This window comes from Pinus tabuliformis, chromosome 6 (genome assembly GCF_031772625.1).
Source record: "Pinus tabuliformis cultivar Carrire ecotype Pingquan chromosome 6, CPIR1, whole genome shotgun sequence".
Lineage (NCBI taxonomy): Eukaryota > Viridiplantae > Streptophyta > Pinopsida > Pinales > Pinaceae > Pinus > Pinus tabuliformis.
In genome coordinates, this window is record NC_142292.1 from 1,738,394,146 (window position 1) to 1,738,466,234 (window position 72,089).

Genomic DNA, 72,089 nt, shown 5'->3' on the forward strand with positions numbered 1-72,089 from the left:
ATGATGCAAAAAGGGAAGAAGAGGTTTTGAATGGATTAATCATTGATTGGGAAATAACTACCATAGTTTAGAAGCAAAGATTAGCTCTGAGAACAAACCTTGATAAGTCCAAAATTGAGATGGAATTAGACAAAACAATTGTTGAAGAAACAAAGAAACTAACCACGTTATGAACAGTACAAGCCAAGGGAATTCGAAATTGGATCTGATCTATTCTCAACTTGGATTGCGTAGTAGAGGCAGGCAAAATAGTGGAGGAGATTTGAACCTGTAACTTGCTTAGATCTGAGCTAGTTTGTGTGTAGCATATGGAGATAGTACTGAGTACTTGTGAGGAGTATTGTTACATGTTCTCTATCATTATAATATACAGATAGTTGGGGGTTTTCAGCTGTATGCTTTCCCCATTACATACTGTGTTGATATGTGTGATTGATGTTTCAATGTGCGCATGCGATTGTTTTTTTAATTCCGCAAATTGGTGATCAATGGTAGAGGAGGTTATGTATTATGCTTCATTGCGCAAATAGTGTATAATCAAGATAATCTTTGTGAATAAGTGATATATTATTCAAATTTCTACAGAACAAATATTCTTCAATGAAAGAGTAAAAATCCAAAAAAAAGAAGTGAAAATTGAGAGAAAGAAAAAATCCTGAAAATTGCTAAAAAAAATTTCAAAACAACAGTCACTAGGGTTCTAAATTTTTAAGCTACTCGAGTTTCCATTTGTTAGTATGAAGTTTCTTGGAAGTTGCACCAAAATCCTTCACTTATGTTAATTGTGACATATAACCCTAACAACAAAAATGAATGGTTTTCATTTCTCTTTAGATCTGAAAAATAAAATATCAAAACCCTACAACAAATAATATACAAATATAAATGAACATGTACCATAAAATGATATATTGAGAATCCAATGGAAATAGCAGAACTTTGATTCTATTATTGAAAAATAAATGTTTATACATGTGAAGAGAATGTATAGACTTGGATCTAGAGATCCCCCGCTTTGGGATGGGTCCTTTGTACCCTATGCTTCAACTATTGATTCAACTCATTGTCTCTCAAAGTGTATGTAATGGGTAAGAAGAAACAGTGATGGCCTGAACTAAAGATGGGAGCTCAAATCTCACAAGGAAATAATCAGGATGATGAGAATAGTCATGGTGAAGAATGAGGAGAAAACCATATTATTTATAACAAAATATTATGATAGATCAAGGTTTAAGATAATAATAAAAAATGTTGGAATAAATCAAGATCTAACCGTTAGGAATATTTTATTGCATTGTAGAGAGGGAAATATTATTTAAAATTATCAAATATCTTTATTTAGAAAATTACTACAAAGATGGATAACATAGACATAGTCCAACTCTAGCCAAATATTTGCACACTTGCATCCATTGCTATTGGACAATGAGCTTGCATCTAGAAGAAGGTAAATACTGCAATTTTCATCTTAATTCCAAGCCAAATAAACCTACATACATCACCCATTAGGCCAATTCCTCCATCGTACCCTTCTCCATAATACACAACAAAATAAGTGAGAAAGAAATAAGATTTATAATGCTCATGTATAAACTTACTATTACATAAACTTTGTAAAATTTAAAAAATATATTCAATTGTGGGAAAAGTTTGATAGTAAACTGCATTTATTTGCATTTATAAACCATAAGTAAAATTCTTTAAACTAACTAATTAATCTAATTATGGAAAATCCTTATGTCTTTTAAACCTTTATTAACTAATTAAAATGCCACTCCCTATGGACATTCAAAACCTACTCCCACCTGTTACAATAACCCTTTATAAAAAAAATGATAGACGAGGATAGAAATGGTTCAAAACATGATTTACACGAACTCCTAAATTCTATCACGAAGTTGAGACTTACTATAGGTTGAATAATCTATGGTGATGGTGATTCCCTCTACTATTTCATTATTAAAAATCTAAAAATCTATTATTTCATTAGTTGGAAATGTTCCAATTTATACAAGTGTGGTGCGCCAATTGTTCGAGGATATACGTCTCAATGTTTATCCAACCACATCGAAACATAGTCCAAGGAAGAGAAACCTCGACTTGGCTAAGAGTTTACCATTTATGCATGCGCCAATTTTTACATTAACATGCACTGCACTGAACTAAATTGAATTGACATAAATAATAATGCAGGTGAGCACAAACTTTAAGGATGTGTTTGCTTACAGTGGGCCAGCCCTAGAAAACATAAATGGGAGACTTGTCGTGCTTGGATTCGTCTCAGTTGTCGGGGACATAGGAACAGAGGCAAGGGAGCAGTTCCGACAACGCAGTCTTGGAACAATGAGTACATGATATTCAACAAGCAGCTGCTCAGTGCACTGCCGACCTTGCAGTAGTTTGAGCAGAGTTGGGAGGTCTCTGCGAAAAGATCTCTGCACCGATAGAGTGACTCGAGGGTGAGTCATGATGTTTGTTCTCGAGGCCTATTGGGTGTGGAATCCCCCACATGGCAAGTTTTAGGGCTTAAATACCATTGTAAAGACTTAGCGAATTGCGAGTGTGGGGCGCGATGTTGTAATAGAGTCATAGAGTTGTCCACCATTACTTTTGTAAATGTAGTGTCAGATTGAGAGAACTACCCATGGTCGGCAGACCATGGGATTGTATAAATGGATTGATGACAATGGAATATAAGGATAGAAAAGTATCTGAAGTGTAGATTTGTGTCTTCGGATCATAGAGTAGGAGAAGGCTCTGCAGCTGAGTGCGCATAGGCCTAGTAGTATGCAGTTGAGTGCGCAGACCCCTGCAGCTAAGTGCGCAGGGTAGGTTGAGTCTCTAACCATTTGAAACATTAATAAAGAGAAGTTTTACAATATTTCTGTGTATATTTTCCTGTTTTATGCATTAAAGTATATTGGGTATGAATTGCATGTTTACTGGTTATTTACTCCGCGAACTTATATGAATATGCTGAGTAAGTGAATGTAATATAAGGTATCTATTTACGTGAAGATAACTAACTGTTATAAGGAGATAAGTAAGATCCATGGCGTGACTTGGGGAAATAGTGCAGATCACTGCTCCAGCAGTGTGAAAGCCCCACAGTCCCTGGTTAGGGCTACACGAAGGCAAAGATAATAGGTTGCGAAGGCCATATAGGTCCAGGAATTACGCAAAGTAACATGCGTGAAGGTATTCACAACTGGACTAAATCAAACCCCTCGGACATCTCAAGGGTGCGGAAGCCTGGTTCCAACATCTCCCCATACTGCTTCGGGTGAGACCTTAGTCTGCGCTGCACGGACTGTTGTTGAAAGGGCTAGTAGTACATGGATTTGTTTGTCTAATTAAACTCCCAACCTGTGTCAGGACCCAACAACCCAACAAGATGCATACTGAAGTTAGAGTGTTTGTGGAGAATTTTGGTGGCCCGAGTGCTAGTATTGTTGTTGGTTGGCATCCAAGTCAACCTTGTTTGACTTACGATGGTTATAGTGATGTGGAAGTGATTTGATGAAGTGTTGTAGAGGCGCCAGTGACTTCTGGAGGTCATGTAGAGGCTTGCGAAGCTTTGGAAGAAGTTTGAGAAATTTATGAGTTGAGGAAAGATGTTTCCCTTCATCCTCTACCCTAGTTGCATGGATAATGAGTCACGGGATGATTGAAAAGCTCCAGTCATTGGTAGGCAATCCTATGGGAGAGACTGGGGAGATCTATTCGAATTTAACCTGTGTTTCAAGTGTGACGGAGTTTTTTCAGGAGTTTTTCTGTACATTCCTCACGCTGTTAAGCTAATTTTGACATTGTCGGATGTTCTTGATCAAAATTTTTCAGCATATGGTAGGAAAAGTTCGCGAGTCTGCTAGAAGTTGATCAAAGTTGAAAATATCAAATGGATAGTGGTGTTAGTGGTTGATTTAGTAAAAAATCCTATCTTAACCAAATCTTAAGCGTGTCCAAAAATCGTTAAGTGATCCATAACATGTACAATTTACAAAGTTACTCAACATAGGAAAGTGATAAATAGAGGAAGGTACTAATTGGTTGGTTTTCTTGAGAACGTTAGAGTATTCCATTCTGAGGGTCTCGAGAATGAGTATATATTGCAACAACGACTCACATTGTTTGGCATTTTTTTATCAATGTATTGTGTGCAGAAATTAGAGATAGAGTTTAGAAGAAGATTTATATTTTATGTTTTGATTGTGGCCTAAAATTGGCAGCTTGTGGTGTGTTAGAGAGCAGAGATTGTTGTGACTAGAAGAGAAGAAATAACCCTCTTAAGGGATTTTTTTTTTAATTTAGATTTGATGTGTAGGATGATGGTGTTCGTGGGTTTCTCATGTTGAGCTGATTGAGAACCCATTATAAAACATTTATGAAATGTGGTTTGCATGGAGGAAGTGAAGGCATGGAGGCTTAAGAGTAGACATTGATTTGGCATATTCAGTAAAAGGAAGATATTTCTCCATCCAGTTGGAGTTGGATAGTTCAATGGTAGTTGGGAGAGGATCGTTGGTCATGGGAGCTTCGAGCAGATATATTTCGGTATATCCATGAGAGGAAACAATTTTCCGGTCTGATGGATGCCATCATAATTTGAAGCAAGTTGATTCTTCTAGCTTATGGGTGTAAGCTAATCCATGTACAATTTGTTCAACAGATTAATAAAATAATTGAGCAGTGCAACAAAAGTAGGGTGGTGTTCTCTCGAGAGGGTTTTGAACATAAATACTTGTGTTCTTATGTGTGCATGCTTGTGTTGATGTTTCTCATGGTTATTATGTTTGAGTTTATTGTTTCTTTCATATTTAGTTAATCCAATATTGTGAATGGGCATGGTTATTTGATATTGTGGTAACAATTTTAAAATAGATATAAAGGCCATCACTACTGATTCATTCCCCCTCAATATTCAATACATTTCCAACATAATTTTTCTCTTCTTAGTAGTGAGTCGGCAATGTAGAGCCCTAAACCAACTAGTCGAGGAGTGTTGTGGAGATTTTCACACACTGAGACCTAAGCCTAACCCTCTCTAAATCAGTTTTTTGGCATGCTCTGGTTTTGACCACGAGATTGTGGAGCATTTTAAGCTCCCTAGAAGGAAAAATTACTATTTCTCGATGTAAGTGATCGATGGGGGTTTGTGGAATCCTATCCCAGTGACCCTAAATCTAATTATAAGATTGCTTTTCCCTATTGCCCAACCGGGCTTAATCTATGTGAGTTAATTTATAATTAATGTGGATTGTTTCAAGTCTTTCCTTGGTGGTTGTAACCAAGCGCTAGTTTTATTAGGGTGTGAGTGTGTGAATAATGTGTATGTGGATGCATTTATTAAATCATGTTTTATGATGGCAATGCTACTGAGAAATAAACTGCATAAACTATAAATAATAGTAAAAATGAATAGTAAAATAACAACAAACGGAAGCACGCAATTCCCCGCGTAAAAATCTATGAAACGACAAGAACAAATGAGGACAATACAAGCAACCCAAAGAAACGAAAATACCAAAAGATCTAATGCATAAGGGGCTAAGATCTAAGGCTAGATTTGCTAAAATGATGCAAAAAAATCCAATAAAAAAAATAAGGGAAAGCATTGGAAAATAACATAAATCAAATTGTGAAAATAAGGATGCTCATGGCGATCCTGAACAAATTGTCTCCAAAATGGTAGAGGTGTACTCTAAACCCTAAGGGGAATTTCGCTTCCTCGAAATGAGAAAACATGCTAAGAGACTTTGGGCCTAGGGGTGAAAGGGAACAAGAAGAAACCCTTTGTGACACGCGTGCATAACTGTCGCCAAAATTATGAAAAAAAATTGTAGAAATAGGGGGCACAAGTTTTTACATGTTTAATGTGTCCTCGAGCATAAAAAGGCTCAAAACGTCCATATGGGGTGCAATATTTTGTCAAAAAAAATGTGCTCCATCCCCAAAGGAATTTCTTCGTAAATTTATTGCAAACAGTGTCATCTCTTGCACGAATGGTACATGTGACCTACAAAAAAGACAAGGAAACCCAAAAAAACAAATATTCTTCAATCAAAGAGTAAAAATCCAAAAAAAAGAAGTGAAAATTGAGAGAAAGAAAAAATCCTGAAAATTGCTAAAAAAAATGTCGAAGCAACAGTCACTAGGGTTCTAAATTTTTAAGCTACTCGTGTTGTCATTTGTTAGTATGAAGTTTCTTGGAAGTTGCACCAAAATCCTTCACTTATGTTAATCGTGACATATAACCCTAACAACAAAAATGAATGGTTTTCATTTCTCTTTAGATCTGAAAAATAAAATATCAAAACCCACACAACAAATAATATCGAAATATAAATGAACATGTACCATAAAATGATATATTGAGAATCCAATGGAAATAGCAGAACTTTGATTGTATTATTGAAAAATAAATGTTTATACATGTGAAGAGAATGTATAGACTTGGATCTAGAGATCCCCCTCTTTCAGATGAGTCCTTTGTACCCTATGCTTCAGCTATTGATTCAACTCATTGTCTCTCAAAGTGTATGTAATGGGTAAGAAGAAACGGTGATGGCCTGAACTAAAGATGGGAGCTCAAATCTCACAAGGCGATAATCAGGACGATGAGAATAGTCATGGTGAAGAATGAGGAGAAAACCATATTATTTATAACAAAATATTATGGTAGATCTAGATTTAAGATAATAATAAAAAATGTTGGAATAAATCAATATCTAACCGTTAGGAATATTAGGAAATTATTATTTAAAATTATCAAATATCTTTATTTAGAAAATTACTACAAAGATGGATAACATAGACATAGTCCAACTCTAGCCAAATAATTGCACACTTGCGTCCATTGCTATTGGACAAGGTGCTTGCATCTAGAAGAAGGTAAATACTGCAATTTTCATCTTAATTCCAAACCAAATAAACCTACATACATCACCCATTAGGCCAATTCCTCCATCGCACCCTTCTCCATAATATACAACAAAATAAGTGAGAAAGAAATAAGATTTATAATGCTCATGTATAAACTTATTATTACATAAACTTTGTAGAATTTTAAAAAAATATTCAAATGTGGGAAAAGTTGGATTATAAACTACATTTATTTGGATAATAAACTGCATTTATTTGCATTGATAAACCATAAGTAAAATTCTTTAAACTAACTAATTAATCTAATTATGGAAATCCTTATGTTTTTTAAACCTTTATTAACTAATTAAAATGCCCACTCCCTATGGACATTCAAAACCTACTCCCACCTGTTACAATAACCCTTTATAATAAAAAGGATAGACGAAGATAGAAATGGTTCAAAACGTGATTTACACGAACTCCTAAATTCTAGCACGAAGTTGAGACTTACTACAGGTTGAATAATCTATGGTGATGGTGATGCCCTCTACTATTTCAAGTGCGGTGCGCCGGTTGTTCGAGGATCTACGTCTCAATTTTTATCCAACCACGTGGAAACATAGTCCGAGGAAGAGAAACCTCGACTTGGCTAAGCGTTTACCGTTCAATCAATGACGGTAGATTTTTCCGTATGGCCTCCACATCCTTATATATAACACAATAACCAGCCCTGGAGTCTCATAACAGATCAATAGTGGCTATTCTTCTTTAGTTATTTCATATGTTCATTATCTTCTTGTTCTCAAAGTCCATATAAATTAGATTCGTTCTCATACATAGTGTTCAATATTATATTGCGATCATGGCCGCTGTAAATGCATCAGTAATGGCGATGAATGGAGCATCGCTCCTGCAACGGAGGCCAGCGGAAAGGTCAACAACCAGCAGGCAGCTTCGAGTAAAATGCATGGCAGGGGTTAGTAATTCTGTCGCTGTTTCCGTATCCACGAATAGAAGGTTTTATGTTATTCTATAAGGTTTTATGTTATTCTATATATAACTTAATTTGGGTCATGTGGATCCACAGCCGGAGTCAAGGCGATCACCTTCTACCCCTCCTGAGACGGTGAGCGATTATGCAAGCGCCAATTTTTACATTAACATGCACTGCACTGAACTGAATTGAATTGACATAAATAATAATGCAGGTGAGCACAAACTTTAAGGACGTCTTTGCTTTCAGTGGGCCAGCCCCAGAAACCATAAATGGGAGACTCGCCATGCTCGGATTCGTCTCAGCTGTCGGGGTGGAGATAGCGAGCGGGAAAGACCTCGCCGCCCAACTGGCCAGCGGAGGAGTTCCACTGTTTATTGGAAGCGCGGTTCTCTTCACGCTTGCTTCTGTGATACCCATGTTCAAGGGAGTGTCCAAAGAGAGCAAATCACAGGAAATAATGTCTTCTGGGGCAGAGATGTTGAATGGGCGTTTTGCCATGATTGGCCTCCTTGCGCTGGCCTTGACTGAATACCTCAAGGGAGGTCCTCTCATCTCATGATCATCATCAGCTCTGTACCAAACTTCATACCCCTCTTAGTGTAGGTTGTAATCGAACCCAACTTGTATTCACTCTGCTATCATGAGATGGCACTGTAACAAATTGTTTTGGCAGTTTATGATATATTTGACAAGTTCATTCACAATCAATCATATAAATATATTTCTGATCTTTGGCAGAAACTCTGATTACAATTTGGCACGCTAATCTTGAACAGATATTAATTGACACCAACCATTACCAGGTTCCTAAAAGGTTGATCAAACTTGGAAGGATAAAAACAAGAATAGCGATCAGTAACACAAACAAACTTTTATTCATTTGCTACTCGTAAATTTCTAAATTCCGTACTAACTAAATATTAATAATTATTCCAAAAGTACTAGTAATTATTGCAAAAGTGCAGCGAAAGAACTAAAAAAAATTTAAATTGCAAAATTTGTACAAGGAATTTATTAGTACATGTTATACGTATTTACATATTTAAATTTAAATAGATATTATAAAAAATAATATTTTAGTTTTATAAATTTTTATTATACATTAAGTTGTACGTATTTATATATAATATTTAATATATATATATATAAATTATTTCTATAATTTAGATTATATATATCAACATTAATTTTGATATATTTTTAACAAAATACTAAAATCATAGAATAAACGTTAGAAACAATCATTTAAACTCAATTAAAATGAATGGATTAAAAAATCTATGGTTTATATTATATTATTAATTAATATTATTTTCTAAAAACTAAATAAAATCTATTTATAGTGTATTTTAATTTATATATGAATGAAAAGTGGTGATATTTTAATTTCATATATAATCCCAATTAAAAAACAAATTTGATACATCATTCATAAAATACCCAAAGTAAAAGATAAAAGCATAGTGTGCAAAATTTAAGGAATAAAAAAAGCCATTAAATTACCCCTACCAAAAATTATTTTTTTAACTAGAATAGTACACATAAAAGAGAATCAAATATGCTTAAAATCATGGACCTTGGTTGAACAAATGTACTTGTATTAGTGCCTGTAGTTTCCATGTCAAATGGCTAGGCATTTGTGTATAATTTTTTTCGTTTGTCAGGAGTTGTTGTACTCTTGGAAAATGGTAAGCTTTACAGATCAATTAGATGGCCACACAATTTAGTTATGGGCTTTTATGCTAGTCCCATAGGGATGCACTGCAAGACTTGACAAGCCTCTTTTATGGTTATTTTTATCCCTGTAATCGATGGCTATGTTAGCAAGTACGGGCATTGAAACTTGAGAGTGATTCGGGTGAGAAAATGCCATTCAAAGTAAATATGAATTTATAGTTGGGCGGGACTCTCATGTTCTTGTTAGGGACATAATTCAAACTACTTTAATTCATTATAAATTGTTGTAAATAGCTCAAATCCATTAAAATCAAGCGAGTGAAGGTCTCAGAGGCTTTAGAACCCTTGAGGCCACTCTGTTTCATCACCCATACGTTAGATTTTTTGCAATTACTTGTTGAAATTTTTTCCATTTGATGATGGTAAACATTATGGAGTTACAAGAGACTTGATTCAAGCTAATGAATGATAATTTTGGATTAAGTTAAGACCTAGTGCATTTGTGATTCCCATGCCTAGATAACTAACAGGTGCATTAAGCATTTGGATAATTAACAAAAACAAATTCATGCAAGCTGCTGGTGCATTTTCTTGTGATTTCCATCTCTATTGTTTATGTTTCCCATCCCTCGATAAACAACTGGCAGTTTATGTATTACTCCCTCAATAAATAATAAATATGAGTTCCATCCATAACTCGTGTTTTCGATATCCCATGCCTTAATATTCCTATCATTAGTGGTGCATTTGTAATTTCCATTTCTAGGTTTTACAACCTCCTTGCAACTGAATAGTTTTGTTACGTGGAAGGAAGCCTCATTTCGAAGACACTCAGGGTTAGAAAAAACAAATGAAGTTGTATAGGTTTAAAGAAAAATATGCTTTAATTCATAGGTCTAAAGAAAATAAATTGTTCCAAATTGCTGTGACCACTTAGGCCATACCCAAATTCATAACTATTAAATAGACATCATCATTATAAGTTGTATACACCAACACTCAAGCTTAGGCACATATTGAACCTCCACTTCTCCATGAGGAAACCCTAATCTCTATGTGTGCATTATCAGGCATTTTAACTTCATAGACCACATCAAGTTCCATAATGTTGTAGTCCTCATTCATAATGGTGGTACTCATATTTTCATTCATAAGAGAGTGGTAGAATAAACCCATTGTTTTTAATGCCTAGGACACAAATTTTAAATCATGATCTCCAATTGAGGTATAATGAACTGTGGGGGAAAATGTGAAAATGTCAAACTCTATATCGGAGACTATCAACTCAAATCCCATTTATTTTCCATTGATATGGGTGGCTATGATATAATATTGGGGGTAGAGTGTCTATGCACATTGGGATCACTCATAATGTATTTGAAAGAAATCTATATAGATTTCTCTAAAGGGGGACATGTATACACCCTTCAATGGATTTTGGTAAGGTCCCTTGAAATAGTCAATGCCCATAGTATGGAAAAATTATTAAATAAAGGCCACTCTAGAATTATTTGCCAATTTAATTCCATATAAGTTATGGATAATCCATAATTTGACATAAGAAATACTCTTAAATTTTCAATTGTTCCTTCACAAAAATCATCAAGTCTTTCAAACACCAAAGACTAAGTTTATCCATTCTTAAAGAAAGCACTAACATAACATTCCCTTGATCCTAGGAATTCAACCACAAAATGTACGTTCTTATTAACACCCTTTTGCACAAATTGATATAAGAAAAAATATCACTCAAGAACTATTGAAGGTGGAGGTCATACAACCTACTACAAGCCCTTACTCATGAGTAGTAGTCTTGATATTAAAGAAGGAAGGAACCTAGTGCAAGTGTCCTAATTATTAATGATCTTCTAGATGAAAAGCATGGAGAGAATTTTTTCAATAATAAACATATGAAGGTCAATATGAGTTTTTTGTGATTACTTTCAATATTTATTAAACTTCGTCAACCTTCTAGAGCCTCATGAAAAAAAATTCAAAGCCTTTCTATGCAAGTTTTGCTAGTCTTCTTTGACGATATTATGGTCTACAATAAAGCATTGGAACTACACATAGAGAATGCTGATAATTCATTGAAACTCTTTCGAGATGACCAATTTTTTATGAAGCATTCCAAAGGTGCCTTTTGGGCTCCTAGGTTTGAATATCCATGATTATCCCCATCCTAAAACACTTCGATTTTAAGGGGATTTTTAGGAAATAAATGATACTGCAAAATAATTGTGAACAATCATGGTAAAATTATAGCTCCCCTTACTGTACTTGGCAATGCTGCCTGTGTGTTTCATGACATGTCCTTAACCATCACTTGAGGATCTGTTAGCTCTAGAAATATGTCTGTTTACTAACACCTGTGAGTTCTAGTGTAACATAAATCATGATCCCAAAAATTGGTATCAGATACAGGTTCCTTTAGGAATAACTTTACCACTAAAAGGTAAATTGATAGGGCATCATGGCTAAACCAGAAAGTCAGGATGCTTATTCAAGTAAGATACCAGTACTTGATGGTACAAATTATGTATTTTGGAAAGTCAGTATGGAAGCCTATCGCATGTCCCTAGGTGTAGATGTTTGGAGTTTTGTATTAGTTGATTATATTGTCCGAGAAACCCCTCCTACAAATGAAAATGATAAAAATGTTTATGGGAACAATGAAAAGGAAAAGAGTGCAATTCTCTTTGGCCTTAATCAATATGACCTTGTAAAAGTAATTCAATGTAAGTCAACTAAGGAATTATGCTACAAGCTCTAGAATAGTTATAAAGGAGATGAGAAAGTTAAGCAAGCCAAACTTCAAGCGATTAGAATGAGGTTTGAGAGCTTAAGAATGAATAAAGAAGAAAATATACCAGAATATTTTCTTAGATTAATGAGGTAGAAAATATGATTAGAGGATTTGGAGAAGAACTCATGAATGAAGTAGTTTTCTAGAATGTATTGATATCTCTTCCTATGAGATTCAATTCTAAGATCTCATCTACATAAGAGATATCAAACTTAAAGTCTCTTTTAATGAAGGCGCTACATGGAATTCTCACTTCCTATGAGATGAGAATAGAAAAAGAGAAGTTTGAGCAAAAGGAGGTAGAATTTAAACCCTCAATGAAGAATAAGGAACACAAATATCACCAAAAATGTTCCAACTATGAATTTGATCAAGAGTTGGCTTAGTTTGCTAGAAAGCTAAAACATGGTTTAGGAAAGTATAAGGGAAATCTACCCTTCCAATTCTTTGAATGTGGAAGGTTTGGGAAATTTTCCTCCAAGTTTCCTTATTGAGATAAGACAAGAGAGGAAAAGGATCAGAAGCCCAGAGATAAAGCTCAAGAATATCATAAGAAGAATCCTTTCAAGAAAAAATGGTCTCTACTCCAAAGAGGATAGTTTTGCATTAGAAGGAAATAGGCAAGAGTCTCCAAAAGATGAGGTTGGTGAATTCTTACTCATGGCATTAGAATATAAATCGAAATATAAGAACGAACCAAACCTCAAGGAAGAAGAAGATGAAAGTGTAGTAGATCTTGAAGGGGAGCTCATCAACGCCCTTGATGAATTAAAGATGACTTGAAGGAAGAAAAATAAAATAAAAGAGAAGTTCTTGTGAGATGAAGAAGGTATGAAGAGTTTGTTTACCAAAGTAAAAAGTTTGAGGAAGCTATTAAGAGTGAAGATAATCTGGCACAACAATTAGAAGAAAAGAAAAATAATTGTAAGAAGCTAGAAGATGAGAGTAACCTCTCGAAACAATAATTGACCAAGAAACGGGAGAAAATGATTATAAAAATATACATACAGGAAATTTTGTCTCTAAAACTCAAGCTTGATGATGCAAAAATGGAAGAAGAGGTTTTGAATGGATTAATCATTTATTGGGAAATAACTGCCATAGTTTAGAAGCAAAGATTAGCTCCGAGAACAAACCTTGATAAGTCCAAAATTGAGATGGAATTAGACAAAACAATTGTTGAAGAAACAAAGAAACTAACCATGTTATGAACAATACAAGCCAAGGGAATTCGAACTTGGATCTGATCTATTCTTAACATGGATTACGCAGTAGAGGCAGACAAAATAGTGGAGGAGATTTGAACCAGTAACTTGTTCAGATCTGAGCTAGTTTGTGTGTAGCATGTGGAGATAGTACTGAGTACTTGTGAGGAGTATTGTACTATGTATTGTTACATGTTCTCTATCATTATAATATACAGATAGTTGGGGGTTTTCAGCTGTATGCTTTCCCCATTACATACTGTGTTGATATGTGTGATTGATGTTTTAATGTGCGCATGCGATTGTTTTTTTTAATTCCGCAAATTGATGATCAATGGTAGAGGAGGTTATGTATTATGCATGCATTGCGCAAATAGTGTATAATCAAGATAATCTCTGTGAATAAGTGTTATATTATTCAAATTTCTACAAAACAAATATTCTTCAATCAAAGAGTAAAAATCCAAAAAAAAGAAGTGAAAATTGAGAGAAAGAAAAAATCCTGAAAATTGCTAAAAAAAAATTCAAAACAACAGTCACTAGGGTTCTAAATTTTTAAGCTACTCGAGTTGCCATTTGTTAGTATGAAGTTTCTTGGAAGTTGCACCAAAATCCTTCACTTATGTTAATCGTGACATATAACCCTAACAACAAAAATGAATGGTTTTCATTTCTCTTTAGATCTGAAAAATAAAATATCAAAACCCTACAACAAATAATATACAAATATAAATGAACATGTACCATAAAATGATATATTGAGAATCCAATGGAAATAGCAGAACTTTGATTCTATTATTGAAAAATAAATGTTTATACATGTGAAGAGAATGTATAGACTTGGATCTAGAGATCCCCCTCTTTGGGATGGGTCCTTTGTACCCTATGCTTCAACTATTGATTCAACTCATTGTCTCTCAAAGTGTATGTAATTGGTAAGAAGAAACAATGATGGCCTGAACTAAAGATGGGTGCTCAAATCTCACAAGGCAATAATCAGGATGATGAGAATAGTCATGGTGAAGAATGAGGAGAAAACCATACTATTTATAACAAAATATTATGATAGATCAAGATTGAAGATAATAATAAAAAATGTTGGAATAAATCAAGATCTAACCATTAGGAATATTTTATTGCATTTTAGAGAGGGAAATATTATTTAGAATTATCAAATATCTTTATTTAGAAAATTACTATAAAGATGGATAACATAGACATAGTCCAACTCTAGCCAAATAATTGCACACTTGCATCCATTGCTATTGGACAAGGAGCTTGCATCTAGAAGAACGTAAACACTGCAATTTTCATCTTAATTCCAAGCCAAATAAACCTACATACATCACCCATTAGGCCAATTCCTCCATCGTACCCTTCTCCATAATACACAACAAAATAAGTGAGAAAGAAATAAGATTTATAATGCTCATGTATAAACTTATTATTACATAAACTTTGTAAAATTTAAAAAAAATATTCAAATGTGGGGAAAGTTGGATAGTAAACTGCTTTTATTTGCATTTATAAACCATAAGTAAAATTCTTTAAACTAACTAATTCATCTAATTATGGAAAATCCTTATGCCTTTTAAACCTTTATTAACTAATTAAAATGCTCACTCCCTATGGACATTCAAAACCTACTCCCACCTGTTACAATAACCCTTTATAAAGAAAAGGATAGATGCGGATAGAAATGGTTCAAAACGTGATTTACACGAACTCCTAAATTCTATCACAAAGTTGAGACTTACTACAGGTTGAATAATCTATGGTGATGGTGATTCCCTCTACTATTTCATTATTAAAAATCTAAAAATATATTATTTCATTAGTTGGAAACGTTCCAATTTATACAAGTGCGGTGCGTCGGTTGTTTGAGGATATACGTCTCAATGTTTATCCAACCACGTGGAAACATAGTTCGAGGAAGAGAAACCTCGACTTGGCTAAGCGTTTACCGTTTATGCAAGCGCCAATTTTTACATTAACATGCACTACGCTGAACTAAATTGAATTGACATAAATAATAATGCAGGTGAGCACAAACTTTAAGGATGTGTTTGCTTACAGTGGGCCAGCCCTAGAAACCATAAATGGGAGACTCGCCGTGCTCGGATTCGTCTCAGCTGTCGGGGACATAGGAACAGATGCAAGGGAGCAGTTCCGACAACGCGGTCTCGGAACAATGAGTACATGAGATTCAACAAGCAGCCGCTCAGTGCACTGCCGACCTTGTAGCAGTTTGAGCAGAGTTGGGAGGTCTCTGCGAAAAGATCTCCGCACCGACAGAGTGACTCGAGGGTGAGTCATGATGTTTGTTCTGGAGGCCTGTTGGGCGTGGAATCCCCCACATGGCAAGTTTTAGGGCTTAAAGACCATTGTAAAGACTTAGCGAATTGCGAGTGTGGGGCGCGATGTTGTAATAGAGTTGTCCACCATTACTTTTGTAAATGTAGTGTCAGATTGAGAGAACTACCCATGGTCGGCAGACCATGGGATTGTATAAATGGATTGATGACAATGGAATATAAGGATAGAAAAGTATCTGAAGTGTAGATTTGTGTCTTTGGGTCATAGAGTAGGAGAAGGCTCTGCAGCTGAGTGCGCATAGGCCTAGTAGTATGCAGTTGAGTGCGCAGACCCCTGCAGCTAAGTGCGCAGGGTAGGTTGAGTTTGTAACCATTTGAAACATTAATAAAGAGAACTTTTACCATATTTCTGTGTATATTTTCATGTTTTATGCATTAAAGTATATTGGATATGAATTGCATGTTTACTGGTTATTTACTTCGCGAACTTATATGAATATGCTGAGTAAGTGAATGTAATATAAGGTATCTATTTACGTGAAGATAACTAACTGTTATAAGGAGATAAGTAAGATCCATGGCGTGACTTGGGGAAATAGTGCAGATCACTGCTCCAGCAGTGTGAAAGCCCCACAGTCCCTGGTTAGGGCTACGCGAAGGCAAAGATAATAAGTTGCGAAGGCCATATAGGTCCAGGAATTACGCAAAGTAACATGCGTGAAGGTATTCACAGTTGGACTAAATCAAACCCCTCGGACATCTCAAGGGTGCGGAAGCCTGGTTCCAACATCCCCCCATACTGCTTCGGGTGAGACCTCAGTCTGCACTGCACGGACTGTTGCTGAAAGGGCCAGTAGTACATGGATTTGTTTGTCTAATTAAACTCCCAACCTGTGTCAGGACCCAACAACCCAACAAGATGCATATTGAAGGTAGAGTGTTTGTGGAGAATTTTGATGGCCCAGGTGCTAGTATTGTTGTTGGTTGGCATCCAAGTCAACCTTGTTTGACTTACGATGGTTATAGTGATGTGGAAGTGATTTGATGAAGTGTTGTAGAGGCACCAGTGACTTCTGGAGGTCATGTAGAGGCTTGCGAAGCTTTGGAAGAAGTTTGAGAAATTTATGAGTTGAGGAAAGATGTTTCCCTTCATCCTCTACCCTAGTTGCATGGATGATGTGTCACGGGATGATTGAAAAGCTCCAGTCATTGGTAGGCAATCCTATGGGAGAGACTGGGGAGATCTATTTGAATTTAACCTGTGTTTCAAGTGTGACGGAGTTTTTTCAGGAGTTTTTCTGTATATTCCTCATGCTGTTAAGCTAATTTTTGCATTGTTGGATGTTCTTGATCAGAATTTTTCAGCATATGGTAGGAAAAGTTCGCGGGTCTGCTAGAAGTTGATCAAATTTTAAAATATCAAATGGATAGTGGTGTTAGTGGTTGATTTAGTAAAAAATCCTATCTTAACCAAATCTTAAGCGTGTGCAAAAATGGTTAAGTGATCCATAACATGTACAATTTACAAAGTTACTCAACATAGGAAAGTGATAAATAGAGGAAGGTACTAATTGGTTGGTTTTCTTGAGAACGTTAGAGTATTCCATTCTTAGGGTCTCGAGAATGAGTATATATTGCAGCAACCTCACATTGTTTGGCATTTTTTTATCAATGTATTGTGTGCAGAAATTAGAGATAGAGTTTAGAAGAAGATTTATATTTTATGTTTTGATTGTGGCCTAAAATTGGCAGTTTGTGGTGTGTTAGAGAGCAGAGATTGTTGTGACTAGAAGAGAAGAAATAACCCTCTTAAGGGATTTTTTTTTTAATTTAGATTTAATGTGTAGGATGATGGTGTTCGTGGGTTTCTCATGTTGAGCTGATTGAGAACCCATTATAAAACATTTATGAAATGTGGTTTGCATGGAGGAAGTGAAGGCATGGAGGCTTATAAGTAGACTTTGATTTGGCATATTCACTAAAAGGAGGATATTTCTCCATCCAGTTGGAGTTGGATAGTCCAATGGTAGTTGGGAGAGGATCGTTGGTCGTGGGAGCTTCGAGCAGATATATTTCGATATATCCATGAGAGGAAACAATTTTCCGGTCTGATGGATGCCATCATAATTTGAAGCAAGCTGATTCTTCTAGCTTATGGGTGTAAGCTAATCCATGTACAATTTGTTCAACAGATTAATAAAATAATTGAGCAGTGCAACAAAAGTAGGGTGGTGTTCTCTCGAAAGGGTTTTGAACATAAATACTTGTGTTCTTATGTGTGCATGCTTGTGTTGATGTTTCTCATGGTTATTATGTTTGAGTTTATTGTTTCTTTCATATTTAGTTAAGGCAATATTGTGAATGGGCATGGTTATTTGATATTGTGGTAACAATTTTAAAATTGATATAAAGGCCATCACTACTGATTCATCCCCCCTCAATACTCAATACATTTCCAACATAATTTTTCTTCTTCTTGGTAGTCAGTCAGCAATGCAGAGCCCTAGACCAACTAGTCGGGGAGCATTGTGGAGATTTTCACACACTGAGACCTAAGCCTAACCCCCTCTAAATCAGTTTTTTGGCACGCTCTGGTTTTGACCTCGAGATTGTGGAGCTTTTCAAGCTCCCTACAAGGACAAATTACTATTTCTCAATGTAAGTGATCGATGGGGGTTTGTGGAATCCTATCCGAGTGACCCCAAATCTAATTACAAGATTTTTTTTCCCTATTGCCCAATTGGGCTTAATCTATGTGAGTTAAGTTATAATTAATGTGGACTGTTTCAAGTCTTTCCTTAGTGGTTGTAACCAAGCGCTAGTTTTATTAGGGTGTGAGTGTGTGAATAATGTGTATGTGGATGTGTTTATTAAATCATTTTTTATGATGGCAATGCTATTGAGAAATAAAGTGCATAAACTATAAATAATAGTAAAAATGAATAGTAAAATAACAACAAACGGAAGCATGGAATTCACCACGCAAAAATCTATGAAACGACAAGAACAAATGAGGACAATACAAGCAACCCAAAGAAACGAAAATACCAAAAGATTTAATGCATAAGGGGCTAGGATCTAAGGCTAGATCTGCTAAAATGATGCAAAAAAATCCAAGAAAAAACATAAGGGAAAGTATTGGAAAATAACAAAAATCAAATTGTGAAAAGAAGGATGCTCGTGGCGATCCTAAAGAATAAATTCAACACATGTCTCAAAAGGAAACAAATCATTCTAAAAATTACCTAAAAAGGACTACAAAATGATGGCAGCAACGTTGGAAAACAATTGCTAAATGTTCTGCGCACTAGATTCCTCAACTGAACAAATTGTCTCCAAAATGGTAGAGGTTTACTCTAAACCCTAAGGGGATTTTCCCTTCCTCGAAATGAGAAAACATACTAAGAGACTTTGGGCCTAGGGGTGAAAGGGAACAAGAAGAAACCCTTCTTGACACACGTGCATAATTATCGCCAAAATTATGAAATTTTTTTTGTAGAAATAGGGGGCACAAGTTTTTACATGTTTAATATGTCCTCGAGCATAAAAAGGCTCAAAACATCGATATGGGGTGCAATATTTTGTCAAAAAAAAATGTGCTCCATCCCCAAAGGAATTTCTTCGTAAATTTATTGCAAACAGTGTCATCTCTTGCACGAATGGTACATGTGACCTACAAAAAAGACAAGGAAACCCAACAAAACAAATATTCTTCAATCAAAGAGTAAAAATCCAAAAAAAAGAAGTGAAAATTGAGAGAAAGAAAAAATCCTGAAAATTGCTAAAAAAAATGTCGAAACAACAGTCACTAGGGTTCTAAATTTTTAAGCTACTCGAGTTGTCATTTGTTAGTATGAAGTTTCTTGGAAGTTGCACCAAAATCCTTCACTTATGTTAATCGTGACATATAACCCTAACAACAAAAATGAATGGTTTTCATTTCTCTTTAGATATGAAAAATAAAATATCAAAACCCTACAACAAATAATATCCAAATATAAATGAACATGTACCATAAAATGATATATTGAGAATCCAATGGAAATAGCAGAACTTTGATTCTATTATTGAAAAATAAATGTTTATACATGTGAAGAGAATGTATAGACTTGGATCTAGAGATCCCCCTCTTTCAGATGAGTCCTTTGTACCCTATGCTTCAGCTATTGATTCAACTCATTGTCTCTCAAAGTGTATGTAATGGGTAAGAAGAAACGGTGATGGCCTGAACTAAAGATGGGAGCTCAAATCTCACAAGGCGATAATCAGGACGATGAGAATAGTCATGGTGAAGAATGAGGAGAAAACCATATTATTTATAACAAAATATTATGATAGATCTAGATTTAAGATAATAATAAAAAATGTTGGAATAAATCAATATCTAACCGTTAGGAATATTAGGAAAATATTATTTAAAATTATCAAATATCTTTATTTAGAAAAGTACTACAAAGATGGATAACATAGACATAGTCCAACTCTAGCCAAATAATTGCACACTTGCGTCCATTGCTATTGGACAAGGAACTTGCATCTAGAAGAAGGTAATACTGCAATTTTCATCTTAATTCCAAGCCAAATAAACCTACATACATCAACCATTAGGCCAATTCCTCCATCGTACCCTTCTCCATAATACACAACAAAATAAGTGAGAAAGAAATAAGATTTATAATGCTCATGTATAAACTTATTATTACATAAACTTTGTAAAATTTAAAAAAAATATTCAAATGTGGGAAAAGTTGGATAATAAACTACATTTATTTGGATAATAAACTGCATTTATTTGCATTTATAAACCATAAGTAAAATTCTTTAAACTAACTAATTAATCTAATTATGAAAAATCCTTATGTTTTTTAAACCTTTATTAACTAATTAAAATGCCCACTCCCTATGGACATTCAAAACCTACTCACACCTGTTACAATAACCCTTTATAAAAAAAAGGATAGACGAGGATAGAAATGGTTCAAAACGTGATTTACACGAACTCCTAAATTCTAGCACGAAGTTGAGACTTACTAGAGGTTGAATAATCTATGGTGATGGTGATGCCCTCTACTATTTCAAGTGCGGTGCGCCGGTTGTTCGAGGATCTACGTCTCAATTTTTATCCAACCACGTGGAAACATAGTCCGAGGAAGAGAAACCTCGACTTGGCTAAGCGTTTACCGTTCAATGAATGACGGTAGATTTTTCCGTATGGCCTCCACATCCTTATATATAACACAATAACCAGCCCTGGAGTCTCATAACAGATCAATAGTGGCTATTCTTCTTTAGTTATTTCATATTGTTCTCAAAGTCCATATAAATTAGATTCGTTCTCATACATAGTGTTCATTATTATATTGCGATCATGGCCGCTGTAAATGCATCAGTAATGGCGATGAATGGAGAATCGCTCCTGCAACGGAGGCCAGCGGAAAGGTCAACAACCAGCAGGCAGCTTCGAGTAAAATGCATGGCAGGGGTTAGTAATTCTGTCGCTGTTTCCGTATCCACGAATAGAAGGTTTTATGTTATTCTATAAGGTTTTATGTTATTCTATATATAACTTAATTTGGGTCATGTGGATCTACAGCCGGAGTCAAGGCGATCACCTTCTACCCCTCCTGAGACGGTAAGCGATTATGCAAGCGCCAATTTTTACATTAGCATGCACTGCACTGAACTGAATTGAATTGACATAAATAATAATGCAGGTGAGCACAAACTTTAAGGACGTGTTTGCTTTCAGTGGGCCAGCCCCAGAAACCATAAATGGGAGACTCGCCATGCTCGGATTCGTCTCAGCTGTCGGGGTGGAGATAGCGAGCGGGAAAGACCTCGCCGCCCAACTGGCCAGCGGAGGAGTTCCACTGTTTATTGGAAGCGCGGTTCTCTTCACGCTTGCTTCTCTGATACCCATGTTCAAGGGAGTGTCCAAAGAGAGCAAATCACAGGAAATAATGTCTTCTGGGGCAGAGATGTTGAATGGGCGTTTTGCCATGATTGGCCTCGTTGCGCTGGCCTTGACTGAATACCTCAAGGGAGGTCCTCTCATCTCATGATCATCATCAGCTCTGTACCAAACTTCATACCCCTCTTAGTGTAGGTTGTAATCGAACCCAACTTGTATTCACTCTGCTATCACGAGATGGCACTGTAACAAATTGTTTTGGCAGTTTGTGATATATTTGACAAGTTCATTCACAATCAATCATATAAATATATTTCTGATCAGTACATCTTTGGCAGAAACTCTGATTACGATTTGGCACGCCAATCTTGAACAGATATTAATTGACACCAACCATTACCAGGTTCCTAACAGGTTGATCTAACTTGGAAAAGATAAAAACAAGCATAGCGATCAGTAACACAAACAAACTTTTATTCATTTTGTACTCGTAAATTTCTAAATTCCGTACTAACTAAATATTAATAATTATTCCAAAAATACTAGTAATTATTCCAAAAGTGCAGCGAAAGAACTATACTTTTTTAAATTGCAAAAATTGTATAAGGAATTTATTAGTACATATATGCCATATGTTATATGTATTTACATATATAAATTTATTCAACTTTAAATAGATATTATAAAAAATAATATTTTAGTTTTATAAATTTTTATTATACATTAAGTTGTACATATTTATATATAATTATTTAATATATTTCTCTATATATATAAATTATTTCTATAATTTAGTTTATATATATATATATATAAACATTATTTTGATATATTTTTAACAAAATACTAAAATCATAGAATAACCAATGTTAGAAACAATCATTTAAACTCAATTAAAATAAATGGATTAAAAATCTATGGTTTATATTATATTATTAATTAATATTATTTTCTAAAAACTAAATAAAATCTATTTATAGTGTATTTTAATTTATATATGAATGAAAAGTTGTGATATTTTAATTTCATATATAATCCCAATTAAAAAACAAATTTGATACATCATTCATAAAATACCCAAAGTAAAAGATAAAAGCATAGTGTGCAAAATTTAAGGAATAAAAAAAGCCATTAAATTACCCCTACCAAAAATTAATTTTTTTAACTAGAATAGTACACGTAAAAGAGAATCAAATATGCTTAAAATCATGGACCTCTATTAGTGCCTGTAGTTTCCATGTCAAATGGCTAGGCATTTGTGTATAATTTTTTTCGTTTGTCAGGAGTTGTTGTACTCTTGGAAAATGGTAAGCTTTACAGATCAATTAGATGGCAACACAATTTAGTTATGGGCTTGTATGCTAGTCCCATAGGGATGCACTGCAAGACTTGACAAGCCTCTTTTACGGTTATTTTTATCCCTGTAATCGATGGCTATGTTAGCAAGTATGGGCATTGAAACTTGAGAGTGATTCAGGTGAGAAAATGTCATTCAAAGTAAATATGAATTTATAGTTGGGCGGGACACTCATGTTCTTGTTAGGGACATAATTCAAACTACTTTAATTCATTATAAATTGTTGTAAATAGCTCAAATCCATTAAAATCAAGCGAGTGAAGGCCTCAGAGGCTTTAGAACCCTTGAGGCCACTCTGTTTCATCACCCATACGTTAGATTTTTTGCAATTACTTGTTGAAATTTTTTCCATTTGATGATGGTAAACATTATGGAGTTACAAGAGACTTGATTCAAGCTAATGAATGATAATTTTGGATTAAGTTAAGACCGAGTGCATTTGTGATTCCCATGACTAGATAACTAACAGGTGCATTAAGCATTTGGATAATTAACAAAAACAAATTCATGCAGGCTGTTGGTGCATTTTCTTGTGATTTCCATCTCTATTGTTTATGTTTCCCATCCCTGGATAAACAATTGGCAGTTTATGTATTACTCCCTCAATAAATAATAAATATGAGTTCCATCCATAACTCGTGTTTTCGATATCCCATGCCTTAATATTCCTATCATTAGTGGTGCATTTGTAATTTCCATTTCTAGGTTTTACAACCTCCTTGCAACTGAATAGTTTTGTTACGTGGAAGGAAGCCTCATTTCGAAGACACTCAGGGTTAGAAAAAACAAATGAAGTTGTATAGGTTTAAAGAAAAATATGCTTTAATTCATAGGTCTAAAGAAAATAAATTGTTCCAAATTGCTGTGACCACTCAGGCCATACCCAAATTCATAACTATTAAATAGACATCATCATTATAAGTTGTATACACCAGCACTCAAGCTTAGGCACATATTGAACCTCCACTTCTCCATGAGGAAACCCTAATCTCTATGTGTGCATTATCAGGCATTTTAACTTCATAGACCACATCAAGTTCCATAATGTTGTAGTCCTCATTCATAATGGTGGTACTCATATTTTCATTCATAAGAGAGTGGTAGAATAAACCCATTGTTTTTAATGCCTAGGACACAAATTTTAAATCATGATCCCCAATTGAGGTATAATGAACTGTGGGGGAAAATGTGAAAATGTCAAACTCTATATCGGAGACTATCAACTCAAATCCCATTTATTTTCCATTGATATGGGTGGCTATGATATAATATTGGGGGTAGAGTGTCTATGCACATTGGGATCACTCATAATGTATTTGAAAGAAATTTATATAGATTTCTCTAAAGGGGGACATGTATACACCCTTCAATGGATTTTGGTAAGGTCCCTTGAAATAGTCAATGCCCATAGTATGGAAAAATCATTAAATAAAGGCCACTCTAGAATTATTTGCCAATTTAATTCCATATAAGTTATGGATAATCCATAATTTGACATAAGAAATACTCTTAAATTTTCAATTGTTCCTTCACAAAAATCATCAAATCTTTCAAACACCAAAGACTAAGTTTATCCATTCTTAAAGAAAGCACTAACATAACATTCCCTTGATCCTAGGAATTCAACCACAAAATGTACGTTCTTATTAACACCCTTTTGCACAAATTGATATAAGAAAAAATATCACTCAAGAACTATTGAAGGTGGGGGTCATACAATCTACTACAAGCCCTTACTCATGAGTAGTAGTCTTGATATTAAAGAAGGAAGGAACCTAGTGCAAGTGTCCTAATTATTAATGATCTTCTAGATGAAAAGCATGGAGAGAAGTTTTTCAATAATAAACATATGAAGGTCAATATGAGTTTTTTGTGATTACTTTCAATATTTATTAAACTTCATCAAACTTCTAGAGCCTCATGAAAAAAAATTCAAAGCCTTTCTATGCAAGTTTTGCTAGTCTTCTTTGACGATATTATGGTCTACAATAAAGCATTGGAACTACACATAGAATGCTGATAATTCATTGAAACTCTTTCAAGATGACCAATTTTTTATGAAGCATTCCAAAGGTGCCTTTTGGGCTCCTAGGTTTGAATATCCATGATTATCCCCATCCTAAAACACTTCGATTTTAAGGGGATTTTTAGGAAATAAATGATACTGCAAAATAATTGTGAACAATCATGGTAAAATTATACCTCCCCTTACTGTACTTGGCAATGCTACCTGTGTGTTTAATGACATGTCCTTAACCATCACTTGAGGATCTGTTAGCTCTAGAAATATGTTTGTTTACTAACACCTGTGAGTTCTAGTGTAACATAAATCATGATCCCAAAAATTGGTATCAGATACAAGTTCCTTTAGGAATAACTTTACCACTAAAAGGTAAATTGATAGGGCATCATGGCTAAACCAGAAAGTCAGGATGCTTATTCAAGTAAGATACCAGTACTTGATGGTACAAATTATGTATTTTGGAAAGTCAGTATGGAAGCCTATCGCATGTCCCTAGGTGTAGATGTTTGGAGTTTTGTATTAGTTGATTATATTGTTCGAGAAACCCCTCCTACAAATGAAAATGATAAAAATGTTTATGGGAACAATGAAAAGGCAAAGAGTGCAATTCTCTTTGGCCTTAATCAATATGACCTTGTAAAAGTAATTCAATGTAAGTCAACTAAGGAATTATGCTACAAGCTCTAGAATAGTTATAAAGGAGATGAGAAAGTTAATCAAGCCAAACTTCAAGCGATTAGAATGAGGTTTGAGAGCTTAAGAATGAATAATGAAGAAAATATACCAGAATATTTTCTTAGATTAATGAGGTAGAAAATATGATTAGAGGATTTGGAGAAGAACTCATGAATGAAGTAGTTTTCTAGAAGGCCGCGCTACATGGAATTCTCACTTCCTATGAGATGAGAATAGAAAAAGAGAAGTTTGAGCAAAAGGAGGTAGAATTTAAACCCTCAATGAAGAATAAGGAACACAAATATCACCAAGAATGTTCCAACTATGAATTTGATCAAGAGTTGGCTTAGTTTGCTAGAAAGCTAAAACATGGTTTAGGAAAGTATAAGGGAAATCTACCCTTCCAATTCTTTGAATGTGGAAGGTTTGGGAAATTTTCCTCCAAGTTTCCTTATTGAGATAAGACAAGAGAGGAAAAGGATCAGAAGACCAGAGATAAAGCTCAAGAATATCATAAGAAGAATCCTTTCAAGAAAAAATGATCTCTACTCCAAAGAGGATAGTTTTGCATTAGAAGGAAATAGGCAAGAGTCTCCAAAAGATGAGGTTGGTGAATTCTTACTCATGGAATTAGAATCTAAATCGAAATATAAGAACGAACCAAACCTCAAGGAAGAAGAAGATGAAAGTGTAGTAGATCTTGAAGGGGAGCTCATCAACGCCCTTGATGAATTAAAGATGACCTGAAGGAAGAAAAATAAAATAAAAGAGAAGTTGTTGTGAGATGAAGAAGGTATGAAGAGTTTGTTTACCAAAGTAAAAAGTTTGAGGAAGCTATTAAGAGTGAAGATAATCTGGCACAACAATTAGAAGAAAAGAGAAATAATTGTAAGAAGCTAGAAGATGAGAGTAACCTCTCAAAACAATAATTGACCAAGAAACGGGAGAAAATGATTATAAAAATATATAAACAGGAAATTTTGTCTCTAAAATTCAAGCTTGATGATGCAAAAATGAAAGAAGAGGTTTTGAATGGATTAATCATTGATTGGGAAATAACTACCATAGTTTAGAAGCAAAGATTAGCTCCGAGAACAAACCTTGATAAGTCCAAAATTGAGATGGAATTAGACAAAACAATTGTTGAAGAAACAAAGGAACTAACCACGTTATGAACGGTACAAGCCAAGGGAATTCGAACTTGGATCTGATCTATTCTCAACTTGGATTGCGTAGTAGAGGCAGACAAAATAGTGGAGGAGATTTGAACCAGTAACTTGTTCAGATCTGAGCTAGTTTGTGTGTAGCATGTGGAGATAGTACTGAGTACTTGTGAGGAGTATTGTACTATGTATTGTTACATGTTCTCTATCATTATAATATACAGATAGTTGGGGGTTTTCAGCTGTATGCTTTCCCCATTACATACTGTGTTGATATGTGTGATTGATGTTTCAATGTGCGCACGCAATTGTTTTTTTAATTCCGCAAATTGATGATCAATGGTAGAGGAGGTTATGTATTATGCATGCATTGCGCAAATAGTGTATAATCAAGATAATCTATGTGAATAAGTGTTATATTATTCAAATTTCTACATAACAAATATTGTTCAATCAAAGAGTAAAAATCCAAAAAAAACAAGTGAAAATTGAGAGAAAGAAAAAATCCTGAAAATTGCTAAAAAAAAATTCAAAACAACAGTCACTAGGGTTCTAAATTTTTAAGCTACTCAAGTTGCCATTTGTTAGTATGAAGTTTCTTGGAATTTGCACCAAAATCCTTCACTTATGTTGATCGTGACATATAACCCTAACAACAAAAATGAATGGTTTTCATTTCTCTTTAGATCTGAAAAATAAAATATCAAAACCCTACAACAAATAATATACAAATATAAATGAACATGTACCATAAAATGATATATTGAGAATCCAATGGAAATAGCAGAACTTTGATTCTATTATTGAAAAATAAATGTTTATACATGTGAAGAGAATGTATAGACTTGGATCTAGAGATCCCCCTCTTTGGGATGGGTCCTTTGTACCCTATGCTTCAACTCATTGTCTCTCAAAGTGTATGTAATGGGTAAGAAGAAACAGTGATGGCCTGAACTAAAGATGGGTGCTCAAATCTCACAAGGCAATAATCAGGATGATGAGAATAGTCATGGTGAAGAATGAGGAGAAAACCATACTATTTATAACAAAATATTATGATAGATCAAGATTTAAGATAATAATAAAAAATGTTGGAATAAATCAAGATCTAACCGTTAGGAATATTTTATTGCATTTTAGAGAGGGAAATATTATTTAAAATTATCAAATATCTTTATTTAGAAAATTACTACAAAGATGGATAACATAGACATAGTCCAACTCTAGCCAAATAATTGCACACCTGCATCCATTGCTATTGGACAAGGAGCTTGCATCTAGAAGAACATAAACACTGCAATTTTCATCTTAATTCCAAGCCAAATAAACCTACATACATCACCCATTAGGCCAATTCCTCCATCGTACCCTTCTCCATAGTACACAATAAAATAAGTGAGAAAGAAATAAGATTTATAATGCTCATGTATAAACTTATTATTACATAAACTTTGTAAAATTTAAAAAAAATATTCAAATGTGGGAAAAGTTGGATAGTAAACTGCATTTATTTGCATTTATAAACCATAAGTAAAATTCTTTAAACTAAATAATTCATCTAATTATGGAAAATCCTTATGTCTTTTAAACCTTTATTAACTAATTAAAATGCCCACTCCCTATGGACATTCAAAACCTACTCCCACGTGTTACAATAACTCTTTATAAAAAAAAGGATAGACGAGGATAGAAAGGGTTCAAAACGTGATTTACACGAACTCCTAAATTCTATCACGAAGTTGAGACTTACTACAGGTTGAATAATCTATGGTGATGGTGATGCCCTCTACTATTTCATTATTAAAAATCTAAAAATCTATTATTTCATTAGTTGGAAACGTTCCAATTTCTACAAGTGCGGTGCGCCGGTTGTTTGAGGATATACATCTCAATGTTTATCCAAGCACGTGGAAACATAGTCCGAGGAAGAGAAAATTCGATTTGGCTAAGCGTTTACTGTTTATGCAAGCACCAATTTTTACATTAACATGCACTGCATTGAACTAAATTGAATTGACATAAATAATAATGCAAGTGAGCACAAACTTTAAGGATGTGTTTGCTTACAGTGGGCCAGCCCTAGAAACCATAAATGGTAGACTCGTCGTGCTTGGATTCACCTCAGCTGTCGGGGACATAGGAACAGATGCAAGGGAGCAGTTCTGACAACGCGGTGTCGGAACAATGAGTACATGAGATTCAACAAGCAGCTACTCAGTGCACTGCCGACCTTGCAGCAGTTTGAGTAGAGTTGGGAGGTCTCTGCGAAAAGATCTCCGCACCGACAGAGTGACTCGAGGGTGAGTCATTATTTTTGTTCTGGAGGCCTGTTGTGTGTGGAATCCCCCACATGGCAAGTTTTAGGGCTTAAAGACCATTGTAAAGACTTAGCGAATTGCAAGTGTGGGGCGCGATGTTGTAATAGAGTCATAGAGTTGTCCGCCATTACTTTTGTGAATGTAGTGTCAGATTGAGAGAACTACCCATGGTCGGCAGACCATGGGATTGTATTAATGGATTGATGACAATGGAATATAAGGATAGAAAAGTATCTGAAGTGTACATTTGTTTCTTCAGATCATAGAGTAGGAGAAGGCTCTGCAGCTGAGTGTGCATAGGCCTAGTAGTATGCAGTTGAGTGCGCAGACCCCTGCAGCTAAGTGCGCAGGGTAGGTTGAGTATGTAACCATTTGAAACATTAATAAAGAGAACTTTTACCATATTTCTGTGTATATTTTCATGTTTTATGCATTAAAGTATATTGGGTATGAATTGCATGTTTACTGGTTATTTACTCCACAAACTTATATGAATATGCTGAGTAAGTGAATGTAATATAAGGTATCTATTTACGTGAAGATAAATAACTGTTATAAGGAGATAAGTAAGATCCATGGCGTGACTTAGGGAAATAGTGCAGATCGCTGCTCCAGCAGTGTGAAAGCCCCACAGTCCCTAGTTAGGGCTACGCGAATGCAAAGATAATAGGTTGCGAAGGCCATATAGGTCCAGGAATTACACAAAGTAACATGCGTGAAGGTATTCACAGTTGGACTAAATCAAACCGCTTGGACATCTCAAGGGTGCGGAAGCCTGGTTCCAACATCCCCCCATACTGCTTCGGGTGAGACCTCAGTCTGCGCTGCACGGACTGTTGCTGAAAGGGCCAGTAGTACATGGATTTGTTTGTCTAATTAAACTCCCAACCCGTGTCAGGACCCAACAACCCAACAAGATGCATATTGAAGGTAGAGTGTTTGTGGAGAATTTTGATGGCCCAAGTGATAGTATTGTTGTTGGTTGGCATCCAAGTCAACCTTGTTTGACTTACGATGGTTATAGTGATGTGAAAGTGATTTGATGAAGTGTTGTAGAGGTGCCAGTGACTTCTAGAGGTCATGTAGAGGCTTGCGAAGCTTTGGAAGAAGTTTGAGAAATTTATGAGTTGAGGAAAGATGTTTCCCTTCATCCTCTACCCTAGTTGCATGGATGATGAGTCACGGGATGATTGAAAAGCTCCAGTGATTGGTAGGCAATCCTATGGGAGAGACTGGGGAGATCTATTTGAATTTAACCTGTGTTTCAAGAGTGACAGAGTTTTTTTAGGAGTTTTTCTGTACATTCCTCATGCTGTTAAGCTAATTTTGGCATTGTCGGATGTTCTTGATCAGAATTTTTCAGCATATGGTAGGAAAAGTTCGCGGGTCTGCTAGAAGTTGATCAAAGTTGAAAATATCAAATGGATAGTGGTGTTAGTGGTTGATTTAGTAAAAAATCCTATCTTAACCAAATCTTAAGCGTGTGCAAAAATGGTTAAGTGATCCATAACATGTACAATTTACAAAGTTACTCAACATAGGAAAGTGATAAATAGAGCAAGGTACTAATTGGTTGGTTTTCTTGAGAACGTTAGAGTATTCCATTCTGAGGGTCTCGAGAATGAGTATATATTGCAGCAACGACTCACATTGTTTGGAATTTTTTTATCAATGTATTGTGTTCAGAAATTAGAGATAGAGTTTAGAAGAAGATTTATATTTTATGTTTTGATTGTGGCCTAAAATTGGCAGCTTGTGGTGTGTTAGAGAGCAGAGATTGTTGTGACTAGAAGAGAAGAAATAACCCTCTTAAGGGATTTTTTTTTTTTTTTTTTTTAATTTAGATTTGATGTGTAGGATGATGGTGTTCGTGGGTTTCTCATGTTGAGCTGATTGAGAACCCATTATAAAACATTTATGAAATGTGGTTTGCATGGAGGAAGTGAAGGCGTGGAGGCTTAAGAGTAGACATTGATTTGGCATATTCAGTAAAAGGAAGATATTTCTCCATCTAGTTGGAGTTGGATAGTCCAATGGTAGTTGGGAGAGGATCGTTGGTCATGGGAGCTTCGAGCAGATATATTTCGATATATCCATGAGAGGAAACAATTTTCCGGTCTGATGGATGCCATCATAATTTGAAGCAAGCTGATTCTTCTAGCTTATGGGTGTAAGCTAATCCATTTACAATTTGTTCAACAAATTAATAAAATAATTGAGCAGTGCAACAAAAGTAGGGTGGTGTTCTCTCGAAAGGGTTTTGAACATAAATACTTGTGTTCTTATGTGTGCATGCTTGTGTTGATGTTTCTCATGGTTATTATGTTTGAGTTTATTGTTTCTTTCATATTTAGTTAAGGCAATATTGTGAATGGGCATGGTTATTTGATATTGTGGTAACAATTTTAAAATTGATATAAAGGCCATCACTACTGATTCATCCCCCCTCAATACTCAATACATTTCCAACATAATTTTTTTCTTCTTGGTAGTCAGACAGCAATGCAAAGCCCTAGACCAACTAGTCGGGGAGCGTTGTGGAGATTTTCACATGCTGAGACCTAAGCCTAACCCCCTCTAATTCAGTTTTTTGGCATGCTCTGGTTTTGACCTCGAGATTGTGGAGCTTTTCAAGCTCCCTACAAGGACAAATTACTATTTCTCAAAGTAAGTGATCGATGGGGGTTTGTGGAATCCTATCCCAGTGACCCTAAATCTAATTACAAGATTGTTTTTCCCTATTGCGTAATTGGGCTTAATATATGTGAGTTAAGTTATAATTAATGTGGACTGTTTCAAGTCTTTTTCCTTAGTGGTTGTAACCAAGCGCTAGTTTTATTAGGGTGTGAGTGTGTGAATAATGTGTATGTGGATGTGTTTATTAAATCATGTTTTATGATGGCAATGCTACTAAGAAATAAAGTGCATAAACTATAAATAATAGTAAAAATGAATAGTAAAATAACAACAAAAATCTATGAAACAACAAGAACAAATGAGGAAAATACAAGCAACCCAAAGGAACGAAAATACCAAAAGATTTAATGCATAAGGGGCTAGGATCTAAGGCTAGATCTGCTAAAATGATGCAAAAAAATCCAAGAAAAAACATAAGGGAAAGTATTGGAAAATAACATAAATCAAATTGTGAAAATAAGGATGCTCGTGGCGATCCTAAAGAATAAATTCAACACAGGTCTCAAAAGGAAACAAATCATTCTAAAAATTACCTAAAAAGGACTACAAAATGATGGCAACAACGTTGGAAAACAATGGCTAAATGTACTACGCACTAGATTCCTCAACTGAGCAAATTGTCTCCAAAATGGTAGAGGTGTACTCTAAACCCTAAGGGGATTTTCCCTTCCTCGAAATGAGAAAACATACTAAGAGACTCTAAGCCTAGGGGTGAAAGGGAACAAGAAGAAACCCTTCCTGACACACGTGCATAACTGTTGCCAAAATTATGAAAAAAATTGTAGAAATAGGGGGCACAAGTTTTGACATGTTTAATGTGTCCTCAAGCATAAAAAGGCTCAAAACTTCTGTATGGGGTGCAATATTTTGTCAAAAAAATTGTGCTCCATCCCCAAAGGAATTTCTTCGTAAATTTATTGCAAACAGTGTGACCTCTTGCACGAATGGTACATGAGACCTACAAAAAAGACAAGGAAACCCAACAGAACAAATATTCTTCAATCAAAGAGTAAAACTCCATAAAAAGAAGTGAAAATTGAGAGAAAGAAAAAATCCTGAAAATTGCTAAAAAATGTCAAAACAACATTCACAAGGTTCTAGATTTTTAAGCTACTCGAGTTGTCATTTGTTAGTATGAAGTTTCTTGGAAGTTGCACCAAAATCCTTCACTTATGTTAATCATGACATATAACCCTAACAACAAAAATGAATGGTTTTCATTTCTCTTTAGATCTGAAAAATAACATATCAAAACCCTACAACAAATAATATCCAAATATAAATGAACATGTACCATAAAATGATATATTGAGAATCCAATGGAAATAGCAGAACTGTGATTCTATTATTGAAAAATAAATGTTTATACATGTGAAGAGAATGTATAGACTTGGATCTAGAGATCCCCCTCTTTCAGATGAGTCCTTTGTACCCTATGCTTCAGCTATTGATTCAACTCATTGTCTCTCAAAGTGTATGTAATGGGTAAGAAGAAACGGTGATGGCCTGAACTAAAGATGGGAGCTCAAATCTCACAAGGCGATAATCAGGAGGATGAGAATAGTCATGGTGAAGAATGAGGAGAAAACCATATTATTTATAACAAAATATTATGATAGATCTAGATTTAAGATAATAATAAAAAATGTTGGAATAAATCAAGATCTAACCATTAGGAATATTAGGAAAATATTATTTAAAATTATCAAATATCTTTATTTAGAAAATTACTACAAAGATGGATAACATAGACATAGTCCAACTCTAGCCAAATAATTGCACACTTGCATCCATCGTACCATTCTCCATAATACACAACAAAATAAGTAAGAAAGAAATAAGATTTATAATGCTCATGTATAAACTTATTATTACATAAACTTTGTAAAATTTTAAAAAAATATTCAAATGTGGAAAAAGTTGGATAATAAACTACATTTATTTGGATAATAAACTACATTTATTTGCATTTATAAACCATAAGTAAAATTCTTTAAACTAACTCATTAATCTAATTATGGAAAATCCTTATGTTTTTTAAACCTTTATTAACTAATTAAAATGCCCACTCCCTATGGACATTCAAAACCTACTCCCACCTGTTACAATAACCCTTTATAAAAAAAAGGATAGACGAGCATAGAAATGGTTCAAAACGTGATTTACACGAAATCCTAAATTCTAGCACGAAGTTGAGACTTACTACAGGTTGAATAATCTATGGTGATGGTGATGCCCTCTAGTATTTCAAGTGCGGTGCGCCGGTTGTTCGAGGATCTACGTCTCAATTTTTATCCAACCACGTGGAAACATAGTCCGAGGAAGAGAAACCTCGACTTGGCTAAGCGTTTACCGTTCAATGAATGACGGTAGATTTTTCCGTATGGCCTCCACATCCTTATATATAACACAATAACCAGCCCTGGAGTCTCATAACAGATCAATAGTGGCTATTCTTTAGTTATTTCATATGTTCATTATCTTCTTGTTCTCAAAGTCCATATAAATTAGATTCGTTCTCATACATAGTGTTCATTATTATATTGCGATCATGGCCGCTGTAAATGCATCAGTAATGGCGATGAATGGAGCATCGCTCCTGCAACGGAGGCCAGCGGAAAGGTCAACAACCAGCAGGCAGCTTCGAGTAAAATGCATGGCAGGGGTTAGTAATTCTGTCGCTGTTTCCGTATCCACGAATAGAAGGTTTTATGTTATTCTATATATAACTTAATTTGGGTCATGTGGATCCACAGCCGGAGTCAAGGCGATCACCTTCTACCCCTCCTGAGACGGTAAGCGATTATGCAAGCGCCAATTTTTACATTAGCATGCACTGCACTGAACTGAATTGAATTGACATAAATAATAATGCAGGTGAGCACAAACTTTAAGGACGTGTTTGCTTTCAGTGGGCCAGCCCCAGAAACCATAAATGGGAGACTCGCCATGCTCGGATTCGTCTCAGCTGTCGGGGTGGAGATAGCGAGCGGGAAAGACCTCGCCGCCCAACTGGCCAGCGGAGGAGTTCCACTGTTTATCGGAAGCGCGGTTCTCTTCACGCTTGCTTCTGTGATACCCATGTTCAAGGGAGTGTCCAAAGAGAGCAAATCACAGGAAATAATGTCTTCTGGGGCAGAGATGTTGAATGGGCGTTTTGCCATGATTGGCCTCGTTGCGCTGGCCTTGACTGAATACCTCAAGGGAGGTCCTCTCATCTCATGATCATCATCAGCTCTGTACCAAACTTCATACCCCTCTTAGTGTAGGTTGTAATCGAACCCAACTTGTATTCACTCTGCTATCACGAGATGGCACTGTAACAAATTGTTTTGGCAGTTTATGATATATTTGACAAGTTTATTCACAATCAATCATATAAATACATTTCTGATCAGTACATCTTTGGCAGAAACTCTGATTACAATTTGGCACGCTAATCTTGAACAGATATTAATTGACACCAATCATTACCAGGTTCCTAAAACGTTGATCTAACTTGGAAGGATAAAAACAAGCATAGCGATCAGTAACACAAACAAACTTTTATTCATTTGGTACTCGTAAATTTCTAAATTCCGTACTAACTAAATATTAATAATTATTCCAAAAATACTAGTAATTATTCCAAAAGTGCAGCGAAAGAACTAAAATTTTTTAAATTGCAAAAATTGTATAAGGAATTTATTAGTACATATATGCCATATGTTATATGTATTTACATATTTAAATTTAAATAGATATTATAAAAAATAATATTTTAGTTTTATAAATTTTTATTATACATTAAGTTGTACATATTTATATATAATTATTTATATTATTTCTATAATTTAGATTACATATATATATGAACATTAGTTTTGATATATTTTTAATAAAATACTAAAATCATAGAATAACTAATGTTAGAAACCATCATTTAAACTCAATTAAAATGAATGGATTAAAAAATCTATGGTTTATATTATATTATTAATAAATGTTATTTTCTAAAAAGTGAATAAAATCTATTTGTAATGTATTTCAGTTTATATATGAATGAAAAGTGGTGATATTTTAATTTCATATATAATCCCAATTAAAAAACAAATTTGATACATCATTCATAAAATACCCAAAGTAAAAGATAAAAGCATAGTGTGCAAAATTTAAGGAATAAAAAAACCATTAAATTACCCCGACCAAAAATTATTTTTTTTAACTAGAATAGTACACATAAAAGAGAATCAAATATGCTTAAAATCATGGACCTCGGTTGAACAAATGTACTTGTATTAGTGCCTGTAGTTTCCATGTCAAATGGCTAGGCATTTGTGTATAATTTTTTTCGTTTGTCAGGAGTTGTTGTACTCTTGGAAAATGGTAAGCTTCACAGATCAATTAGATGGCCACACAATTTAGTTATGATCTTTTATGCTAGTCCCATAGGGATGCACTGCAAGACTTGACAAGCCTCTTTTATGGTTATTTTTATCCCTGTAATCAATGGCTATGTTAGCAAGTACGGGCATTGAAACTTGAGAGTGATTGAGAAAATGCCATTCAAAGTAAATATGAATTTATAGTTGGGCAGGACTCTCATGTTCTTGTTAGGGACATAATTCAAACTACTTTAATTCATTATAAATTGTTGTAAATAGCTAAAATCCTTTAAAATCAAGCGAGTGAAGGTCTCAGAGGCTTTAGAACCCTTGAGGCCACTCTGTTTCATCACCCATAGGTTAGATTTTTTGCAATTACTTGTTCAAATTTTTTCCATTTGATGATGGTAAACATTATGGAGTTACAAGAGACTTGATTCAAGCTAATGAATGATAATTTTGGATTAAGTTAAGACCTAGTGCATTTGTGATTCCCATGCCTAGATAACTAACAGGTGCATTAAGCATTTGGATAATTAACAAAAACAAATTCATGCAGGCTGCTGGTGCATTTTCTTGTGATTTCCATCTCTATTGTTTATGATTCCCATCCCTGGATAAACAATTGGCAGTTTATGTATTACTCCCTCAATAAATAATAAATATGAGTTCCATCCATAACTCGTGTTTTCGATATCCCATGCCTTAATATTCCTATCATTAGTGGTGCATTTGTAATTTCCATTTCTAGGTTTTACAACCTCCTTGCAACTTAATAGTTTTGTTACGTGGAAGGAAGCCTCATTTCGAAGACACTCAGGGTTAGAAAAAACAAATGAAGTTGTATAGGTTTAAAGAAAAATATGCTTTAATTCATAGGTCTAAAGAAAATAAATTGTTCCAAATTGTTGTGACCACTCAGGCCATACCCAAATTCATAACTATTAAATAGACATCATCATTATAAGTTGTATACACCCGCACTCAAGCTTAGGCACATATTGAACCTCCACTTCTCCATGAGGAAACCCTAATCTCTATGTGTGCATTATCAGGCATTTTAACTTCATAGACCACATCAAGTTCCATAATGTTGTAGTCCTCATTCATAATGGTGGTACTCATATTTTCATTCATAAGAGAGTGGTAGAATAAACCCATTGTTTTTAATGCCTAGGACACAGATTTTCAATCATAATCCCTAATTGAGATATAAGGAACTGTGGGGGAAAATGTGAAAATGTCAAACTCTATATCGGAGACTATCAACTCAAATCCCATTTATTTTCCATTGATATGGGTGGCTATGATATAATATTGGGGGTAGAGTGTCTATGCACATTGGGATCACTCATAATGTATTTGAAAGAAATCTATATAGATTTCTCTAAAGGGGGACATGTATACACCCTTCAATGGATTTTGGTAAGGTCCCTTGAAATAGTCAATGCTCATAGTATGGAAAAATTATTAAAGAAAGGCCACTCTAGAATTATTTGCCAATTTAATTCCATATAAGTTATGGATCATCCATAATTTGACATAAGAAATACTCTTAAATTTTCAATTGTTCCTTCACAAAAATCATCAAGTCTTTCAAACACCAAAGACTAAGTTTATCCATTCTTAAAGAAAGCACTAACATAACATTCCCTTGATCCTAGGAATTCAACCACAAAATGTACGTTCTTATTAACGCCCTTTTGCACAAATTGATATAAGAAAAAAGATCACTCAAGAACTATTGAAGGTGGAGGTCATACAACCTACTACGAGCCCTTACTCATGAGTAGTAGTCTTGATATTAAAGAAGGAAGGAACCTGGTGCAAGTGTCCTAATTATTAATGATCTTCTAGATGAAAAGCATGGAGAGAAGTTTTTCAATAATAAACATATGAAGGTCAATATGAGTTTTTTGTGATTACTTTCAATATTTATTAAACTTCGTCAACCTTCTAGAGCCTCATGAAAAAAAATTCAAAGCCTTTCTATGCAAGTTTTGCTAGTCTTCTTTAACGATATTATGGTCTACAATAAAGCATTGGAACTACACATAGAGAATGCTGATAATTCATTGAAACTCTTTCGAGATGACCATTTTTTTAGGAAGCATTCCAAAGGTGCCTTTTGGGCTCCTAATTTTGAATATCCATGACTATCCCCATCCCAAAACACTTAGATTTTAAGGGGATTTTTAGGAAATAAATGATACTACAAAATAATTGTGAACAATCATGGTAAAATTATAGCTCCCCTTACTATACTTGGCAATGCTGCCTGTGTGTTTAATGACATGTCCTTAACCATCACTTGAGGATCTGTTAGCTCTAGTAATATGTCTGTTTACTAACACCTGTGAGTTCTATTGTAACATAAATCATGATCCCAAAAATTGGTATCAGATACAGGTTCCTTTAGGAATAACTTTACCACTAAAAGGTAAATTGATAGGGCATCATGGCTAAACCAGAAAGTCAGGATGCTTATTCAATTAAGATACCAGTACTTGATGGTACAAATTATGTATTTTGGAAAGTCAGTATGGAAGCCTATCGCATGTCCCTAGGTGTAGATGTTTGGAGTTTTGTATTAGTTGATTATATTGTCCGAGAAACCCCTCCTACAAATGAAAATGATAAAAAATTTTATGGGAACAATGAAAATGCAAAGATTGCAATTCTCTTTGGCCTTAATCAATATGACCTTGTAAAAGTAATTCAATGTAAGTCAACTAAGGAAGTATGATACAAGCTCTAGAATAGTTATAAAGGAGATGAAACAGTTAAGCAAGCCAAACTTCAAGCGATTGGAATGAGGTTTGAGAGCTTAAGAATGAATAAAGAAGAAAATATACCAGAATATTTTCTTATATTAATGAGGTAGAAAATATGATTAGAGGATTTGGAGAATAACTCATGAATGAAGTAGTTTTCTAGAATGTATTGATATCTCTTCCTATGAGATTCAATTCTAAGATCTCATCTACATAAGAGATATCAAACTTAAAGTCTCTTTTAATGAAGGCGCTACATGGAACTCTCACTTCCTATGAGATGAGAATAGAAAAAGAGAAGTTTGAGCAAAAGGAGGTAGAATTTAAACCCTCAATGAAGAGTAAGGAACACGAATATCACCAAGAATGTTCCAACTATGAATTTGAGCAAGAGTTGGCTTAGTTTGCTAGAAAGCTAAAACATGGTTTGGGAAAGTATAAGGGAAATCTACCCTTCCAATTCTTTGAATGTGGAAGGTTTGGTAAATTTTCCTCCAAGTTTCCTTATTGAGATAAGACAAGAGAGGAAAAGGATCAGAAGCCCAGAGATAAAGCTCAAGAATATCATAAGAATAATCCTTTCAAGAAAAAATGGTCTCTACTCCAAAGAGGATAGTTTTGCATTAGAAGGATATAGGCAAGAGTCTCCAAAAGATGAGGTTGATGAATTCTTACTCATGGCATTAGAATCTAAATCTAAATATAAGAAAGAATCAAACCTCAAGGAAGAAGAAGATGAAAGTGTAGTAGATCTTGAAGGGGAGCTCATCAACGCCCTTAATGAATTAAAGATGACCTGAAGGAAGAAAATAAAAATAAAAGAGAAGTTGTTGTGAGATGAAGAAGGTATGAAGAGTTTGTTTACCAAAGTAAAAAGTTTGAGGAAGCTATTAAGAGTGAAAACAATTTGGCACAACAATTAGAAGAAAAGAAAAATAATTGTAAGAAGCTAGAAGATGAGAGTAACCTCTCGAAACAATAATTGACCAAGAAACGGGAGAAAATGATTATAAAAGTATATAAACAGGAAATTTTGTCTCTAAAACTCAAGCTTGATGATGCAAAAAGGGAAGAGGAGGTTTTGAATGGATTAATCATTGATTGGGAAATAACTGCCATAGTTTAGAAGAAAAAATTAGCTCTGAGAACAAACCTTGATACGTCCAAAATTGAGATGGAATTAGACAAAACAATTGTTGAAGAAACAAAGAAACTAAACCACGTTATGAACAGTCAAAGTTTTCTAACAAATAAGGTAGGTCTAGGATACCAAGAAACATAAGAATATTTTTAAGGAGAGGTTAGTCTCAGGTCCAAAGGTATCAAAAGATTTGCAATGGAATCAAAATGAAACACTAGTGATGATGAATGAAATATAAGTCACATAAGCACTTAGCAATGGATAAAGTTTTAAAATTTTCAAATATTCCTCCACATAGATATGTAAATCAACCAATAGGAAACTAAGGTACAATCGATTTGTTCAAGCGTTAATTCTCAAATATCAGGTACCCAAAATTATTTTATGGACATTGTTTTTCATGTCACAATTATGGACATAAATCCATTAAGCATAGAAGTGTCAAAGTTGAACTATATGAAAATTTAATATCTAGATAGTCAAAATCATAGGTCTAGAAATTCATTTGATGGGTATGAAAAATCCTCCTCCCCCCCTTTCTAAATGAAATTTTTTTTTTTTAATGTAATAACTTTGGACATAAGGAAAATGCATGAAAAAAAAAGTTTGTTTGTGTAGCTAGACAATAAATCTTTGAATAATTGGTGGAGATATGAAGAGGTGGAAACGTAAGACTGAGAAAGTTGAGGAGTGTGGAATTTATTTATCTGCACATGAACAGAAAAGAAAATGGTGTGTAGATATTGGTTTCTCTAAGCATATGATTGGAGACAAGAGTAAATTCTTGTTTCCAAAATAGAAAAGAAAAGGTGATTTCACATTTGGAAATAATTCTTTAGAGCAAATTTAAGTAAAGGGAATAGTTAGTTTAGATGAAAGTACCAAGAAGAAAATTTCCTATATGTGGATGGTCTCAAACACAACCTACGATGTGTAAGTAAAATGTGTGAAAATGACTATGATGTGACTTTTCACTCAAAGGAGTATGAGATATAAAAATATATGAATGGAAAGTTGGTAGGAAAGGAAATCAGAACTCACAACAATGTGTATGCTTTTGATGATTCCAAAATAAATTGGTACTTAAGAAAAAAGACCAAACATGGTTGTGGCACAAAAGGTTGGGGCATGTAAATCTCCACAGTCTAGTCAAAATTAGTAATTTAAGGGTAGTCTAAGGCTTACCAAGACTATTAAAGCCCGATAGTCCAGTCTGCAAGTGTTGTTAGTTTGGAAAATAGATAAGGACACCATTCAAAATAAAGGAGTTGTCATCTTATATACCTTTGAAGTTGGCTCACATGAATATGTATGGTCCCACAAGAACAAATAGTCCAAGAGAAGAAAGATACTTTATTGTATTTACTAATGATTTTACTAGGTTTACTTGGATAATGTTGCCGAAAGGCAAGTTAGTAGCCTTGAGTAAGTTGAAAATATATAAGGCTTATGTTGAGAATGAGAAGGAAATCAAGATGAAATGCTTCATATATGCAAGAGGAGGAGAATTCATATCGAAAGAGTTTGAACATTTCTATGCAAAACATAGCATAAATAGGTAGTACTCAGTAGTAAGAACACCAAAATAGAATGAGGCAGTTTAAAGGAAAAAAACATTTAGGAGAATGTCCAGAGTAATGATGGAGGAAGGAAAGGTTTCACACAATTCCTGGTGGCTGGGGAATTGCAGGAGGATAGCCAGTTCCCCACAATTGCAAGGGATCTCCCACAAGCCGTGAAGTAGGCTTCGCTGTGGGCCACTAAGGACGTGAACCGAATCCGCAGTAGTCAAATATTCTAGGTGTTCATGGAAATGAATATTAGAATGGGGATTAACCACAAGCTACAATTATCACCCACTCTCTACAACTGCTTGCAAAGTTTTGTAGAATTTAAAGTGGACTTTCATCACATCTACCTCACGATGCGCAAGGACCCTGCGAAGAAGTGGAATGAGCTACCATATATGGAAACATATGATGTGATCCTCGACGTACTGCCGACGTGGCCGCTAGAGTGGCACGCTCCAGACATCTCCACGCTAAAAAGACATTGTTGCATAGAAAAGAAGAAGGAGGCAAAATTTTGCGTGGCGCAGCTGGCAGAAAACAGACAGAAAGAAGCGACAACAACAAAAACATAGGAGGTGTCGGACGCTGTGGAGACAACAACAGAACAGAAAAAGGCTACAGCAGTAGGAGCACAGAAGGCAACAAAGAAGGCCCACAAGGGCCAGAAGTCACCTTCGTCTGAGCAGGAGAAATAGATGGAAAGAGAGGAAGAGAAGGGCAGAGCGGACCCACAAACAACGTCAACACAATTGAAGCGCGAGTGCCCGAGTGAGCGTACGAGGTTGCACAAGAAGGTAAAATCATCCAAGCTATCTATCGACCTGATCACCATTACTGAGGGGGATCTACATGATATAGGTGAGACGGTGCATGATGTCATGATAGAGGCCCTCCAGAACTTCGTGGAGGAGAATCAGATTATGTTGGGGGTCCTCTGGGCACAGATTTAGGAGTTGTAGGTGCATGCTCCTCAGGCTGGTACCCTCTCGACCAGCTTCACAGTAGGAACAACTGCAGTCGAGGAAATTCCACGCAATCGTACAACCAAAACAATAGTGCTGCCAGAAGGGGCACTGGTTACAGCAAATGAGGCTGACCGGTCTATGGTTGGTACATTGAAGGGGATGGGAATCAACATGGTTGCACTCCCGCGAGAGACTCTCTATGTTCTGCATGATGGGATTACTGCAGAACTGCGAGATAGGGAAACCCACGCGTTACAAGTGTTGAGTGAGCAGAAGATAAACATGGAGAAGTTTAACTTGCAAGGTGATGAGGTCGTGTCTCAGAACAACTAGATAGTGCAGGTATTGGAAGAAGCCTGCCAGATGGTCCCCCAGCTGGCCATCCCACCAGAAGCAGCAGCAGAGGCACACATCCAGAGATTAGCAGCAGGGGTGCACGAGGCACGAGAAGAAATGGCTAAGGTTCAGCTGGAGCTAAACCTTCAGATCGCAGAGCTACAGTTGAAGGCGTAGCCTTCAACTCCTCTAGAGGTAAGGGAATAGCACGTCAGCACCATTCCATCAAGGTTGGAGGAGATTAGCATTGCAGTAAGGGAGTACACCAGAATGATAGAAGAATCATTTGATGTCCTCACAAATCTGTAGGAGTACGCAAACATACAATTCTTAGAAACAGAGGCACATGAGCTACAATAGCAATACAACAACATCAATGGGACCGCGCAGACGGTGGCCCTCACTCAGAGGCTCGTGAGAATGTAACAGGCTAAAGCACTTAAAGAGACAATCTATGTAGCACGACACAAAGAAGCAGTTTTGAAAGCTCATGTTCTGGCTTGGATCAATGAGGCCTTCGTAATCACAACAACAATTGAAGGCAAGCTCGTGCAGATGTAAGGGATGCAGGAACAGATGTAGGGGATCAGTTCCAACAATGCGGTCTCGGAACAACAAGTACATGAGATTCAATAGGCAGCCGCTCTGTTATAGCTCCAAAACTCACTCTTGATGTTTTTGATGCTGCACTCATGGCCTATGGCAACCCCTCCTTCTAGACCTTGTCCAAATATTCAAAAAATAATGTTTTACTCCCTATACGCGACATTGCCATATGCTAAACGCATGTGTACGTGGGTCTGTGTATGCCCAACCCACGTATATGTCTTAAAACACTTTTAAAAATTAAAACTCCTTAATTTTGGGTGGAGATCACGGGTTTTACCTACTGATTACCTATTAGTGCCCGTGGCCCAGATTTTCCCAACGAATTCCCAACTAAAAAAATACTTTGGGAGAAGTATAAAAAGGCTTCAATGGGAAGGCCTAGAGGAGAGAAGAGAGAGAAAGATCACTCTGCTGAGATTTTCCTTGACCAGGTTTGAAGATCCTTGTGCTTCCAACACTTCCTCCATTTGCAGGAAACCCTTGTTTCCTTGTGTTATGATGTCTTTCTACTACTTGATATATATTGGAGTAAGTCATGGAAGGAGTTTGTTAAAGGCTTGAGACTAGACGAATCCGAAGGATGGTTCCACTTGGAGCCTGTGAAAGGAAGACTTAGGTGAAATTGTTCCTTTCTATACTTTAGCTATTTATAATAAAAGAAACACTTGTCTTTGTTCCTGATATAAATCTTCTTCATGTTTATGATATCAATGTTATGATTCACATATGAATGGTTGTTTTAATTGTATAACTAACTACCTTTCAATATGCCATGAACATGGTTTCTTTATGATGCTTGGTCCATATACTGCTGTACTTTCTTGAATTGATTGTTTTGCAGGTTGAAGGAGCGAAAGGAACTCCAAGAGGGTTTGGACCCTAGCCGGATCTTCCCAAATGAAGGATCCACAGGTACACCTCTCATCATAGAGTTTTTTTATATTAGCATCATGGCTGTATGGAATGTTTGTTTCTCTTTGTAAATAACCTCTGATATGCTAGGGTACCAACCCAAGACCCTAGGGGAATTTATCCCTTAACAGAATTGGCGACTCCACTAGGGACAACAGTATTGTTGTTCCTAGTTTGGGTTTATTCAAGCCAATCAGGGCTTAGCTATCTATTTTCTTGCTGTTACTGTGTATTCTGTTCCTGTAGGAACTTGAATTGTAAGTTTGATCAGTTTCTCCAAATTGTTTTTTGTTTTTTCTAGAAATCGTTTATATACGTTGTTTTTCCAGTTTACAAAAGCGTATATACGCATGTTTCCTTAAGTAAACCTACATATAAGCATGTTTCCTTAGGCTGAGTCATGTATACATGCAGCTTGCACTAACATAGTCGTGTATATCTTGTAATTTTCAAGATTTTTCAAATATTTTTGTTTCTGAAGGTCTATCTACAGGCCTGATTCAGTCCTAAACAATTACTTTTCTTTGTTAGTCTTTAGTTTTACAGCAAGTATCTGATTTCAAATTTTCTTTGATTGTGGAAAGTGTTGGTCTTATTTTTTTTTGCAAGCGTCATCTTTTTTGTTTAAGCATGCAAGATTTCTTGTTGGGAATCTTGGCTACTCTGATTCCTCAGGGTAGGAAGATTGATCTCAATCTTTGTGTCAAATCTTGTTTTGGTGACCTTTGTGTTTCCTTGTCAAAATTACATTTTTGTGACCATCTGCTTTTCTTGCTTTCCGAAAGTTGTTGATTGACACTTTCTTGAAAATTGTCTTTTTGATCTTTTGGTCTTTGTTGCCAAGCTCTTATTTCTACTTTTGATTGTGAAGAGCATCTTGAAACACATTTTTTTTTGTTGAGTTTTCATCCATTTTGTGTTGTCAGCTTGCAAAGTGTTTTGTTGTCGATTTTTCAATCCTAAAGTTTCAGTCTTGTTGAGAGCACTTTTGAAAAGAAGTTTTTGTTTTTGCTTTTGAAGAAAACTTTTTGAAAACTTCGTTTTGCTTTCTTGAACTTTGTTTTGATTTAGTTTCTTTTAGTGAATGAAAGTGAATTTTTGTTTGTCTTGAAACTTTCTTTTAGTGTAGAGACGAAAATGAGCATTAGCAACTCATATTCCATCTAAACATTTTAAGTGGCAAATCATATTGATAAACAAGTTACTTTCATTTCTTCAATTAGAGTAGTCTTAAGTCTTACATCATCATGTACTCATTGCATTAGGATAAATTTGCAAATCTTTTTAGGACATCCATAGTTTTGTTAACTTTTGTGAGTGTGAAGCTTGAGTAAAAGAAAAGAAAAGAAAAATTTGTTGCTTTCTTTGAAGTTCCTCTGAACCTAGTAGAAATTTCTTTCACCAAAGAACAAAACGAGTGCATTTGCATATAGTTTGGTTTTTATTAATTTCTTTTGCATCAAAACACCACAATTTTCATTTCCACTTATCCCTTGACTTAAGAACAACCCATTTAAAAACAAGCGCTGATTAAAATATACTAGAACTTTTCATAATTGTCAAGTTAGATACACCAACAAGTTTTATGATATTTTAGGGCCTTAGATTAGATGAGTGGAGAGAAAACTCTCCAAGGCCATTTAAACTGTCAAACATAGGATTCTGAATAGTGAGTGAAAATCCAATAGTGTTAGGAAGACCAGGAAAGATCCGGATCTAGGAGTTAAGCTTGACGGTTTTTGAAGATAAGGAAGAGAAATACCCCCTCTCCTACTTGTCGGATCTAACCTCATGACTGTTCCCCCTGGCTTCTGATACGAGTTGGTAACCTTAGTTGCTACTCCTAGGGATCTACATAGGTGGCTACGGTGGGGAATCCCATGGCACCTGAGGTCGACATTGTATCACTCTCAACGGTACTACTGGAGGGCACCCTTGCGAAGCTTGGGGGCTTGCACCTGCGTAGTCTGTTGTTAGGAGGTCAGCGTAACTTCCTCTGTTACCTTTGCTGGTAAGATTGAGCCGTCATTATCCCATACTATCTTCGGAAGGCCCCTTAATTCACTTTCTTGTATTGTGGTGTCCGGTCCTCATCACCCAAAGTGGAAATACTCGAAAGTTGTTTCACTGGCTGATATCTTTTAGGGACTTTTTAGTGTGTGCTATGTGCTCTTAGTTGGCCTAGATTTCATTTTTTCTTGAGTATTTAGCTAGAACTTAATAAAAAATTCAAAGTGGCTGACCGATCACCTAGACAGTCTTAAAGACTTCGTGGTCTTTCACCACCAAGTTTAGAGCATTCTCCTAGAAGGCGCAGAGGTAATACTGCTGGTGGGTTTCATCCTACGGCAGCTGACGCATCGGGGATTGATCCTCCTCACAGGGACATTAGTGTTCAAGACAGGCCTGGAACTTCCGTAGAACAAGAGAGGAACACTCCAGTTCTTTCTCGAGTTCTCTTTCAATTGGAAGATAACATAGAAGTAGAAGAATTTCAAGAGTCGTTAGTGGCTCCGAATTCTCCCCTACCTTCTAGCTATCCAAAAGTATTACAATACGTTGGGTCTCCGACGCATAGACCGTCAAGTCTAGGTCATATTACGCACTTAGCATCGATGGATACTACTAGAAGCATGGCTTCTACCTCAAGTGATACAACTATGCAGACTCCAACATCTGTACAAGGGGGAGGAACTATCTTCATCCCCTCTGCATCTTTATTTGGGACTTTTGCTAGCACATCTTTAGTTGGGTCTACCTCCATTCCTTCCAAGAGTGGAAATTCCCAAGCCAATGCTTTTAGTACTAGATTCTTCCCATTTGGCACCCATTCACAGGGTATTCCATTAGTTCCATTTAGTACCTCCACAACCATGATGGGTGGATCAGCTTCATTTGAGGGTTTTCCTTTTGGGAGTGGTCATATACCACATTCCAACCCGACGATAGGATCTATGCCTTTTCCCACCACAAGACAAAGCAGTAATCCCTTTCAAGGTTGGACTAACCCTGCGGATAGTGGCATGGGAACTGGGAATCTGTTTTTTGGCCAACAAGGGAATAGGCTGTACTCCACAGTTAGTCTGTTTTGAAGTATCCCTCCCTTAGCTTCTGCTTGGAATCCTTATCAGGGGTTATCGACTCCTTATAATCCTAGGAGGGAGCTTCGCCGGTTATGGAGATTTTTCGGCCGAAGTTGGTCAAACTCCGAGTTTTGCTAGATCACAAGGTCTACCTTTTGGTTTAGTTGGTTCTGCGGGTTACTTCAGGTAGCTTGGTGCCTTCCAAAATCTAGGCCAATCCTTTCAGAACTTTGGAAACTCCGCCCAGTCTGGGTGGAATCCCCAAGGTCCTCCTAGGCTTCCTCTTCTGGCAACATTGAGTTTTCCAGATCTCATGAAATTTAAAAACGATCCAATCAAATACAATCCAGCCTGGCCTCCGGTCCCAACCAAACTCCCTTCAGACATTCCGAAGTTCGAGGGAAAGGGCGGTGAAGACCCGGGTGACCACGTAACCACATTCCATTTGTGGTGCTCATCAAACTCCCTTATTTATGACTCGATTAGGTTGAGACTTTTTCAACGCGCCTCGACTGGTAATGCGGCCAAGTGGTATATAGAGTTGCCAGGGGGTAGCTTTACATCTTTCACCGACCTAGCTAATATTTTCTTAAATCATTTCCAGTTTTCCGTTCATTATGATGGCAGAACTAAACTTCTCGCCAATTTCTGTCAGGATACAACAACTCACATTTCTGATCACATTCAGGAATGGAGATGAAGAAAGAGGCTCATTAAAGCCGAGATTCCTCTGGAATACCATCTCGAATAGTTTTTGAAATCTTTACAGCCTGAAATCTCTAAGGATGTCTCCTTGTCCATAGTCTATTCTGAGGGGCAAGCTATTTTTAGGGCCCAACAATTAGAGTTGATTTATTCTCAGTCTGAGATTCTACAAAAAATCTTGCCTGATGCTCTTGGGACTAAGGTTCATATAGCCAAGTCGAAGCCAGGTCCCCACACGGATGGTATCGTTGGGTCGGTAAACACAAATGTGATGAACCTGTTGAGCCAACTGCAGCAGTTGTCTTTACAAACTGCTTCTAACAACTAGGTCACATCGTCTGACCCTTCGTCTTCTCAACCCTCTTCGGTTAATGCCATCCAATTTGCCAACCCCAAAGGAAATCAAAATCCCAATGGGAAGAAGAAAGGACGAGGTAAGAAAAGGAGTCAAGATGAGAAGGCTAATGCAAATAAATCCGACAATAATCCTCGTGGTGGTAGAAATGAGTCTAAAAAGAAAGTCAAGTTTCCATGCAAGTTATGCAGTGGAGACCATTTAACTCATCTTTTCCCCAAGATTCAATACACTCAGCACTTGTTAGGGCAGCAGGGGACTTCTAGCTCTCAAGCTGTGTTAACCAACCCTTTTCCCCAAGGGCAGCAACTTCTTGCTGGCACGAATTCAAACCTTGGTACTTGATGAGCCCCAAAAATGTACAATTATTTGGGCTCATTCAACCCCCTAATTTGGCTTAGTCCACCATTCTCATTTGTTTATTGCATGTTTTTGATTATTTTTATGTTAATAGAGTGAAGTTGGTTAGTCATTATGCGAACAAGTCTAATGGGTGCTTTGTGTAGCCTTTTTGGTCAACTTGGAGACAAAATTGAAGGTCTTAATGAGCACTTGGCAGCCAAATTCGTGGGAGAACAAGCTAGAGGATTTGTAGGAAGGTGTCCCCCTCATTTATGGGCCCTTACCTCGAATTCTCCACCATCAGCTTGGAGTTCAAAGGCCACCAAATCAATGAGCACAAGGGCAGCCAAGCAAGTCAAGTAGGACTGCTGTTAACTACAAGTCTTGGGCAGCCAAGTCCCAAAATTTTAGGAGGACTGTTGGGTCCTCAAATTGTATAAATAAGAAGGCTTAGGGCCTCATTTTGGTTAGCTAGTGGGTAGTCATTTTGTGTAGCTAGTTAGTCAATTTGGGGTTAGCTAGTTAGTCAATTTGGTTAGTCATGTTGTAGCTCGGTTTTTGCTCCTTGTAAGCCAGTTTTGGCATGTCATTAGATTCATGATTATTCAATAAAGACAGGCAGCTTTTGATCCAATTCTGAGTTTTTAAGAGAGCAACAGACCTCCTCTGTGTTGTAATGTTAATTTCTTTTTGTTTCAGCACTTTAGTTCATTGCTTTACCATGCAATTCGAAATTACAGGTTTGCTGAGTTAGTTTTTATGAGATTGAATGAGTTTAGCTTATGGTTGAATTTCTTTCAGTTGTTTAGTTAGACTAGCAGGTTGATAATACGTTGGAGCTCCAAGGAAAAAGGTTGAGGAAGTCTCCACTTCCATCTCTGTTTGGAGATTGGAGTGCAGCCTATACCAACCACAAAAATACGCAGTTCTTCACTTTATACATGCTGCAACATAGTCTCGTTTATGATAGATCTTTCCATGCACTTCACTCTTGCACCATACACCTTCATCACCGCTTCATGCACATTCCTCTACACGCTTTATATTGTTGTTCATTGAGTTCATAGCACAGGTAGCATAGGTTAATGAATTTTCATCTTGGTGACAGTCATAAGCCATTTGTTTTATTTACACTGCTCTTCATCATTCTATTACCTTCTTCTTCGTCTTGATCACGCATACAACCACATCCTTGACCTCTGCTCCGCTCTGTTATCTCCCAAACTCCTCCACTCCTCACGTAACTTCATTCTTTAGACATTTTGTTGTTATAACCTTCCATCCATCAACCCACTTCATACACTCGTTCTCCATCCTACTTCTCCACTCCTGAGCCATCACTAGCTTTATTCCTACCTTGCACATCTCCCCCTACCATTCCATCACTCCACCATCACTTCAAACACCCACGGTAGGTCATCCTATAGCAATTTGTAGACTTCCTGTAGAAACCCCTGTGTTTCCTGTAGAATCCCCTGCAGACATCCTGTAGGAGGCCACTCACTCGGTTGCTGAGCCTCTGAACGTGAGGAACCTCTGTGGAGTGATGCTAAGGATCTCTGGGGACCTCTCCTAGCCTCCCCAACCTTTCCCAAGCTTTCCTTCCTTCCGCATCACATCTGCACAACCAAACCCTAATAAGCACAAATCACAATCACTCCATCCACTTAAAGAAAAAATACAAAAACATGTCTTTTAAGATGCAAGTAGATTAGATTCATGCATTTTCACTTATTAGAAGTAATGGCATCATTGGTAGAAGTTTCCTTCACATTCTTTGCATCATAGAGGTTAGACTAGTTAAATTAGGGTTTCCTAGGGTTTCCATGTTTTGATTTGCTTTCAGTTCATTTTTGCCAAGTAGATTAGTCTTCTTTGAGCTAGCTTTCGTCCATCATTTAACAAGCTTCTTCTGAGAGCCTATAGAAGTTGGCTTGAGCCCTAGCGGATTTGTGCCAGCTGACCAAGTGACAGCTGCGACAAGAGCTAGTACTTGTGCATACAGCACCGTCGCTTCCAAGTTTGTACGAACTACCGGGTTGATAAAATTAAGAGAAAGGAAGCCCCAGGAGTTGTAGCATTATTGCTACAATACTGGAGCTCACCAGTACCTCCGCAGGAGGCAACCAGGAAGGGGAAAAATCATCAAATGTTTTCATGATGGGTTCTAATGTCCATGTGGCCACTCGGTCACATGATTATGGCGAAGTAGAAACTTCCAAGGACAAAATTGCTCCCGGAAATACCGACCTTGATATTGAGTGACCCCCTGTTGAGACTATACCACAGGTACTGAAAGGTTCCGCTAAACGCGCGACTATTAATCCTAATGCTAGAGCCACCTAGAATTACTCCATTGTTGAGGATCTGGCTCAGAGTCCATGCGCCATGTCCGCTTTAGAGGTTCTCCAGTTGTGTCCAACTCAATGAATGCTTTACTTTCGGCGATTGGCGCAGTTGATCCAACTAACTCTTTAGTGCTCACTTTCGACATATTAAATGTCAAAAAGTGACTCCCTCATCATATGGCTTTCCAAATAAAGTCTACATACCGAAAAATTAACATTTTTCGTATCGTTATTGATGAAGGAGCTTCCACGTGTGTCATGTCAATGTCATGCTGGAAGGCTATTGGATCGCCTTCAGCTGTTCCTTCACCTACCTTCCTGACTGCATTTGATGGACATTCTCATAAGCCACATGGGATTATCTCGGCCCTTCCCATATGTGTTGGGGGGAAGGTCGATAATATTGAAGTAGAAGTCATTGATGCTAACCTAGACTACAATCTCCTCTTATGAAGGAACTGGGTATACGAAATGGATGCCATTGTTTCGACTATGTTTCATGTCATTTGCTTTCCTAATGAAGGGAAAATCGTTAAGGTTGATCAATTGGATTATTTTCCAGCCGATCCTCAAGCAACTTCTGACTCTACTATTCCTTTAGTGGATAACCCTCCTTCGCCTACTGAGAATCTAGGAGTTGGGATGTATTCTTCATTAATGGGTACCTTTGATCTTCCCTCTCCTAGCGCTAGAATCAATGTCGTTTCATCATCTAAGGAGTCTACTCGAAAAGAGTTCTTCCGAACTCATTGTTTTTCAGACCCTTGGACCTAGCCTTCACCTACGACCACATTAGCTGAAGGACAAGTTAATGGGATGGCATTCCCTATGTCTGCAACTGAGTTTAGATACCAGTCTATCGTTAACTCTGCAGACAACCACTCTACTCCTTTTTCTAAGGAGGAGCTAGATGGTGATGTAGCCCTGGCCTGGACCCTTGATTCTACCTCCGCCTTGGACTGCTTAGATACAGTTTTACCTTCTGAAGAAGCAATCCTAGAAGTAATTATGGGTGTAGATCAACCTTGGGATGGCTTACACCATCATTCATATTTTCTTCCTCCATTGTAGGAAGTAGAATCTAGGTTCTCCGAGCTCTTTACTAGTGATGTTTGTATGGTATCAAATCCTTTGGCTCCAGCACACTTTCGTGTCGAAGGTAATATGTCGGTGATTCCAAAAAAAATATCTATAAACATCTCTAGGAACCCTAATGTGATCGAGAATCTCTTCATCGGAGTCGAATGTTCCCCTGAAGAAATTCAAGTTTACACTGACCTTTTCAAGGAATTTCGAGATGTATTCGCTTGGTCTTATGAAGAAAATCCTGGCATTGATCCATTTATAGTTCAACATGAGATCAAGACGTATGAAAATGCCAAACCAGTTCGTTAATCCTAGGAAATCAGCAGCAATTAAAGCTAGACTAGAGAAGCTCCTCAAGGTGGGTTTTATCTACCCTGTTCCTCTTATCGATTGGGTTTCTAATCTAGTCCCTGTGAATAAAAAGCAAGGAACAATACAAGTATGCATCGACTTTAGAGACTTAAATAAAGCTTGTCCCAAAGATAATTACCCCACACCATTTATTGATCAGATTATTGATGAGTGTGTGGGCAATGAGATTTTCTCCTTCATGGATGGTTTTTCCTATTATAATAAAATCTCTATTCGTCCTGAAGATCAACATAAGACAACTTGTATATGTCCCTAAGGTACCTTCACATACAGAAAGATGCCTTTTGGTCTTAAAAATGTTGGAGCTACTTTCCAGCGGGCCATGTCATATGCTTTCCACAACATTAAACATATCATCGAAGCATACTTGGATGATCTAGCTGCTCGTTCTTGAAAGAGAACTGATCATCCTAGTCATCCTCGATTGGTTTTTGAGCGATGTCATTTTGATAAGATCTGGTTGAATCCCAATAAGTGTGCTTTCGTGGTTACATCTACTCGGTTATTAGGGTTCATTGTGTCAAATGAAGGGATTCGGGTTGATCCCTTCAAGGTTGAGGCAATAATTCAGTTGCCTCCCCCATCCTCAATTTAGCAACTTCAAAGTCTTCAAGGGAAGGGTAATTTCTTAAGACGGTTTATAGCGAATTATGTCGAGATCACTAAAGGATTTATGTGTTTGCTACACAAAGGAGTTCCATTTGTGTGGGATGATTTTGTGCAGCGGTCGTTCAATGCTTTGAAAAAGGCATTAGTCTCTGCCCTACTTTTGAGTCCACCGGATTATGGTAGGGACTTCCTTTTATATCTCGTTGCAGCAGAATCAACCATTGGTATGGTTCTCATTCAGGAAGATGACGCTCTCACGGAGCATGTGATTTATTATTTGAGCTGAGGCTTGATAGGTCCTGAACTTCGCTATTCTCCTGTTGAGAAGTTGGCCTTGGCAGCTGTCCATGCTGTCCAACGGCTCCGTCATTATATCTTCCTACGCAAAACTTTTGTCTTAGCAGTGGTCAATCCATTTCAGTTTGTCCTCGGTAGGAAAGTTATTGGGGGAAAATATAATTGATGGATAGTCATTATACAAGAATTTGATCTCGAGTTCTTGTCCGCCAAGTCTAAGAAATCCATGGTTTTTGCTTAGTTAATCTTCGAGCTGCCTTGTGGAGAGGATATTATTTATGACGAAAGTTTTCTCGATGAACATTTATTCCTCATCTCTTCACTCGACCCTTGGTATGGAGATATCATTCTCTATCTCCAGACTTCAAAGTTTCCCTCTACTTTCTCTAAGGATGAACGTAAAAAATCATGTCACCTGGCTAGAAATTATGTTATCGTTGGTGATACATTATATCGTCGAGGGGTTGATTCAATCCTGTGATGCTATTTAACCTTAGAGGAAGCAGAGTCAGTGCTCAATGATTGCCACAATGGATTTTGTGGTGGTCATCTATTAGGGCTTGCTATAGCTCAGTGTATCTTGCGTGCTGGCTATTTTTGGCCTTCGCTCTTCAAAGATTGTGTTGAAGTTGTCAAACGCTGTCACCCCTGTCAAATTTATACTTAGAAGATGTGTGCACATCCAGCTCCTCTTTTTCCCATTGTCGCTGTCGGTCCTTTTACTAAGAGGGGTATTGATTTTACAACTTGTAATCCGCTTCCAGCGGCGAATCACAAGTACATTATCGTGGCCGTAGACTACTTCACGAAGTGGGTTGAAGCCATGTGCACTTATAAAAATGATAGTGAAATAGCGGCATTGTTCCATTTTAATCAGATTATCTCAAGGTTCAGTATCCCGAGAGAGATTGTCACTGACCATGGCAGTCATTTCCAGAATCAACTAATGTCTGAATTGGCTCTCAAATTGGGTTTCGGACAGGAACATTCGTCTCCTTATTATCCTCAGGCCAATGGATAGGTCGAGGCAGTGAAAAAAACTCTTAAGACGATCCTACAAAGGACAATTGACAAAAATCAATCCAATTGGCATCTTATGTTGTATCCAGCTCTTTGGGCATACCGAACCTCCGTAAAGATTGCTACTGGTTTTACACCTTTTCAATTAGTTTACGGGGTGGAATCTATCTTTCCTGTTGAATGTGAAATTACATCTCTTAAGTTAGCTGTTGAGCTCCTTCTAGAGACTTCTAGTCTCGAAGAGCGCCTCCTTCATTTGGAACATCTCAATGACCAGCGTCGGGATGCCGCCATAATCAATGAGGCTCATAAGGAAAGGGTTAAAATGCAGTATGATAAAGTTGTCCGTCCTCCAGTCTTTTCTGAAGGCGACCTTGTCTTCGTCTACGACCAAGATAAGGACACTTGGGGCAGGCAAGTTCAAGCCTATGTGGTACGGTCCCTTCATAATTAAATGAGTTTTAGAAAAAGGGTCATATGAGTTAATCGATTTTGAGGGAAACAAGTTAGCGGAGCCCAAAAATAGGCTCTACCTGAAGAAGTACTTTGCTTAAGTAGCAGTTAGGAAATCGATTCTTTGTACATATTTTATATTTGTACATATCTCACCGAGAGTTTTTGATATCAACACTTTTTGGTTTGTTGTGGCAGGTGTTGATGGATGACATGGTCTATTTTGGATTCACCGATGGTGCTAGTCGGCACACTTGGAACCTCGCTACTGCAGCTTGGGTACTCTACTATCCAATTGGTCAATTGATGGTGTCCAAGGGAGTATGGATTGGTCCCGCTTCAAATAATATGGCTGAGTATACTTCCGTCATTAATTTACTATCTGAAGCAATTTCTTATGAAATCGATTCATTGGTAGTCTATCTTGATTCACAATTGATAGTGTCACAATTGAATAACATTTATCGGGTAAGTGATCGATGTTTATATTACCAGTATTTAAGGGTAAGGTTGTTGCAAAGATCATTTACTTATATTAATTATTTTCACATTCCAAGATCTTATAATTGGTTAGTTGATTCTATCACTAATCAACCATTAGACTCGCACATCAATAATTCATCACAATAAAATCAAACATCAAAAAGTTGAACTGTATATATATCTATATATATATATATATATATATATATATATATATATATATATATATATATATATATATATATATATATATATATATATATATATATATATATATATATATATATAATAAAACATCTCAAGTGTACATAAGTGTGTCCAAAATAATATACAAAAATTGGGACTCAAATGCCCATAATCATGTCTAGTATATCTAATGCCCCGGCTGAGGATAAGTGGCTAAGTAGGTAACTATCGCATTGGCCACATGCCTAAGAGTGCAAACCCAGTCTCGTGGCATGCCAACCACATGACGCTGCATATCTTTAGGGAGATCCTCTACGACTGCCATCGGTACTCGGTGGGTTAGTCTCACCTAGTGCCGTTGAACTGTGTGTAGTATTTGCTTTGTATCTGTAGTCGCCTCTTCAGCCCCTCGGCCATGACGTCTATGCCGTGGGAAGCCATCTAGTCATACTGGCCCAATATCTGGAACATGATCATCATATTAGTCTTTTGAATCCTATCAAAAACATTTTTCAAAATTCATTATTATATTTGAAAAATAAAAAAAAATCATAGAATCAAAAAACACTTACCATTATCGCCCCATGCTGCGGTCAGTGGTAATACTAGATTGGGATCTCCTCGGAAATCCAACCCAGCATAAGGGTAGTCATCTACGGTGATGATCTGCTGCTCCCACCAGGAGAAGAAGTCATCATCAAATGCAGTCCATGGGCATCCCCACCTCCTAGACATTTCATCAAGTCAGCCCACTTGCTCATTCCAGGATCTCGTGGGGTGTTGATTGAAACCGATACTCTAGGTCGAAGTGCAGGGACTCTCTCAAAAAAGAAAGAACACAAAATAGTCCCATATCTGAAGTTTTTGGTCTTCCCTCTCTTGATGGAAGTAAGCTGGCTTTTTAGGCTAGCCAGAAGAGGAGTACACCAGTCAAATATGGTGGTGAGATAATCTACAGCCAAGCTCATGGCTGGGCATGATGCATGTTGTAGAGAAGCTGATCTGTTCACTCTAGCTATAGTGAAAAAGATTATCCTCAGCGATAGAATCTCCACATGTTTGATTGGAATCTGACTTCCAATCTTCTCTGGATGTCTCGGGCAATATATATGTATGTAGTCCTTGATCGAGAGACTGCCTCATGTCCCGCCCCTGGAATGTACTACCTCTTCCCTTCGAGAAAGGCCTGTGATGAGATAAATGTATTCCACTTCTATCGCAAGTGGCATCTGGTCAATCATAAATGAATCATCCTCGATGTTCTAGTAGTGAATGAGCATCTCAAGCAGGCGTGTGTTTGCTTTCATATTTGGCATTTTGAATAATTTTAGCAAACCACATCCCCATAAGGCATCCAAAGCATTGGGATCATTCATAACCTCATCATCCACTGAGGTATGCTCTGTTTCTCGCCAACTGACTAGCATCCTGAAGAAAAAATGATTTTAGACCATTAGTTTTTTTTGTTCGAAATGTTTGTGGCGTATACGCGGGTCTATTTACACACAGTCGCGTGTAGGGCCTATGTATACGCGGGTTTCATATATCCAACCCGCGTATACACCGCGGTGAAATTTTTGACAAAAAATTCAATGGTAAAACTTAAATTAAAAATTCTAAAACTAGTCACAATTGAATGCAAGACAAGTATAAAGGTTACCCAGTGATTTTGGAAGGATATGAACGGTTGAATTTGGCGTATGGAAACATTTGCTTCTTTTGCCCCACTCCTCTGCTCTCAAACTCAAACGGTGAAAATGGTGATACCAAAAAACTATTTATAAGCTTTGAAAATGCAAAATTTTTTCAGAACTTGACTTTGTTTGGTCTCATCTAACATTTAACTTGGGAGCTTGGAATGTCAAGAATGGTTTGATTTTCAGGACATTTTGGACGTTTTTTGACAGTTTTAAAACGGTTCCATGACTTCTGACCCATCATGGCAGGTATCATTTTCTCACTGGCATATAGGTTAGGGAAGCCATTTTTCCATTGCATTATGCACACTATCCCCCATTTGTCGATACACTTGCCATAGGGTCGATCCCATCATGTTATGGTTTGTAAACCACTTTCACTTGCCGATTTTTTAATCATCACACGATGGTAGAGCCATCCTTTTCATGGGCACCGTAGTTAGCACCTCACTGACATTTGTTGCCCATGCTGCTCCGATCTGAGTAGGCTCGGGAGTCCTCTGTAGTCCCACCATGACTTATGCGATGAAGACTCATTCCTCTTTGCTTCTTCACTTCGTTCTGGCCTTATACCCTAGACACTCCTTTGTGTTGAGTTGTACCACTGAATTTCATTTTGACCATTTGCACCCTTTTGGCCTTAAGTTGGCTTCACTTGGACTCGTGTTTAAGCCAACTTTTGACCATGACTACAAAATCAAACTTGCATGCCCTTGCCTTCTGCAACTTGACACACCTTGATCCATGGAAGGAACACACCTTTGAGTGTCTTTGACCAGTTTTCACCTCCCTGCATTGAGCATAGGAACGTTCGAATCCCAAGAACTAGATCATCTACTTCATCGACACTCGTTCTTTCCACTGTACTATAGCATTATTTTATTCTTTTTCCATCTTAAAGAAAAAGACAAAATAATTATATATTCCAAAAAAGAGTGGGAACAAGACAATATTTCCACTTATTGTTGGAAGCTAGAGTCAGTCGTGTCACCCTTGAACAAAGCACTCAAAGCAAAGTCTCCTCCATTTGGGCAAGATTTAGTTTGACATAGGCACGCCTTAACCTTGTTATTGAGTCATTTCTCTCCCGGTTGGTTATCTCTTCCAATCATATGGAGGGTTCGCTCGTGCCTCCTACATGACGAACTTATATAGAGTCATCATATGCTGCCACATAGTCACATTGAGTCATGCTTTTGTTCAAGGGAAGTTAGCCTGAGTCGGCCTCTCTGTGGTGTTTCTTGACTCATATTTCAATCGGCCATCCCTGGTTGTCAGTATCATGCCTATCATCACATCAGCTATATTGGTCCTTTACTCGTGCCAGTTTGAGAAGGTCCCCATTGACTTTTTGCTGGCGGGTCTTGTCCTTATCGACGACGACATCTTGCTCTTAGGACAGGCCTAGAGCTGCACCCTGGCCCTATTTTCATTATTGATAGGTCACCTTGTGCTCAGCATCAATCAGTATCATGGATCATTGGCTGAGTGGTTTCCCTTGTGTTTGAAATCAGCTTACATTATTACACATTGGGATTCGTGCAGTACCTTGGTTTCCATTTGACCCTATTGGTGGATACCTCGCCTCTGTGTCAACTTTCATTATTGGTTAGTTCAGAAGGTTTCTATCGTGCACTAACTACATCTTGTGTACGCCGAAAACGTGCTTCGATCGGGTTACTACATCTTTTTCTTCTGATTCCTTCCACATTACTGGCCTATGGGTTACACTCGTGCTAGATTGATGAAGGATACCTTAATGCCTTCCTTCTAGTGGATCTTTCCCTATCGACTACGACACATTGCTTTGGGGAAAAGATCTAGAGTCCATTTGGTAGTACCTTGGAATTTGCGGTCATTAGTGGTAGATCCTTCGCTATCGACAGTGGGAAACCATCATTGTCTCCTGATTGATAGATTCTTACAGGTGTTCAACTCCAGCTCATCTATTCACACTTGTTAGGTTGTACTGGGTACCTTGATGCTGATTATCATTATTGGTGAGTAGTCTTGCGTTTGTTAATGGTATACATCAATGACCGATAATCAAATGATTTCTCGCATGGTTGACTCCAAATCATTTATTCCCATAATGTAGAAATGTACCACGGCAGTCGGTGAAGACCTCAAGTTGAATCAACATTCATTGGGTCACTTGAGAGTTGTTCCTATTGCTGCTAGTTGATACCACTCTACCTTATATGTTGTAGTCATTCATGGCAACATTCTATATGCTGGAACCTAAATTTGCAGTGTAGTACCATCATACTCCATCATGTTCATTTGGTACCTTTCATGATCAATCTTTGATATCAGTGATCCAGTCCATTCTTCAGCATCATTGACATTATTATATGTGATATTCAGACATGTACTTGTTCGATCGTCATCAGATGATCCATTATGTATTTTCCAGTTCTTTATACTTTTATACTTAGTGGATCCGCTTGTACTTGATATGTGGACATGTTGTACTTTCTCTGAGCATGGGTATGCTCACCTCAGATGGTGTTTCATTCTGATCTCCTTTTGTGGCTTGGCAGGCTGAACTCTGGTGAAGTCCTTCTCAGTTTTTGACAGATTTCCTTTCCATGAACTTGCTTAATACATTTCGGCCATCATGTACCCCTTCTGACCTCATATATCAGGGGGCATCTGTTATAGCTCCAAACCTCACTCTTGATGTTTGTGATGTTGCACTCATGGCATAGGGCAACCCCTCCTTCCAGAACTGGTCCAAATATTCAAAAAACAATGTTTTACTCCCTATACGTGACATTGCCCTGAGCTAAGCGCATGTGTATGCGGGTCTATGTATACCCAACCCACGTATATGTCTTAAAACACTTTAAAAAATTAAAACTCCTTAATTTCGGGTGGAGATTGCGGGTTTTACGTGTTGATTACCTATTAGTGCCCATGGCCCAACTGTTCCCAATGAATTCCCAACTAAAAAAATACTTTGGGAGAAGTATAAAAAGGTTTCAATGGGAAGGCCTAGAGGAGAGAAGAGAGAGAAAGATCACTCTGCTGAGATTTTCCTTGACCAGGTCTGAAGATCCTCGTGCTTCCAGCACTTCCCCCATTTGCAGGAAACCCTTGTTCCCTTGTGTTATGATTTATTTCTACTGCTTGAGATATCTTGGAATAAGTCATGGAAGGAGTTTGTTGAAGGCTTGAGACTGGACGAATCCAGAGGAAAGTTCCGCTTGGAGCCTGCGAAAGGAAGACTCGGGTGAAATTGTTCCTTTCTATACTTTAGTTATTTATAATTAAAGAAACGCTTGTCTTTGTTCCTGATATAAATCTTCTTCATGTTTATGATATCAATGTTATGATTATTAATCCCTCAGATCAGCGAAGGATCCTATCGACCCTAAAGATATGAAAGGTGTGTACTTGATCCCCTGTTCCTGTGGGACCCCCTACATTGGGGAAACTGGTCGCTCCGTTAATCAACGGATTAGTGAGCATGTAGTAGATCTCAAGCATAGGCGTACTAAGTCTTCCGCTTTAGCTGAGCACGCCGAGAAAACCAAGCATCATGTTTGTATTCAGGAAGCTAGTGTTATTGTGAAGGTTTCGCACTTCCATCATCGGAAATTTAGGGAGGCGCTTGAGATTGAAAAGAGGTCGAGTAATCTCAATAGAGATGATGGCTGGAAAATCAGTCGGTGTTGGGTCCCACCACTCTCGTCGTAGTCTTTTTTCTTCTTTTTTTTTCTGAATTATTATTATCATTAGTATTGTTTTATTTTATTTTATTTATTTTTATTTTTATTTTTATTTTTTTTCTTTTTCTTTTTTTTTTCTTTTTCATATTTCCTTTAAATCCTTTTTAGGGGTTGGTCCCCCTAGGATAATATAACTTTAATTCTAAAACATAATTTTAATATAAATATTATTTTAAATATAATTTTAATTATATTTTAATTTTAATATAACTTCATATAATTTTAAATAATATAATAAGGTTACTTAATATAATATAATTAAAGTTATTTTAATTATATTATATTAATTAAAATAATTTTAATTATATATATTATATTAATTATATGTAATTTTAATTATATTTAATAATTGAATAGAATTTTAATTCTGAATTAATTTTAGTTACTGATGGGACCTATTTGCTTTTCAAAAAATTTTAATTTTCTATTAATATTGGTATTTAACTATTATCATAATATTATTTTTAAGGGACTGGTCTCTTTCTAGATTAATTTTTATTTATTAATTTATTATTTATTATTTATTTATTTATTTATTTATTTATTTATTTATTTATAACTAAATAAATATAATTTTAATTTATATAATTTTATATAATTAATTAATTAATTTATTTATTTATTTATAACTAAATAAATATATTATAACTTTATATAATTTTAATTATATTTAATAATTGAATAGAATTTTAATTCTGAATTAATTTTAGTTACTGATGGGACCTATTTGCTTTTTAATTATTTATTAAAAAAAAAAATTATTTATTAATATTGGTACTTAACTATTATCATAATATTATTTTTAAGAGACTGGTCCCTCTCTAGATTAATTTTTATTTATTAATTAATTAATTAATTAATTTATTATTTATTATTTATTTATTTATTTATTTTTTCTTAGATATAATTTTTATTATTTATCTTTAACTAACTATTATTAGGAATTATTTTTAGGTACTAATCGTACATAACTGTTTAATTATTTTTATTATTTTAATTATTTATTAATATTTTTTATCATATTAGTATTTTATTTATTGGTCTAGCTCCCCAGGTTAATAATAGGGTTTTTGATCCCTGGACCTAGTCAAAAGTAGCTGTTGGTCTTTCTAGCCATTGGAGGCTTTGCTATGTCTATTTAACATGCTAAGTTGGATCTGTTTCTTCAACTTGTCTTGACGATGAACCACACTGGTTGGTTCGAAACGCATCGACAAATGATGTCTCATGTGATCTTTGCCGAAAAATCCTTTGTAAACTTGATATGGATCACAAAAGCCTAAACTCTATCTATTTATAGTGTATTTTAATTTATATATGAATGATAAGTAGTGATATTTTAATTTCATATATAATCCCAATTAAAAAACAAATTTGATACATCATTCATAAAATACCCAAAATAAAAGATAAAAGCATAGTGTGAAAAATTTAAGCAATAAAAAAAGCCATTAAATTACCCTACCAGAAATTATTGTTTTTAACTATAATAGTACAGATAAAAGAGAATCAAATATGCTTAAATTCATGGACCTCTCTTGAATAAATGTACTTGTATTAGTGAAGATTAATAATTGGTTGATTCATTGTCTGTAGTTTCCATGTCAAATGGTTATGCATTTGTGTATAATTTTCTTTCGTTTGTGAGGAGTTGTTGCAGTCTTGGAAAATGGTAAGTTTTACACATCAATTAGATGGCCACACAAATTAGCTATGGGCTTTTATGCTAGTACCATAGGGATGCGCTGCAAGACTTGACAAGCCTCTTTTATGGTTATTTTTATCCTTGTAATCAATGCCTATGTTAGCAAGTGCGGGCATTGAAACTTGAGATTGATTTAGGTGAGAAAATGTCATTAAAAGTAAATATGAATTTATAGTTGGGTGGGGCTCTCATGTTCTTGCTAGGGAGATAATTCAAACTACTTTCATTCATTATAAATTGTTGTAAATAGCTCAAATCCATTAAACTCAAGCGAGTGAAGGTCTGAGAGGCTTTAAAACCCTTGAGGCCACTCCCTTTCATTCATTCACATAACCTTTCACGATAATGATATTTTATGCTGGAGCCACCCCTACATTAGATTTTCTACAATTACTTGTTGTAATTTTCTCCGTTTGATTATAGTAAACGTTGTGGAGTCGTAAGAGACTTGATTCAAGCTAATGAATGATAAATTTGGATAATTAACAAACACAAATTCATGTAGACTGGTGGTGCATTTTCTTGTGATTTCCATCTCTATTGTTTATGATTCCCATTCATGGATAAACAATTCTCCCTCGATAAATAATGAATATGTGTTCCATCCATAACTAGAGTTTTCAATATCCCATGCCTCAGTATTATTGTCATTAGTGGTGCATTTGTAATTTCCATTTCTGGGTTTTACAACCTCCTTGCAACTGAATAGTTTTGTCACATGGAAGGAAGATCATTTTGAAGATAGTCAGTGTTAGAAAAAACAGATGAAGCTGGATAGGTTTAAAGAAAAATATGCTTTAATTCATAGGTTTAAAGAAAATAAATTGTTCCAAATTGTTGTGACCACTTAGGCCATACCCAAAGTAATAATTATAAAATAGACACCAGCATTATAGGTTGTATGCACTAGCACCCAAGCTTAGGCACATATTGAACCTCCACCTCCCCATGAGGAAACCGTAATCTCCATGTGTGCATTATCAGAAATTTTAACTTCACAGGCCACATCAAGTTCCATAATGTTGTAGTCCTCATTGATAGTGGTGGTACTCATATTTTCATTCACAAGAGAGTGGTAGTTAAACCCATTGTTTTTAATACCTAGTACACAAATTTTAAATTATGATCCCTAATTGAGGTATAATGAACTGTGGGCGAAAATGTGAAAATGTCAAACTCTATATCGGAGACTATCAACTCAAATCCCATTTATTTTCCATTGATATGGGTGGTTATGATATAATATTGAGGGTAGAGTGTCTATGCACACTGTGATCACTCATAATGTATTTCAAATAAGTCTATATAAATTTCTCTAAATGTGGACATGCATACACCCTTCAATGGATTTTGGTAAGGTCCCTTGAAATAGTCAACGCCCACAGTATGGAAAAATTATTAAATAAATGCCACTCTAGAATTATTTGCCAATTTAATTCCATATAAGTTATGGATAATCCATAATTTGACATAATAAATACACTTAAATTTTCAATTGTTCCTTCACAAAAATCATCAAGTCTTCCAAACGCTAAAGACTAAGTTTGTCCATTCTTAAAGAGAGCACTAACATAACATTCCCTTGATCCCCGGAATTCAACCACAAGATGTACATTCTTATTAACACCCTTTTACACAAACTAATATAAGAGAAAATATCACTCAAGAACTATTGAAGGTGGAGGTCATACAACCTACTGCAAGCCCTTACTCATGTGTAGTACTCTTGATATTAAAGAAGGAAGGAACCTAGTGCAAGTGTCCTAATTATTAATGACCTTCTAGATGAAAAGCATGGAGAGAATTTTTTCAATGATAAACATATGAACGTCAATATGAGTTTTTTGTGATTACTTTCAATATTTATTACACTTCATCAACCTTCTAGAGCCTCATGAACAAAATTTTCAAAGCCTTTCTATGCAAGCTTTTCTAGTCTTCTTTGACAATATTATGGTCTACGATAAAGCATGGGAATTACAGATAGAGAATGTCGATAAGTCATTGAAACTCTTTTGAGATGACCAATTATTTATGAAGTATTCCAAAGGTGCCTTTTGGGCTCCTAGGTTTGAATATCCATGATTAGCCCCATCCTAAAACACTTAGATTTTAAGGGGATTTTTAGGAAATAAATGATACTGTGAAATAATTGTGAACAATCATGGTAAAATTATAGCTCCCCTTATTGTACTTGGCAATGCTCCCTCTGTGTTTCATGACACGTGCTTAACCATCGCTCGAGGATCCGTTAGCTCTGGAAATGTGTCTGCTTACTAACAGCTATGAGTTCTAGTGTAACATAAATCATGATGCCAAAAATTGGTATTAGATACAGGTTCCTTTAGGAATAACTTTTCGACTAAAAGGTAAATTGATAGGGCATCATGGCTACTTATTCAAGTAAGATATCAGTCCTTGATGGTACAAATTATGTATTTTGGGAAGTCAGTATGGAAGCCTATTGCATGTCCCTAGGTGTAGATGCTTGGAGTTTTGTATTAGTTGGCTATATTGTCCCAAAATCCCCTCCTACAAATGCAAATGATAAAAATGTTTATGGGAAAAATGAAAAGGCAAAGAGTGCAATTCTCTTGGCCTTAATCAATATGACCTAGTAAAAGTAATTCAATGTAAGTCAACCAAGGAAGTATGCTACAAGCTCTAGAATAATTATAAACGACATGAGAAAGTTAAGCAAGCCAAACTTCAAGCCATTAGAATGAGGTTTGGGAGCTTAAGAATGAATAAAGAAGAGAATATACCATAATATTTTCTTAGATTGATGAGGTAGAAAATATGATTAGAGAATTTTGAGAAGAACCCATGAATGAAGTAGTTTTCCAGAAGGTATTGATATCTCTTCCTATGATATTAAATTCTAAGATCTCATCTACATAAGATATGTCAAACTTAAAGTCTCTTTTAATGAAGGAGCTACATGGAACTCTCACTTCCTATGAGATGAGAATAGAAAAAGAGAAGGTTGAGAAAAAGGAGGTAGAAGTTAAAGCCTCAATGAAGACTAAGGAACACAAATATCACCAAGAATGTTCCAACTATGAATTTGATCAAGAGTTGGCTTATTTTTCTAGAAAGCTAAAATGTGGTTTAGGAAAGTATAAGGGAAATCTACCCTTCCAATTCTTTGAATGTGGAAGGTTTGGGAAATTTCCCTCCAAGTTTACTTATTGAGATAAGACAAGAAAGGAAAAGGATCAAAAGCCCAGAGATAAAGCTCAAAAATCTCATAAGAAGAATCCTTTCAAGAAAAAATGGGCTCTACTCCAAAGACGATAGTTTTTCATTAGAAGGAAATAAGCAAGAGTCTCCAAAAGATGAGGTTGATGAATTCTTGCTCATGGCACTAGAATATAAATCTAAATCTAAGAACGAATCAAACCTCAAGAAAGAAGAAGATGAAAGTGTAGTAGATCTTGAAGGGGAGCTCATCAACGCCCTTGATGAATTAAAGATGACCTAAAGGAAGAAAAAGAAAATAAAAGAGAAGTTGTTGTGAGATAAAGAAGGTATGTACAACTCTGATAATGAAGCGTTTGTTTATCGAAGTAAAAAATTTGAGGAAGCTACTAAGAGTGAAGATAATCCGGCACAACAATTAGAAGAAAATAAAAATAATTGTAATAAGCTAGAAGATGAGAGTAACCTCTTGAAAAAATAATTGACCAAGAAACGGGAAAAAATGATTATAAAAATATATAAACAGGATTATTTGTCTCTAAAACTCAAGCTTGATGATGCAAAAAGGGAAGAAGAGGTTTTGAATGGATTACTCATTGATTGGAAAATAACTTCCACAGTTTAGAAGCAAAGAATAGCTCTGAGAACAAACCTTGATATGTCCAAAACTAAGATCAGATTACACAAAAAAATTGTTGAAGGAACAAAGAAACTAAACCACATTATGAGCAATCAAATATTTTTAACAAATAAGGTAGGTCTGGGTTACCAAGAAATATAAGAATATTTTAAAGGAAAGGTTAGTCTCAAGTCCAAAGGTATCAAAATATTTGCAATGGAATTAAAAGGAAACGCTAGTGATGATAAATGAAATATAAGTCACATAAGCACTTAGCAATGGAGAAAGTTTTAAGATTTTCAAATATTCCTCCACATAGATAGGTAAATCAACCAACAGGAAAACTAAGGCACAATCGATTTCTTCAAGCTGATTAATTCTCAAATATCTGGTACCCAAAATTATTTTATGGACATTATTTTTCATGTCACAATTTTGGACATAAATCCATTAACCATAGAAGTGTCAAAGTTGAAATATATGAAAATTTAATATCTAGATAATCAAAATCCTAGTTCAAGAAATTCATTTGATGGGCATGAAACGTCCTCCTCCCCCCCTTTCTAAATGAAATTTATTTTTTTAAATCTAATAACTTTGGACATAAGCAAAATGCATGAAATAAAAAGTTTGTTTGTGTAGCTACACAATAAATCTTTGAATAATTAGTGGAGACATGAAGAGGTGGAAACATAAGACTGAGAAAGTTGAGGAGTATGGAATTTCTTTATCTGCACATGAACATAAAAGAAAATGGTGTGTAGATATTGGTTTCTCTAAGCATATGATTGGAGACAAGAGTAAATTCTTGTTTCTGAAATAGAAAAGCAAAGGTGATCTCACATTTGGAGATAATTCTTTTTGAACAAATTAAAGGAAAGGGAATAGTTAGTCTAGATGAAAATACCAAGAAAAAAATTTCCTGTTTGTGAATGGTCTCAAGCACAACCTACTGTGTGTAAGTAAAATGTGTGAAAATGACCATGATGTGTCTTTTCACTCAAAGGACTATGAGATATAAAGATATATGAATGGAAAGTTGGTAGGAAAGGAAATCAAAACTCACAACAATGTGTATGTTTTTTATGACTCCACAGTGAATTGCTACTTAAGAAAAACAGAACAAACGTGGTTGTGGCACAAAAGGTCGGGCCATGTAAATTTCCATACTCTAGTCAAAATTAGTAATTTAAGGGTAGTCTAAGGCTTACCAAGACTATTAAAGCCCGATAGTCTAATCTACAAGTGTTGTTAGTTTGGAAAATAGAGAAGGACACCATTCAAAATAAAGGAGTTGTCATCTTCTATACCTTTGGAGTTGGCTCACATGACTATATATGGTCCCACAAGAAAAAATAGTTCAAGAGGAGAAAGATACTTTATTGTATTTACTAATGATTTTACTATGTTTACTTGGATAATGTTGCCAAAGGACAAGTTAGCAGCCCTGAGTAAGTTGAAAATATTTAGGGCTCATGTTGAGAATGAGAAGGAAATCAAGATGAAATGCTTCATATATGCAAGAGGGGGAGAATTCATATCGAAAGAGTTTGAACATTTCTATGCAAAACATAGGATAAATAGGTAGTACTCAGTAGTAAGAACACCAAAATGGAATGAGGTAGTTTAAAGGAAAAAGAAAATGTTCAGGAGATGGCAAGAGTAATGATGGAGGAAGGAAAGGTTTCACACAATTACTGGTGGCTAGGGAATTGCAGGAGGATAGCCAATTCCCCACAATTGCATGGGATCTCCCAGAGGTCGTGAAGTACACTTCGTTGTGGACCACTAAGGACGTGAACCGAATCCGTAGCAGTAAAATTTTCTAGGTGTTCATGGAAATGAACATCAGAATGGGGATTAATGTAAGTCACAGTTATCACCCACTGTCTACAACTGCCTACAAAGTTTTGCAGAATTTAAAGTGGACTTTCATCACATCTACAGCAGGGCGTGCAAGGACCCTATGAACAAGTGGAATAAGCTACCATATATGGCCACAGATGACGTGATATTCGACGTACTACCAACGTGGCTACCAGATTGGCACGCTCCAGACATCTCTTCACTGGAAAAGTCTGTTGCGCAGAAGAAGAAGGAGGAGGCAAAATTGCGCGTGGTGCAGCTGGCAAGAAAGGGATGTAAAGAAGCAGCAATAGCAAAAACGCAGGAGGAGTGGGACGTTGTAAAGACAACAACAGAACAGAAAAGTGTTGTAGTGGCGAGAGCACAGAAGGCAACAAAGATGGCGTGCGGGGGCTAGAAGTCACCTTCGCCTGAGCAAGAGAAATAGATGGAAAGAGAGGAAGAGGAGGGAAGAGCGGACCCATAAACAGCATCAACACAATTGAAGTTCCAGCACCCGAGCGAGCGTATGGGGCCACGCAAGAAGGTAAAAGTTTCCAAGCTATCTATCAACCTGATCATACTTATAGAGGGGGATCTACATGATATAGGAGAGACGGTACACGGCGTCATGACAGAGGCGCTCCAGAACTTCGTGGAGGAGAATCAAATTGTGTTAGGTGCCCTACGAGCATAGATTCAGGAGTTGCAGGTGTTCACTCCTCAGGTTGGTACCCTCTCGACCAGCCTTGCAGGAGGAACAACCACAGTCGAGGAAATGCTATGCGCTCGTACAACCAACATAATAGTGCTGTCAGAAGGGGCACTGGTTACAACAAATGAGGCTGACTGGTATACGGTTAGTACACTGAAGGGGATGGGAATCAACATGGTTTCCCTCCCATAGGAGACACTCTATGTTCTGCAAGATGGGATTTCTACAGAACTGTGGGATAGGGAGAGCCGTGTGTTGCAAGTGTTGAGTGAGAAAAAGATCAACATGGAGAACTTGAGCTTGCAACATGATGAGGTGATGTCTCGGAACAAGCAGATGGTGCAGATACTGGAAGAAACCTGCCAGATGGTCCCTAAGCTGGCCATCCTAGCAGAAGCACCAACAGAGGCATGCATCCAAAGATTAGCAGTAGGGGTGCATGAGGCACGAGAAGAAATGGCTAAGGCTCAGTTGGAGTTGAACATTCAGATCATAGAGCTATGGTTGAAGGTGCAGCCTTCAACTCCTCCAGAGGTAAAGGAACACCGCATCAATGCCATTACATCAGGGTTGGAGGAGATTAGCAATGTAGTAAGGGACTACACTAGAATGATAGAAGAATCGTTCGAGGTCCTCACAAATCTACAATAGTACGCGAACATACAATGCTTAGAAATAGAGGCGCGTGAGCTACAACAGCAGTACGACAAGATCAAAGGGACCGCGCAGATGGTGGACCTCACTCAGAGGCTCCTGAGAATGTAACAGGCCAAATCACTTAAAGAGGTAATGTATGCAGCACAACACAAAGAAGTAGTGTTGAAAGCTCATGTTCAGGCTTGGACCGATGAGGCCTTCATAATCACAACAAAAATTGAAGGCAACTGCTCATGAGCACATGAGATTCAACAGGCAACTGCTCAGTGCATTGTCGACCTTAAAACAGTTTGAGCAGAGTTGGGAGTTCTTTGTGAAAAGATCTCCGCACCGATAGAGTGACTCGAGGGTGAGTCATGATGTTTGTTCTGGGGGTCTGTTGGGCGTGGAATCCCCCACATGGCAAGTTTTAGGGCTTGAAGACCATTGTAATGACTCAGTGAATTGCGGGTGTGGGGTGCGAAGTTGTAATAGAGTCATAGAGTTGTCCGCCATTACTTTTGTAAATGTAGTGTCAGATTGAGAGAACTACCCATGGTCCGCAGACCATGGGATTGTATAAATAGAGCGAGGCTCTAAGTAGTTAAAGAATGGATTGATGACAATGGAATATAAGGATAGAAAAGTATCTGAAGTGTAGATTTGTGTCTTTGGGTCATAGAGTAGGAGAAGGGTTTGCAGTTAAGTGCGCAGGGTAGGTTGAGTCTGTAACCATTTGAAACATTAATAAAGAGAAGTTTTACCATATTTCTCTGTATCTTTTCTTGTTTTATGCATTAAAGTATATTGGGTATGAATTGCATGTTTACTGGTTATTTACTCCGTGAACTTATATGAATATGTTGAGTAAGTGAATGTAATATAAGCTATCTATTTACGTGAAGATAACTAACTATTATAAGGAGATAAGTAAGATCCATGGCGTGACTTGGGGAAATAGTGCAGATCACTGCTCTAGCAGTGCGAAAGCCCCACAGTCCCTGGTTAGGGCTACGCGAAGGCAAAGATAATAGGTCACAAAGGCCATATAGGTCCAAGAATTACGTGAAGTAACATGCGCGAAGGTATCCACAGTTGGACTAAATCAAACCCCTTAGACATCTCAATGGTGGGGAAACCTGGTTCCAGCATCCCCCCATACTGCTTCAGGTGAGACCTCAGTCCGTGCTGCACAGACTGTTGTTGAAAGGGCCAGTAGAACGTTGATTTGTTTGGCTAATTAAACTCCTAACCGATGTCAGCACCCAACAACCCAACAAGATGCATAATGAAGGGAGAGAGTTTGTGGAGAATTTTGATGGCCTGGGTGCTAGTATTGTTGTTGGTTGGCATCCAAATCAACCTTGTTTGACTGATGATGGTGATAGTGATGTGGAAGTGATTTGGTGAAGTGTTGTAGAGGCGCCAATGACTTCTAGAGGTCATGTAGAGGCTTGTGAAGATTTGGAAGAAGGTTGAGAAATTTATGAGTTGAGGAAAGATGTTTTCCTTCATCCTCTACCCTAGTTGTATAGATGATGAGTCACGGGATGATTGAAAAGCTCCAACCATTGGTAGGAAATCCTATGGGAGAGACTGGGGAGATCTATTCGAATTTAACCTGTGTTTCACACTGTTAAGCTAATTTTGGCGTTGTCGGATGTTCTTGATCAGAATTTTTTAGCATATGGTAGGAAAAGTTCGCCGGTCTGCTAGAAGTTGATCAAGATTGAAAATATCAGATGGATAGTGGTGTTAGTGGTTGATTTAGTAATAAATCCTATCTTAACCAAATCTTAAGCGTGTGCAAAAATGGTTGAGTGATCCATAACATGTACAATTTACGAAGTTACTCAACATAGAAAAATGATAAATAGAGGAAGGTACTAATTGGTTGGTTTTCTTGAGAATGTTAGAG

General features: G+C 36.4%; 2 protein-coding genes across 3 annotated transcripts; both read left to right on the plus strand.

Annotated features, from left to right (window-relative positions):
- Positions 1 to 7,620: 7,620 nt before the first annotated feature.
- Positions 7,621 to 22,180, plus strand: LOC149265848 (early light-induced protein, chloroplastic-like). Of its 2 annotated transcripts, none has more exons than XM_089393973.1 (3): positions 7,621 to 7,840; positions 7,952 to 7,990; positions 21,579 to 22,180. In XM_089393973.1, the coding sequence occupies exons 1-3, from the start codon at positions 7,727 to 7,729 to the stop codon at positions 21,924 to 21,926; spliced, it is 501 nt and encodes a 166-aa protein (XP_089250099.1). In that variant the 5' UTR covers positions 7,621 to 7,726; the 3' UTR covers positions 21,927 to 22,180. The 2 variants fall into 2 exon arrangements, with proteins under 2 accessions (XP_089250099.1, XP_089250094.1); XM_089393968.1 differs by lacking the exon at positions 21,579 to 22,180 and adding an exon at positions 8,073 to 8,593.
- Positions 22,181 to 34,447: 12,267 nt separating this feature from the next.
- On the plus strand, positions 34,448 to 35,403 carry LOC149265849 (early light-induced protein, chloroplastic-like). The gene is made up of 3 exons (XM_089393983.1): positions 34,448 to 34,673; positions 34,765 to 34,803; positions 34,886 to 35,403. Exons 1-3 carry the CDS (start codon positions 34,560 to 34,562, stop codon positions 35,231 to 35,233), a joined length of 501 nt encoding a protein of 166 aa, XP_089250109.1. The 5' UTR covers positions 34,448 to 34,559; the 3' UTR covers positions 35,234 to 35,403.
- The last annotated feature ends 36,686 nt before the right edge of the window (positions 35,404 to 72,089 follow it).

Bases quoted from the DNA above. Each gene is read 5' to 3' on its own strand.
- LOC149265848 (XM_089393973.1), top strand. From the start codon at position 7,727: ATGGCCGCTGTAAATGCATCAGTAATGGCGATGAATGGAGCATCGCTC. The intron at 7,841-7,951 runs GTTAGTAATTCT...GTGGATCCACAG, and splicing joins GAGTAAAATGCATGGCAGGG to CCGGAGTCAAGGCGATCACC. The intron at 7,991-21,578 runs GTGAGCGATTAT...ATAATAATGCAG, and splicing joins CTTCTACCCCTCCTGAGACG to GTGAGCACAAACTTTAAGGA.
- LOC149265849 (XM_089393983.1), top strand. From the start codon at position 34,560: ATGGCCGCTGTAAATGCATCAGTAATGGCGATGAATGGAGCATCGCTC. The intron at 34,674-34,764 runs GTTAGTAATTCT...GTGGATCCACAG, and splicing joins GAGTAAAATGCATGGCAGGG to CCGGAGTCAAGGCGATCACC. The intron at 34,804-34,885 runs GTAAGCGATTAT...ATAATAATGCAG, and splicing joins CTTCTACCCCTCCTGAGACG to GTGAGCACAAACTTTAAGGA.